This window comes from Astyanax mexicanus, chromosome 8 (genome assembly GCF_023375975.1).
Source record: "Astyanax mexicanus isolate ESR-SI-001 chromosome 8, AstMex3_surface, whole genome shotgun sequence".
Taxonomy (NCBI): Eukaryota; Metazoa; Chordata; class Actinopteri; order Characiformes; family Acestrorhamphidae; genus Astyanax; species Astyanax mexicanus.
Window position 1 is genome coordinate 35008007 of NC_064415.1, and position 72089 is coordinate 35080095.

Consider the following 72089-nt stretch of genomic DNA (forward strand, 5'->3'; position numbering starts at 1 on the left):
CAATACATTAAAGCCTGGGAGACGGGGGCCTTTTAAAGCATGGTCCCAGCACGCTTTACTTCTTCATGGTGACTGCTCAGAATGACCCAAAAACGCCCAAAAACGCAAAACAACAACCCTAAAACATCTATTTCACCACAAACTAACACCACAATACCTTAGAAAAAATCCTTCATACACAATTCCTCAAATATTAATCAAATTTAAAAATTCAACTGCACCCCAATGCATCATGGGAAAGCCTATGTCACAGTGTCACATGACACTGTGTGGGTCAGTGTGTGTTCCTATTTTATATATTAAAAAGTACACAGTAAATACACAGCCAATGCCAAAAAGGAGCTACAATAACTCACTAAAGAGCTCATGACAAACAAGTGATTGAAAGTAGGATGAGTTTGTAAAATAAGTAAACTTTTGAAAAAGAGTTTAAAAAGTGAAAAAAAAAAATAAATAAATAAATAAATTCGACTTATTTCCCTGAAGACCCAGTTTTTCCCATTAGATTTCCCTTGTGTTTTTGATATCACATACTTTAGACAAGTAGCAGTTTCCCAGTGTTTAGTAATGACTACAGAGCCAATACATTAGAGCCTGGGAGACGGGGGCCTTTTAAAGCATGGTCCCAGCACGCTTTACTTCTTCATGGTGACTGCTCAGAATGACCCAAAAACGCCCAAAAACGCAAAACAACAACCCTAAAACATCTATTTCACCACAAACTAACACCACAATACCTTAGAAAAAATCCTTCATACACAATTCCTCAAATATTAATCAAATTTAAAAATTCAACTGCACCCCAATGCATCATGGGAAAGCCTATGTCACAGTGTCACATGACACTGTGTGGGTCAGTGTGTGTTCCTATTTTATATATTAAAAAGTACACAGTAAATACACAGCCAATGCCAAAAAGGAGCTACAATAACTCACTAAAGAGCTCATGACAAACAAGTGATTGAAAGTAGGATGAGTTTGTAAAATAAGTAAACTTTTGTAAAAGAGATTAAAAAGTGAAAAAAAAAATAATAAATAAACAAATAAATTCGACTTATTTCCCTGAAGACCCAGTTTTTCCCATTAGATTTCCCTTGTGTTTTTGATATCACATACTTTAGACAAGTAGCAGTTTCCCAGTGTTTAGTAATGACTACAGAGCCAATACATTAGAGCCTGGGAGACGGGGGCCTTTTAAAGCATGGTCCCAGCACGCTTTACTTCTTCATGGTGACTGCTCAGAATGACCCAAAAACGCCCAAAAACGCAAAACAACAACCCTAAAACATCTATTTCACCACAAACTAACACCACAATACCTTAGAAAAAATCCTTCATACACAATTCCTCAAATATTAATCAAATTTAAAAATTCAACTGCACCCCAATGCATCATGGGAAAGCCTATGTCACAGTGTCACATGACACTGTGTGGGTCAGTGTGTGTTCCTATTTTATATATTAAAAAGTACACAGTAAATACACAGCCAATGCCAAAAAGGAGCTACAATAACTCACTAAAGAGCTCATGACAAACAAGTGATTGAAAGTAGGATGAGTTTGTAAAATAAGTAAACTTTTGAAAAAGAGTTTAAAAAGTGAAAAAAAAAAAATAATAATAAATAAATAAATAAATTCGACTTATTTCCCAGAAGACCCAGTTTTTCCCATTAGATTTCCCTTGTGTTTTTGATATCACATACTTTAAACAAATAGCAGTTTCCCAGTGTTTAGTAATGACTACAGAGCCAATACATTAGAGCCTGGGAGACGGGGGCCTTTTAAAGCATGGTCCCAGCACGCTTTACTTCTTCATGGTGACTGCTCAGAATGACCAAAAAACGCCCAAAAACGCAAAACAACAACCCTAAAACATCTATTTCACCACAAACTAACACCACAATACCTTAGAAAAAATCCTTCATACACAATTCCTCAAATATTAATCAAATTTAAAAATTCAACTGCACCCCAATGCATCATGGGAAAGCCTATGTCACAGTGTCACATGACACTGTGTGTGTCAGTGTGTGTTCCTATTTTATATATTAAAAAGTACACAGTAAATACACAGCCAATGCCAAAAAGGAGCTACAATAACTCACTAAAGAGCTCATGACAAACAAGTGATTGAAAGTAGGATGAGTTTGTAAAATAAGTAAACTTTTGAAAAAGAGTTTAAAAAGTGAAAAAAAAAAAATAAATAAATAAACAAATTCGACTTATTTCCCTGAAGACCCAGTTTTTCCCATTAGATTTCCCTTGTGTTTTTGATATCACATACTTTAGACAAGTAGCAGTTTCCCAGTGTTTAGTAATGACTACAGAGCCAATACATTAGAGCCTGGGAGACGGGGGCCTTTTAAAGCATGGTCCCAGCACGCTTTACTTCTTCATGGTGACTGCTCAGAATGACCCAAAAACGCCCAAAAACGCAAAACAACAACCCTAAAACATCTATTTCACCACAAACTAACACCACAATACCTTAGAAAAAATCCTTCATACACAATTCCTCAAATATTAATCAAATTTAAAAATTCAACTGCACCCCAATGCATCATGGGAAAGCCTATGTCACAGTGTCACATGACACTGTGTGGGTCAGTGTGTGTTCCTATTTTATATATTAAAAAGTACACAGTAAATACACAGCCAATGCCAAAAAGGAGCTACAATAACTCACTAAAGAGCTCATGACAAACAAGTGATTGAAAGTAGGATGATTTTGTAAAATAAGTAAACTTTTGTAAAAGAGATTAAAAAGTGAAAAAAAAAAAATAATAATAAATAAATAAATAAATAAATTCGACTTATTTCCCAGAAGACCCAGTTTTTCCCATTAGATTTCCCTTGTGTTTTTGATATCACATACTTTAGACAAGTAGCAGTTTCCCAGTGTTTAGTAATGACTACAGAGCCAATACATTAGAGCCTGGGAGACGGGGGCCTTTTAAAGCATGGTCCCAGCACGCTTTACTTCTTCATGGTGACTGCTCAGAATGACCCAAAAACGCCCAAAAACGCAAAACAACAACCCTAAAACATCTATTTCACCACAAACTAACACCACAATACCTTAGAAAAAATCCTTCATACACAATTCCTCAAATATTAATCAAATTTAAAAATTCAACTGCACCCCAATGCATCATGGGAAAGCCTATGTCACAGTGTCACATGACACTGTGTGGGTCAGTGTGTGTTCCTATTTTATATATTAAAAAGTACACAGTAAATACACAGCCAATGCCAAAAAGGAGCTACAATAACTCACTAAAGAGCTCATGACAAACAAGTGATTGAAAGTAGGATGATTTTGTAAAATAAGTAAACTTTTGTAAAAGAGATTAAAAAGTGAAAAAAAAAAATAATAATAAATAAATAAATAAATTCGACTTATTTCCCAGAAGACCCAGTTTTTCCCATTAGATTTCCCTTGTGTTTTTGATATCACATACTTTAGACAAATAGCAGTTTCCCAGTGTTTAGTAATGACTACAGAGCCAATACATTAGAGCCTGGGAGACGGGGGCCTTTTAAAGCATGGTCCCAGCACGCTTTACTTCTTCATGGTGACTGCTCAGAATGACCCAAAAACGCCCAAAAACGCAAAACAACAACCCTAAAACATCTATTTCACCACAAACTAACACCACAATACCTTAGAAAAAATCCTTCATACACAATTCCTCAAATATTAATCAAATTTAAAAATTCAACTGCACCCCAATGCATCATGGGAAAGCCTATGTCACAGTGTCACATGACACTGTGTGGGTCAGTGTGTGTTCCTATTTTATATATTAAAAAGTACACAGTAAATACACAGCCAATGCCAAAAAGGAGCTACAATAACTCACTAAAGAGCTCATGACAAACAAGTGATTGAAAGTAGGATGATTTTGTAAAATAAGTAAACTTTTGTAAAAGAGTTTAAAAAGTGAAAAAAAAAAAAAAATAAATAAATAAATTCGACTTATTTCCCTGAAGACCCAGTTTTTCCCATTAGATTTCCCTTGTGTTTTTGATATCACATACTTTAGACAAGTAGCAGTTTCCCAGTGTTTAGTAATGACTACAGAGCCAATACATTAGAGCCTGGGAGACGGGGGCCTTTTAAAGCATGGTCCCAGCACGCTTTACTTCTTCATGGTGACTGCTCAGAATGACCCAAAAACGCCCAAAAACGCAAAACAACAACCCTAAAACATCTATTTCACCACAAACTAACACCACAATACCTTAGAAAAAATCCTTCATACACAATTCCTCAAATATTAATCAAATTTAAAAATTCAACTGCACCCCAATGCATCATGGGAAAGCCTATGTCACAGTGTCACATGACACTGTGTGGGTCAGTGTGTGTTCCTATTTTATATATTAAAAAGTACACAGTAAATACACAGCCAATGCCAAAAAGGAGCTACAATAACTCACTAAAGAGCTCATGACAAACAAGTGATTGAAAGTAGGATGATTTTGTAAAATAAGTAAACTTTTGTAAAAGAGATTAAAAAGTGAAAAAAAAAAATAATAATAAATAAATTCGACTTATTTCCCAGAAGACCCAGTTTTTCCCATTAGATTTCCCTTGTGTTTTTGATATCACATACTTTAGACAAGTAGCAGTTTCCCAGTGTTTAGTAATGACTACAGAGCCAATACATTAGAGCCTGGGAGACGGGGGCCTTTTAAAGCATGGTCCCAGCACGCTTTACTTCTTCATGGTGACTGCTCAGAATGACCCAAAAACGCCCAAAAACGCAAAACAACAACCCTAAAACATCTATTTCACCACAAACTAACACCACAATACCTTAGAAAAAATCCTTCATACACAATTCCTCAAATATTAATCAAATTTAAAAATTCAACTGCACCCCAATGCATCATGGGAAAGCCTATGTCACAGTGTCACATGACACTGTGTGGGTCAGTGTGTGTTCCTATTTTATATATTAAAAAGTACACAGTAAATACACAGCCAATGCCAAAAAGGAGCTACAATAACTCACTAAAGAGCTCATGACAAACAAGTGATTGAAAGTAGGATGATTTTGTAAAATAAGTAAACTTTTGTAAAAGAGATTAAAAAGTGAAAAAAAAAAATAATAATAAATAAATAAATAAATTCGACTTATTTCCCAGAAGACCCAGTTTTTCCCATTAGATTTCCCTTGTGTTTTTGATATCACATACTTTAGACAAATAGCAGTTTCCCAGTGTTTAGTAATGACTACAGAGCCAATACATTAGAGCCTGGGAGACGGGGGCCTTTTAAAGCATGGTCCCAGCACGCTTTACTTCTTCATGGTGACTGCTCAGAATGACCCAAAAACGCCCAAAAACGCAAAACAACAACCCTAAAACATCTATTTCACCACAAACTAACACCACAATACCTTAGAAAAAATCCTTCATACACAATTCCTCAAATATTAATCAAATTTAAAAATTCAACTGCACCCCAATGCATCATGGGAAAGCCTATGTCACAGTGTCACATGACACTGTGTGGGTCAGTGTGTGTTCCTATTTTATATATTAAAAAGTACACAGTAAATACACAGCCAATGCCAAAAAGGAGCTACAATAACTCACTAAAGAGCTCATGACAAACAAGTGATTGAAAGTAGGATGATTTTGTAAAATAAGTAAACTTTTGTAAAAGAGATTAAAAAGTGAAAAAAAAATAATAATAAATAAATAAATAAATTCGACTTATTTCCCTGAAGACCCAGTTTTTCCCATTAGATTTCCCTTGTGTTTTTGATATCACATACTTTAGAGAAGTAGCAGTTTCCCAGTGTTTAGTAATGACTACAGAGCCAATACATTAGAGCCTGGGAGACGGGGGCCTTTTAAAGCATGGTCCCAGCACGCTTTACTTCTTCATGGTGACTGCTCAGAATGACCCAAAAACGCCCAAAAACGCAAAACAACAACCCTAAAACATCTATTTCACCACAAACTAACACCACAATACCTTAGAAAAAATCCTTCATACACAATTCCTCAAATATTAATCAAATTTAAAAATTCAACTGCACCCCAATGCATCATGGGAAAGCCTATGTCACAGTGTCACATGACACTGTGTGGGTCAGTGTGTGTTCCTATTTTATATATTAAAAAGTACACAGTAAATACACAGCCAATGCCAAAAAGGAGCTACAATAACTCACTAAAGAGCTCATGACAAACAAGTGATTGAAAGTAGGATGAGTTTGTAAAATAAGTAAACTTTTGAAAAAGAGTTTAAAAAGTGAAAAAAAAAAAAATAAATAAATAAATAAATTCGACTTATTTCCCTGAAGACCCAGTTTTTCCCATTAGATTTCCCTTGTGTTTTTGATATCACATACTTTAGACAAGTAGCAGTTTCCCAGTGTTTAGTAATGACTACAGAGCCAATACATTAGAGCCTGGGAGACGGGGGCCTTTTAAAGCATGGTCCCAGCACGCTTTACTTCTTCATGGTGACTGCTCAGAATGACCCAAAAACGCCCAAAAACGCAAAACAACAACCCTAAAACATCTATTTCACCACAAACTAACACCACAATACCTTAGAAAAAATCCTTCATACACAATTCCTCAAATATTAATCAAATTTAAAAATTCAACTGCACCCCAATGCATCATGGGAAAGCCTATGTCACAGTGTCACATGACACTGTGTGGGTCAGTGTGTGTTCCTATTTTATATATTAAAAAGTACACAGTAAATACACAGCCAATGCCAAAAAGGAGCTACAATAACTCACTAAAGAGCTCATGACAAACAAGTGATTGAAAGTAGGATGATTTTGTAAAATAAGTAAACTTTTGTAAAAGAGATTAAAAAGTGAAAAAAAAAAAAATAATAAATAAATAAATAAATTCGACTTATTTCCCAGAAGACCCAGTTTTTCCCATTAGATTTCCCTTGTGTTTTTGATATCACATACTTTAGACAAGTAGCAGTTTCCCAGTGTTTAGTAATGACTACAGAGCCAATACATTAGAGCCTGGGAGACGGGGGCCTTTTAAAGCATGGTCCCAGCACGCTTTACTTCTTCATGGTGACTGCTCAGAATGACCCAAAAACGCCCAAAAACGCAAAACAACAACCCTAAAACATCTATTTCACCACAAACTAACACCACAATACCTTAGAAAAAATCCTTCATACACAATTCCTCAAATATTAATCAAATTTAAAAATTCAACTGCACCCCAATGCATCATGGGAAAGCCTATGTCACAGTGTCACATGACACTGTGTGGGTCAGTGTGTGTTCCTATTTTATATATTAAAAAGTACACAGTAAATACACAGCCAATGCCAAAAAGGAGCTACAATAACTCACTAAAGAGCTCATGACAAACAAGTGATTGAAAGTAGGATGATTTTGTAAAATAAGTAAACTTTTGTAAAAGAGATTAAAAAGTGAAAAAAAAATAATAATAAATAAATAAATAAATTCGACTTATTTCCCTGAAGACCCAGTTTTTCCCATTAGATTTCCCTTGTGTTTTTGATATCACATACTTTAGACAAGTAGCAGTTTCCCAGTGTTTAGTAATGACTACAGAGCCAATACATTAGAGCCTGGGAGACGGGGGCCTTTTAAAGCATGGTCCCAGCACGCTTTACTTCTTCATGGTGACTGCTCAGAATGACCCAAAAACGCCCAAAAACGCAAAACAACAACCCTAAAACATCTATTTCACCACAAACTAACACCACAATACCTTAGAAAAAATCCTTCATACACAATTCCTCAAATATTAATCAAATTTAAAAATTCAACTGCACCCCAATGCATCATGGGAAAGCCTATGTCACAGTGTCACATGACACTGTGTGTGTCAGTGTGTGTTCCTATTTTATATATTAAAAAGTACACAGTAAATACACAGCCAATGCCAAAAAGGAGCTACAATAACTCACTAAAGAGCTCATGACAAACAAGTGATTGAAAGTAGGATGAGTTTGTAAAATAAGTAAACTTTTGAAAAAGAGTTTAAAAAGTGAAAAAAAAAAAATAAATGAATAAATAAATTCGACTTATTTCCCTGAAGACCCAGTTTTTCCCATTAGATTTCCCTTGTGTTTTTGATATCACATACTTTAGACAAGTAGCAGTTTCCCAGTGTTTAGTAATGACTACAGAGCCAATACATTAGAGCCTGGGAGACGGGGGCCTTTTAAAGCATGGTCCCAGCACGCTTTACTTCTTCATGGTGACTGCTCAGAATGACCCAAAAACGCCCAAAAACGCAAAACAACAACCCTAAAACATCTATTTCACCACAAACTAACACCACAATACCTTAGAAAAAATCCTTCATACACAATTCCTCAAATATTAATCAAATTTAAAAATTCAACTGCACCCCAATGCATCATGGGAAAGCCTATGTCACAGTGTCACATGACACTGTGTGGGTCAGTGTGTGTTCCTATTTTATATATTAAAAAGTACACAGTAAATACACAGCCAATGCCAAAAAGGAGCTACAATAACTCACTAAAGAGCTCATGACAAACAAGTGATTGAAAGTAGGATGATTTTGTAAAATAAGTAAACTTTTGTAAAAGAGATTAAAAAGTGAAAAAAAAAAAATAATAATAAATAAATAAATAAATAAATTCGACTTATTTCCCAGAAGACCCAGTTTTTCCCATTAGATTTCCCTTGTGTTTTTGATATCACATACTTTAGACAAGTAGCAGTTTCCCAGTGTTTAGTAATGACTACAGAGCCAATACATTAGAGCCTGGGAGACGGGGGCCTTTTAAAGCATGGTCCCAGCACGCTTTACTTCTTCATGGTGACTGCTCAGAATGACCCAAAAACGCCCAAAAACGCAAAACAACAACCCTAAAACATCTATTTCACCACAAACTAACACCACAATACCTTAGAAAAAATCCTTCATACACAATTCCTCAAATATTAATCAAATTTAAAAATTCAACTGCACCCCAATGCATCATGGGAAAGCCTATGTCACAGTGTCACATGACACTGTGTGGGTCAGTGTGTGTTCCTATTTTATATATTAAAAAGTACACAGTAAATACACAGCCAATGCCAAAAAGGAGCTACAATAACTCACTAAAGAGCTCATGACAAACAAGTGATTGAAAGTAGGATGATTTTGTAAAATAAGTAAACTTTTGTAAAAGAGATTAAAAAGTGAAAAAAAAAAAAAATAATAAATAAATAAATAAATTCGACTTATTTCCCAGAAGACCCAGTTTTTCCCATTAGATTTCCCTTGTGTTTTTGATATCACATACTTTAGACAAGTAGCAGTTTCCCAGTGTTTAGTAATGACTACAGAGCCAATACATTAGAGCCTGGGAGACGGGGGCCTTTTAAAGCATGGTCCCAGCACGCTTTACTTCTTCATGGTGACTGCTCAGAATGACCCAAAAACGCCCAAAAACGCAAAACAACAACCCTAAAACATCTATTTCACCACAAACTAACACCACAATACCTTAGAAAAAATCCTTCATACACAATTCCTCAAATATTAATCAAATTTAAAAATTCAACTGCACCCCAATGCATCATGGGAAAGCCTATGTCACAGTGTCACATGACACTGTGTGGGTCAGTGTGTGTTCCTATTTTATATATTAAAAAGTACACAGTAAATACACAGCCAATGCCAAAAAGGAGCTACAATAACTCACTAAAGAGCTCATGACAAACAAGTGATTGAAAGTAGGATGATTTTGTAAAATAAGTAAACTTTTGTAAAAGAGATTAAAAAGTGAAAAAAAAAAAAAATAATAAATAAATAAATAAATTCGACTTATTTCCCAGAAGACCCAGTTTTTCCCATTAGATTTCCCTTGTGTTTTTGATATCACATACTTTAGACAAGTAGCAGTTTCCCAGTGTTTAGTAATGACTACAGAGCCAATACATTAGAGCCTGGGAGACGGGGGCCTTTTAAAGCATGGTCCCAGCACGCTTTACTTCTTCATGGTGACTGCTCAGAATGACCCAAAAACGCCCAAAAACGCAAAACAACAACCCTAAAACATCTATTTCACCACAAACTAACACCACAATACCTTAGAAAAAATCCTTCATACACAATTCCTCAAATATTAATCAAATTTAAAAATTCAACTGCACCCCAATGCATCATGGGAAAGCCTATGTCACAGTGTCACATGACACTGTGTGGGTCAGTGTGTGTTCCTATTTTATATATTAAAAAGTACACAGTAAATACACAGCCAATGCCAAAAAGGAGCTACAATAACTCACTAAAGAGCTCATGACAAACAAGTGATTGAAAGTAGGATGATTTTGTAAAATAAGTAAACTTTTGTAAAAGAGTTTAAAAAGTGAAAAAAAAAAAATAAATAAATAAATAAATTCGACTTATTTCCCTGAAGACCCAGTTTTTCCCATTAGATTTCCCTTGTGTTTTTGATATCACATACTTTAGACAAGTAGCAGTTTCCCAGTGTTTAGTAATGACTACAGAGCCAATACATTAGAGCCTGGGAGACGGGGGCCTTTTAAAGCATGGTCCCAGCACGCTTTACTTCTTCATGGTGACTGCTCAGAATGACCCAAAAACGCCCAAAAACGCAAAACAACAACCCTAAAACATCTATTTCACCACAAACTAACACCACAATACCTTAGAAAAAATCCTTCATACACAATTCCTCAAATATTAATCAAATTTAAAAATTCAACTGCACCCCAATGCATCATGGGAAAGCCTATGTCACAGTGTCACATGACACTGTGTGGGTCAGTGTGTGTTCCTATTTTATATATTAAAAAGTACACAGTAAATACACAGCCAATGCCAAAAAGGAGCTACAATAACTCACTAAAGAGCTCATGACAAACAAGTGATTGAAAGTAGGATGATTTTGTAAAATAAGTAAACTTTTGTAAAAGAGATTAAAAAGTGAAAAAAAAAAATAATAATAAATAAATAAATAAATAAATTCGACTTATTTCCCAGAAGACCCAGTTTTTCCCATTAGATTTCCCTTGTGTTTTTGATATCACATACTTTAGACAAGTAGCAGTTTCCCAGTGTTTAGTAATGACTACAGAGCCAATACATTAGAGCCTGGGAGACGGGGGCCTTTTAAAGCATGGTCCCAGCACGCTTTACTTCTTCATGGTGACTGCTCAGAATGACCCAAAAACGCCCAAAAACGCAAAACAACAACCCTAAAACATCTATTTCACCACAAACTAACACCACAATACCTTAGAAAAAATCCTTCATACACAATTCCTCAAATATTAATCAAATTTAAAAATTCAACTGCACCCCAATGCATCATGGGAAAGCCTATGTCACAGTGTCACATGACACTGTGTGGGTCAGTGTGTGTTCCTATTTTATATATTAAAAAGTACACAGTAAATACACAGCCAATGCCAAAAAGGAGCTACAATAACTCACTAAAGAGCTCATGACAAACAAGTGATTGAAAGTAGGATGATTTTGTAAAATAAGTAAACTTTTGTAAAAGAGATTAAAAAGTGAAAAAAAAAAATAATAATAAATAAATAAATAAATTCGACTTATTTCCCAGAAGACCCAGTTTTTCCCATTAGATTTCCCTTGTGTTTTTGATATCACATACTTTAGACAAATAGCAGTTTCCCAGTGTTTAGTAATGACTACAGAGCCAATACATTAGAGCCTGGGAGACGGGGGCCTTTTAAAGCATGGTCCCAGCACGCTTTACTTCTTCATGGTGACTGCTCAGAATGACCCAAAAACGCCCAAAAACGCAAAACAACAACCCTAAAACATCTATTTCACCACAAACTAACACCACAATACCTTAGAAAAAATCCTTCATACACAATTCCTCAAATATTAATCAAATTTAAAAATTCAACTGCACCCCAATGCATCATGGGAAAGCCTATGTCACAGTGTCACATGACACTGTGTGGGTCAGTGTGTGTTCCTATTTTATATATTAAAAAGTACACAGTAAATACACAGCCAATGCCAAAAAGGAGCTACAATAACTCACTAAAGAGCTCATGACAAACAAGTGATTGAAAGTAGGATGATTTTGTAAAATAAGTAAACTTTTGTAAAAGAGATTAAAAAGTGAAAAAAAAATAATAATAAATAAATAAATAAATTCGACTTATTTCCCTGAAGACCCAGTTTTTCCCATTAGATTTCCCTTGTGTTTTTGATATCACATACTTTAGAGAAGTAGCAGTTTCCCAGTGTTTAGTAATGACTACAGAGCCAATACATTAGAGCCTGGGAGACGGGGGCCTTTTAAAGCATGGTCCCAGCACGCTTTACTTCTTCATGGTGACTGCTCAGAATGACCCAAAAACGCCCAAAAACGCAAAACAACAACCCTAAAACATCTATTTCACCACAAACTAACACCACAATACCTTAGAAAAAATCCTTCATACACAATTCCTCAAATATTAATCAAATTTAAAAATTCAACTGCACCCCAATGCATCATGGGAAAGCCTATGTCACAGTGTCACATGACACTGTGTGGGTCAGTGTGTGTTCCTATTTTATATATTAAAAAGTACACAGTAAATACACAGCCAATGCCAAAAAGGAGCTACAATAACTCACTAAAGAGCTCATGACAAACAAGTGATTGAAAGTAGGATGAGTTTGTAAAATAAGTAAACTTTTGAAAAAGAGTTTAAAAAGTGAAAAAAAAAAAAAATAATAAATAAATAAATTCGACTTATTTCCCTGAAGACCCAGTTTTTCCCATTAGATTTCCCTTGTGTTTTTGATATCACATACTTTAGAGAAGTAGCAGTTTCCCAGTGTTTAGTAATGACTACAGAGCCAATACATTAGAGCCTGGGAGACGGGGGCCTTTTAAAGCATGGTCCCAGCACGCTTTACTTCTTCATGGTGACTGCTCAGAATGACCCAAAAACGCCCAAAAACGCAAAACAACAACCCTAAAACATCTATTTCACCACAAACTAACACCACAATACCTTAGAAAAAATCCTTCATACACAATTCCTCAAATATTAATCAAATTTAAAAATTCAACTGCACCCCAATGCATCATGGGAAAGCCTATGTCACAGTGTCACATGACACTGTGTGGGTCAGTGTGTGTTCCTATTTTATATATTAAAAAGTACACAGTAAATACACAGCCAATGCCAAAAAGGAGCTACAATAACTCACTAAAGAGCTCATGACAAACAAGTGATTGAAAGTAGGATGAGTTTGTAAAATAAGTAAACTTTTGAAAAAGAGTTTAAAAAGTGAAAAAAAAAAAAATAATAAATAAATAAATTCGACTTATTTCCCTGAAGACCCAGTTTTTCCCATTAGATTTCCTTTGTGTTTTTGATATCACATACTTTAGACAAGTAGCAGTTTCCCAGTGTTTAGTAATGACTACAGAGCCAATACATTAGAGCCTGGGAGACGGGGGCCTTTTAAAGCATGGTCCCAGCACGCTTTACTTCTTCATGGTGACTGCTCAGAATGACCCAAAAACGCCCAAAAACGCAAAACAACAACCCTAAAACATCTATTTCACCACAAACTAACACCACAATACCTTAGAAAAAATCCTTCATACACAATTCCTCAAATATTAATCAAATTTAAAAATTCAACTGCACCCCAATGCATCATGGGAAAGCCTATGTCACAGTGTCACATGACACTGTGTGGGTCAGTGTGTGTTCCTATTTTATATATTAAAAAGTACACAGTAAATACACAGCCAATGCCAAAAAGGAGCTACAATAACTCACTAAAGAGCTCATGACAAACAAGTGATTGAAAGTAGGATGATTTTGTAAAATAAGTAAACTTTTGTAAAAGAGATTAAAAAGTGAAAAAAAAATAATAATAAATAAATAAATAAATTCGACTTATTTCCCTGAAGACCCAGTTTTTCCCATTAGATTTCCCTTGTGTTTTTGATATCACATACTTTAGACAAGTAGCAGTTTCCCAGTGTTTAGTAATGACTACAGAGCCAATACATTAGAGCCTGGGAGACGGGGGCCTTTTAAAGCATGGTCCCAGCACGCTTTACTTCTTCATGGTGACTGCTCAGAATGACCCAAAAACGCCCAAAAACGCAAAACAACAACCCTAAAACATCTATTTCACCACAAACTAACACCACAATACCTTAGAAAAAATCCTTCATACACAATTCCTCAAATATTAATCAAATTTAAAAATTCAACTGCACCCCAATGCATCATGGGAAAGCCTATGTCACAGTGTCACATGACACTGTGTGTGTCAGTGTGTGTTCCTATTTTATATATTAAAAAGTACACAGTAAATACACAGCCAATGCCAAAAAGGAGCTACAATAACTCACTAAAGAGCTCATGACAAACAAGTGATTGAAAGTAGGATGAGTTTGTAAAATAAGTAAACTTTTGAAAAAGAGTTTAAAAAGTGAAAAAAAAAAAATAAATAAATAAATAAATTCGACTTATTTCCCTGAAGACCCAGTTTTTCCCATTAGATTTCCCTTGTGTTTTTGATATCACATACTTTAGACAAGTAGCAGTTTCCCAGTGTTTAGTAATGACTACAGAGCCAATACATTAGAGCCTGGGAGACGGGGGCCTTTTAAAGCATGGTCCCAGCACGCTTTACTTCTTCATGGTGACTGCTCAGAATGACCCAAAAACGCCCAAAAACGCAAAACAACAACCCTAAAACATCTATTTCACCACAAACTAACACCACAATACCTTAGAAAAAATCCTTCATACACAATTCCTCAAATATTAATCAAATTTAAAAATTCAACTGCACCCCAATGCATCATGGGAAAGCCTATGTCACAGTGTCACATGACACTGTGTGGGTCAGTGTGTGTTCCTATTTTATATATTAAAAAGTACACAGTAAATACACAGCCAATGCCAAAAAGGAGCTACAATAACTCACTAAAGAGCTCATGACAAACAAGTGATTGAAAGTAGGATGATTTTGTAAAATAAGTAAACTTTTGTAAAAGAGATTAAAAAGTGAAAAAAAAAAAATAATAATAAATAAATAAATAAATAAATTCGACTTATTTCCCAGAAGACCCAGTTTTTCCCATTAGATTTCCCTTGTGTTTTTGATATCACATACTTTAGACAAGTAGCAGTTTCCCAGTGTTTAGTAATGACTACAGAGCCAATACATTAGAGCCTGGGAGACGGGGGCCTTTTAAAGCATGGTCCCAGCACGCTTTACTTCTTCATGGTGACTGCTCAGAATGACCGAAAAACGCCCAAAAACGCAAAACAACAACCCTAAAACATCTATTTCACCACAAACTAACACCACAATACCTTAGAAAAAATCCTTCATACACAATTCCTCAAATATTAATCAAATTTAAAAATTCAACTGCACCCCAATGCATCATGGGAAAGCCTATGTCACAGTGTCACATGACACTGTGTGGGTCAGTGTGTGTTCCTATTTTATATATTAAAAAGTACACAGTAAATACACAGCCAATGCCAAAAAGGAGCTACAATAACTCACTAAAGAGCTCATGACAAACAAGTGATTGAAAGTAGGATGATTTTGTAAAATAAGTAAACTTTTGTAAAAGAGATTAAAAAGTGAAAAAAAAAAAATAATAATAAATAAATAAATAAATAAATAAATTCGACTTATTTCCCAGAAGACCCAGTTTTTCCCATTAGATTTCCCTTGTGTTTTTGATATCACATACTTTAGACAAGTAGCAGTTTCCCAGTGTTTAGTAATGACTACAGAGCCAATACATTAGAGCCTGGGAGACGGGGGCCTTTTAAAGCATGGTCCCAGCACGCTTTACTTCTTCATGGTGACTGCTCAGAATGACCCAAAAACGCCCAAAAACGCAAAACAACAACCCTAAAACATCTATTTCACCACAAACTAACACCACAATACCTTAGAAAAAATCCTTCATACACAATTCCTCAAATATTAATCAAATTTAAAAATTCAACTGCACCCCAATGCATCATGGGAAAGCCTATGTCACAGTGTCACATGACACTGTGTGGGTCAGTGTGTGTTCCTATTTTATATATTAAAAAGTACACAGTAAATACACAGCCAATGCCAAAAATAAGCTACAATAACTCACTAAAGAGCTCATGACAAACAAGTGATTGAAAGTAGGATGATTTTGTAAAATAAGTAAACTTTTGTAAAAGAGATTAAAAAGTGAAAAAAAAAAAAAATAATAAATAAATAAATAAATTCGACTTATTTCCCAGAAGACCCAGTTTTTCCCATTAGATTTCCCTTGTGTTTTTGATATCACATACTTTAGACAAGTAGCAGTTTCCCAGTGTTTAGTAATGACTACAGAGCCAATACATTAGAGCCTGGGAGACGGGGGCCTTTTAAAGCATGGTCCCAGCACGCTTTACTTCTTCATGGTGACTGCTCAGAATGACCGAAAAACGCCCAAAAACGCAAAACAACAACCCTAAAACATCTATTTCACCACAAACTAACACCACAATACCTTAGAAAAAATCCTTCATACACAATTCCTCAAATATTAATCAAATTTAAAAATTCAACTGCACCCCAATGCATCATGGGAAAGCCTATGTCACAGTGTCACATGACACTGTGTGGGTCAGTGTGTGTTCCTATTTTATATATTAAAAAGTACACAGTAAATACACAGCCAATGCCAAAAAGGAGCTACAATAACTCACTAAAGAGCTCATGACAAACAAGTGATTGAAAGTAGGATGATTTTGTAAAATAAGTAAACTTTTGTAAAAGAGATTAAAAAGTGAAAAAAAATAATAATAATAAATAAATTCGACTTATTTCCCAGAAGACCCAGTTTTTCCCATTAGATTTCCCTTGGGTTTTTGATATCACATACTTTAGACAAGTAGCAGTTTCCCAGTGTTTAGTAATGACTACAGAGCCAATACATTAGAGCCTGGGAGACGGGGGCCTTTTAAAGCATGGTCCCAGCACGCTTTACTTCTTCATGGTGACTGCTCAGAATGACCCAAAAACGCCCAAAAACGCAAAACAACAACCCTAAAACATCTATTTCACCACAAACTAACACCACAATACCTTAGAAAAAATCCTTCATACACAATTCCTCAAATATTAATCAAATTTAAAAATTCAACTGCACCCCAATGCATCATGGGAAAGCCTATGTCACAGTGTCACATGACACTGTGTGGGTCAGTGTGTGTTCCTATTTTATATATTAAAAAGTACACAGTAAATACACAGCCAATGCCAAAAAGGAGCTACAATAACTCACTAAAGAGCTCATGACAAACAAGTGATTGAAAGTAGGATGATTTTGTAAAATAAGTAAACTTTTGAAAAAGAGATTAAAAAGTGAAAAAAAAAAAAATAAATAAATAAATAAATTCGACTTATTTCCCTGAAGACCCAGTTTTTCCCATTAGATTTCCCTTGTGTTTTTGATATCACATACTTTAGACAAGTAGCAGTTTCCCAGTGTTTAGTAATGACTACAGAGCCAATACATTAGAGCCTGGGAGACGGGGGCCTTTTAAAGCATGGTCCCAGCACGCTTTACTTCTTCATGGTGACTGCTCAGAATGACCCAAAAACGCCCAAAAACGCAAAACAACAACCCTAAAACATCTATTTCACCACAAACTAACACCACAATACCTTAGAAAAAATCCTTCATACACAATTCCTCAAATATTAATCAAATTTAAAAATTCAACTGCACCCCAATGCATCATGGGAAAGCCTATGTCACAGTGTCACATGACACTGTGTGGGTCAGTGTGTGTTCCTATTTTATATATTAAAAAGTACACAGTAAATACACAGCCAATGCCAAAAAGGAGCTACAATAACTCACTAAAGAGCTCATGACAAACAAGTGATTGAAAGTAGGATGATTTTGTAAAATAAGTAAACTTTTGTAAAAGAGATTAAAAAGTGAAAAAAAAAAAATAATAAATAAATAAATAAATTCGACTTATTTCCCTGAAGACCCAGTTTTTCCCATTAGATTTCCCTTGTGTTTTTGATATCACATACTTTAGACAAGTAGCAGTTTCCCAGTGTTTAGTAATGACTACAGAGCCAATACATTAGAGCCTGGGAGACGGGGGCCTTTTAAAGCATGGTCCCAGCACGCTTTACTTCTTCATGGTGACTGCTCAGAATGACCCAAAAACGCCCAAAAACGCAAAACAACAACCCTAAAACATCTATTTCACCACAAACTAACACCACAATACCTTAGAAAAAATCCTTCATACACAATTCCTCAAATATTAATCAAATTTAAAAATTCAACTGCACCCCAATGCATCATGGGAAAGCCTATGTCACAGTGTCACATGACACTGTGTGGGTCAGTGTGTGTTCCTATTTTATATATTAAAAAGTACACAGTAAATACACAGCCAATGCCAAAAAGGAGCTACAATAACTCACTAAAGAGCTCATGACAAACAAGTGATTGAAAGTAGGATGATTTTGTAAAATAAGTAAACTTTTGTAAAAGAGATTAAAAAGTGAAAAAAAAAATAATAAATAAATAATTAAATTCGACTTATTTCCCTGAAGACCCAGTTTTTCCCATTAGATTTCCCTTGTGTTTTTGATATCACATACTTTAGACAAGTAGCAGTTTCCCAGTGTTTAGTAATGACTACAGAGCCAATACATTAGAGCCTGGGAGACGGGGGCCTTTTAAAGCATGGTCCCAGCACGCTTTACTTCTTCATGGTGACTGCTCAGAATGACCCAAAAACGCCCAAAAACGCAAAACAACAACCCTAAAACATCTATTTCACCACAAACTAACACCACAATACCTTAGAAAAAATCCTTCATACACAATTCCTCAAATATTAATCAAATTTAAAAATTCAACTGCACCCCAATGCATCATGGGAAAGCCTATGTCACAGTGTCACATGACACTGTGTGGGTCAGTGTGTGTTCCTATTTTATATATTAAAAAGTACACAGTAAATACACAGCCAATGCCAAAAAGGAGCTACAATAACTCACTAAAGAGCTCATGACAAACAAGTGATTGAAAGTAGGATGATTTTGTAAAATAAGTAAACTTTTGTAAAAGAGATTAAAAAGTGAAAAAAAAATAATAATAATAAATAAATTCGACTTATTTCCCAGAAGACCCAGTTTTTCCCATTAGATTTCCCTTGTGTTTTTGATATCACATACTTTAGACAAGTAGCAGTTTCCCAGTGTTTAGTAATGACTACAGAGCCAATACATTAGAGCCTGGGAGACGGGGGCCTTTTAAAGCATGGTCCCAGCACGCTTTACTTCTTCATGGTGACTGCTCAGAATGACCAAAAAACGCCCAAAAACGCAAAACAACAACCCTAAAACATCTATTTCACCACAAACTAACACCACAATACCTTAGAAAAAATCCTTCATACACAATTCCTCAAATATTAATCAAATTTAAAAATTCAACTGCACCCCAATGCATCATGGGAAAGCCTATGTCACAGTGTCACATGACACTGTGTGGGTCAGTGTGTGTTCCTATTTTATATATTAAAAAGTACACAGTAAATACACAGCCAATGCCAAAAAGGAGCTACAATAACTCACTAAAGAGCTCATGACAAACAAGTGATTGAAAGTAGGATGAGTTTGTAAAATAAGTAAACTTTTGAAAAAGAGTTTAAAAAGTGAAAAAAATAAATAAATAAATAAATAATTTCGACTTATTTCCCTGAAGACTCAGTTTTTCCCATTAGATTTCCCTTGTGTTTTTGATATCACATACTTTAGACAAGTAGCAGTTTCCCAGTGTTTAGTAATGACTACAGAGCCAATACATTAGAGCCTGGGAGACGGGGGCCTTTTAAAGCATGGTCCCAGCACGCTTTACTTCTTCATGGTGACTGCTCAGAATGACCCAAAAACGCCCAAAAACGCAAAACAACAACCCTAAAACATCTATTTCACCACAAACTAACACCACAATACCTTAGAAAAAATCCTTCATACACAATTCCTCAAATATTAATCAAATTTAAAAATTCAACTGCACCCCAATGCATCATGGGAAAGCCTATGTCACAGTGTCACATGACACTGTGTGGGTCAGTGTGTGTTCCTATTTTATATATTAAAAAGTACACAGTAAATACACAGCCAATGCCAAAAAGGAGCTACAATAACTCACTAAAGAGCTCATGACAAACAAGTGATTGAAAGTAGGATGATTTTGTAAAATAAGTAAACTTTTGTAAAAGAGATTAAAAAGTGAAAAAAAAAAAATAATAATAAATAAATAAATAAATAAATTCGACTTATTTCCCAGAAGACCCAGTTTTTCCCATTAGATTTCCCTTGTGTTTTTGATATCACATACTTTAGACAAGTAGCAGTTTCCCAGTGTTTAGTAATGACTACAGAGCCAATACATTAGAGCCTGGGAGACGGGGGCCTTTTAAAGCATGGTCCCAGCACGCTTTACTTCTTCATGGTGACTGCTCAGAATGACCGAAAAACGCCCAAAAACGCAAAACAACAACCCTAAAACATCTATTTCACCACAAACTAACACCACAATACCTTAGAAAAAATCCTTCATACACAATTCCTCAAATATTAATCAAATTTAAAAATTCAACTGCACCCCAATGCATCATGGGAAAGCCTATGTCACAGTGTCACATGACACTGTGTGGGTCAGTGTGTGTTCCTATTTTATATATTAAAAAGTACACAGTAAATACACAGCCAATGCCAAAAAGGAGCTACAATAACTCACTAAAGAGCTCATGACAAACAAGTGATTGAAAGTAGGATGAGTTTGTAAAATAAGTAAACTTTTGAAAAAGAGTTTAAAAAGTGAAAAAAATAAATAAATAAATAAATAAATTCGACTTATTTCCCTGAAGACTCAGTTTTTCCCATTAGATTTCCCTTGTGTTTTTGATATCACATACTTTAGACAAGTAGCAGTTTCCCAGTGTTTAGTAATGACTACAGAGCCAATACATTAGAGCCTGGGAGACGGGGGCCTTTTAAAGCATGGTCCCAGCACGCTTTACTTCTTCATGGTGACTGCTCAGAATGACCCAAAAACGCCCAAAAACGCAAAACAACAACCCTAAAACATCTATTTCACCACAAACTAACACCACAATACCTTAGAAAAAATCCTTCATACACAATTCCTCAAATATTAATCAAATTTAAAAATTCAACTGCACCCCAATGCATCATGGGAAAGCCTATGTCACAGTGTCACATGACACTGTGTGGGTCAGTGTGTGTTCCTATTTTATATATTAAAAAGTACACAGTAAATACACAGCCAATGCCAAAAAGGAGCTACAATAACTCACTAAAGAGCTCATGACAAACAAGTGATTGAAAGTAGGATGATTTTGTAAAATAAGTAAACTTTTGAAAAAGAGATTAAAAAGTGAAAAAAAAAATAATAAATAAATAAATTCGACTTATTTCCCTGAAGACCCAGTTTTTCCCATTAGATTTCCCTTGTGTTTTTGATATCACATACTTTAGACAAGTAGCAGTTTCCCAGTGTTTAGTAATGACTACAGAGCCAATACATTAGAGCCTGGGAGACGGGGGCCTTTTAAAGCATGGTCCCAGCACGCTTTACTTCTTCATGGTGACTGCTCAGAATGACCAAAAAACGCCCAAAAACGCAAAACAACAACCCTAAAACATCTATTTCACCACAAACTAACACCACAATACCTTAGAAAAAATCCTTCATACACAATTCCTCAAATATTAATCAAATTTAAAAATTCAACTGCACCCCAATGCATCATGGGAAAGCCTATGTCACAGTGTCACATGACACTGTGTGGGTCAGTGTGTGTTCCTATTTTATATATTAAAAAGTACACAGTAAATACACAGCCAATGCCAAAAAGGAGCTACAATAACTCACTAAAGAGCTCATGACAAACAAGTGATTGAAAGTAGGATGATTTTGTAAAATAAGTAAACTTTTGAAAAAGAGATTAAAAAGTGAAAAAAAAAAAAATAAATAAATAAATAAATTCGACTTATTTCCCTGAAGACCCAGTTTTTCCCATTAGATTTCCCTTGTGTTTTTGATATCACATACTTTAGACAAGTAGCAGTTTCCCAGTGTTTAGTAATGACTACAGAGCCAATACATTAGAGCCTGGGAGACGGGGGCCTTTTAAAGCATGGTCCCAGCACGCTTTACTTCTTCATGGTGACTGCTCAGAATGACCCAAAAACGCCCAAAAACGCAAAACAACAACCCTAAAACATCTATTTCACCACAAACTAACACCACAATACCTTAGAAAAAATCCTTCATACACAATTCCTCAAATATTAATCAAATTTAAAAATTCAACTGCACCCCAATGCATCATGGGAAAGCCTATGTCACAGTGTCACATGACACTGTGTGGGTCAGTGTGTGTTCCTATTTTATATATTAAAAAGTACACAGTAAATACACAGCCAATGCCAAAAAGGAGCTACAATAACTCACTAAAGAGCTCATGACAAACAAGTGATTGAAAGTAGGATGATTTTGTAAAATAAGTAAACTTTTGAAAAAGAGATTAAAAAGTGAAAAAAAAAAAAATAAATAAATAAATAAATTCGACTTATTTCCCTGAAGACCCAGTTTTTCCCATTAGATTTCCCTTGTGTTTTTGATATCACATACTTTAGACAAGTAGCAGTTTCCCAGTGTTTAGTAATGACTACAGAGCCAATACATTAGAGCCTGGGAGACGGGGGCCTTTTAAAGCATGGTCCCAGCACGCTTTACTTCTTCATGGTGACTGCTCAGAATGACCAAAAAACGCCCAAAAACGCAAAACAACAACCCTAAAACATCTATTTCACCACAAACTAACACCACAATACCTTAGAAAAAATCCTTCATACACAATTCCTCAAATATTAATCAAATTTAAAAATTCAACTGCACCCCAATGCATCATGGGAAAGCCTATGTCACAGTGTCACATGACACTGTGTGGGTCAGTGTGTGTTCCTATTTTATATATTAAAAAGTACACAGTAAATACACAGCCAATGCCAAAAAGGAGCTACAATAACTCACTAAAGAGCTCATGACAAACAAGTGATTGAAAGTAGGATGAGTTTGTAAAATAAGTAAACTTTTGAAAAAGAGTTTAAAAAGTGAAAAAAATAAATAAATAAATAAATAATTTCGACTTATTTCCCTGAAGACTCAGTTTTTCCCATTAGATTTCCCTTGTGTTTTTGATATCACATACTTTAGACAAGTAGCAGTTTCCCAGTGTTTAGTAATGACTACAGAGCCAATACATTAGAGCCTGGGAGACGGGGGCCTTTTAAAGCATGGTCCCAGCACGCTTTACTTCTTCATGGTGACTGCTCAGAATGACCCAAAAACGCCCAAAAACGCAAAACAACAACCCTAAAACATCTATTTCACCACAAACTAACACCACAATACCTTAGAAAAAATCCTTCATACACAATTCCTCAAATATTAATCAAATTTAAAAATTCAACTGCACCCCAATGCATCATGGGAAAGCCTATGTCACAGTGTCACATGACACTGTGTGGGTCAGTGTGTGTTCCTATTTTATATATTAAAAAGTACACAGTAAATACACAGCCAATGCCAAAAAGGAGCTACAATAACTCACTAAAGAGCTCATGACAAACAAGTGATTGAAAGTAGGATGATTTTGTAAAATAAGTAAACTTTTGTAAAAGAGATTAAAAAGTGAAAAAAAAAAAAATAATAATAAATAAATAAATAAATAAATTCGACTTATTTCCCAGAAGACCCAGTTTTTCCCATTAGATTTCCCTTGTGTTTTTGATATCACATACTTTAGACAAGTAGCAGTTTCCCAGTGTTTAGTAATGACTACAGAGCCAATACATTAGAGCCTGGGAGACGGGGGCCTTTTAAAGCATGGTCCCAGCACGCTTTACTTCTTCATGGTGACTGCTCAGAATGACCGAAAAACGCCCAAAAACGCAAAACAACAACCCTAAAACATCTATTTCACCACAAACTAACACCACAATACCTTAGAAAAAATCCTTCATACACAATTCCTCAAATATTAATCAAATTTAAAAATTCAACTGCACCCCAATGCATCATGGGAAAGCCTATGTCACAGTGTCACATGACACTGTGTGGGTCAGTGTGTGTTCCTATTTTATATATTAAAAAGTACACAGTAAATACACAGCCAATGCCAAAAAGGAGCTACAATAACTCACTAAAGAGCTCATGACAAACAAGTGATTGAAAGTAGGATGAGTTTGTAAAATAAGTAAACTTTTGAAAAAGAGTTTAAAAAGTGAAAAAAATAAATAAATAAATAAATAAATTCGACTTATTTCCCTGAAGACTCAGTTTTTCCCATTAGATTTCCCTTGTGTTTTTGATATCACATACTTTAGACAAGTAGCAGTTTCCCAGTGTTTAGTAATGACTACAGAGCCAATACATTAGAGCCTGGGAGACGGGGGCCTTTTAAAGCATGGTCCCAGCACGCTTTACTTCTTCATGGTGACTGCTCAGAATGACCCAAAAACGCCCAAAAACGCAAAACAACAACCCTAAAACATCTATTTCACCACAAACTAACACCACAATACCTTAGAAAAAATCCTTCATACACAATTCCTCAAATATTAATCAAATTTAAAAATTCAACTGCACCCCAATGCATCATGGGAAAGCCTATGTCACAGTGTCACATGACACTGTGTGGGTCAGTGTGTGTTCCTATTTTATATATTAAAAAGTACACAGTAAATACACAGCCAATGCCAAAAAGGAGCTACAATAACTCACTAAAGAGCTCATGACAAACAAGTGATTGAAAGTAGGATGATTTTGTAAAATAAGTAAACTTTTGAAAAAGAGATTAAAAAGTGAAAAAAAAAATAATAAATAAATAAATTCGACTTATTTCCCTGAAGACCCAGTTTTTCCCATTAGATTTCCCTTGTGTTTTTGATATCACATACTTTAGACAAGTAGCAGTTTCCCAGTGTTTAGTAATGACTACAGAGCCAATACATTAGAGCCTGGGAGACGGGGGCCTTTTAAAGCATGGTCCCAGCACGCTTTACTTCTTCATGGTGACTGCTCAGAATGACCAAAAAACGCCCAAAAACGCAAAACAACAACCCTAAAACATCTATTTCACCACAAACTAACACCACAATACCTTAGAAAAAATCCTTCATACACAATTCCTCAAATATTAATCAAATTTAAAAATTCAACTGCACCCCAATGCATCATGGGAAAGCCTATGTCACAGTGTCACATGACACTGTGTGGGTCAGTGTGTGTTCCTATTTTATATATTAAAAAGTACACAGTAAATACACAGCCAATGCCAAAAAGGAGCTACAATAACTCACTAAAGAGCTCATGACAAACAAGTGATTGAAAGTAGGATGATTTTGTAAAATAAGTAAACTTTTGAAAAAGAGATTAAAAAGTGAAAAAAAAAAAAATAAATAAATAAATAAATTCGACTTATTTCCCTGAAGACCCAGTTTTTCCCATTAGATTTCCCTTGTGTTTTTGATATCACATACTTTAGACAAGTAGCAGTTTCCCAGTGTTTAGTAATGACTACAGAGCCAATACATTAGAGCCTGGGAGACGGGGGCCTTTTAAAGCATGGTCCCAGCACGCTTTACTTCTTCATGGTGACTGCTCAGAATGACCCAAAAACGCCCAAAAACGCAAAACAACAACCCTAAAACATCTATTTCACCACAAACTAACACCACAATACCTTAGAAAAAATCCTTCATACACAATTCCTCAAATATTAATCAAATTTAAAAATTCAACTGCACCCCAATGCATCATGGGAAAGCCTATGTCACAGTGTCACATGACACTGTGTGGGTCAGTGTGTGTTCCTATTTTATATATTAAAAAGTACACAGTAAATACACAGCCAATGCCAAAAAGGAGCTACAATAACTCACTAAAGAGCTCATGACAAACAAGTGATTGAAAGTAGGATGATTTTGTAAAATAAGTAAACTTTTGAAAAAGAGATTAAAAAGTGAAAAAAAAAAAAATAAATAAATAAATAAATTCGACTTATTTCCCTGAAGACCCAGTTTTTCCCATTAGATTTCCCTTGTGTTTTTGATATCACATACTTTAGACAAGTAGCAGTTTCCCAGTGTTTAGTAATGACTACAGAGCCAATACATTAGAGCCTGGGAGACGGGGGCCTTTTAAAGCATGGTCCCAGCACGCTTTACTTCTTCATGGTGACTGCTCAGAATGACCCAAAAACGCCCAAAAACGCAAAACAACAACCCTAAAACATCTATTTCACCACAAACTAACACCACAATACCTTAGAAAAAATCCTTCATACACAATTCCTCAAATATTAATCAAATTTAAAAATTCAACTGCACCCCAATGCATCATGGGAAAGCCTATGTCACAGTGTCACATGACACTGTGTGGGTCAGTGTGTGTTCCTATTTTATATATTAAAAAGTACACAGTAAATACACAGCCAATGCCAAAAAGGAGCTACAATAACTCACTAAAGAGCTCATGACAAACAAGTGATTGAAAGTAGGATGATTTTGTAAAATAAGTAAACTTTTGTAAAAGAGATTAAAAAGTGAAAAAAAAAAAATAATAAATAAATAAATAAATTCGACTTATTTCCCTGAAGACCCAGTTTTTCCCATTAGATTTCCCTTGTGTTTTTGATATCACATACTTTAGACAAGTAGCAGTTTCCCAGTGTTTAGTAATGACTACAGAGCCAATACATTAGAGCCTGGGAGACGGGGGCCTTTTAAAGCATGGTCCCAGCACGCTTTACTTCTTCATGGTGACTGCTCAGAATGACCCAAAAACGCCCAAAAACGCAAAACAACAACCCTAAAACATCTATTTCACCACAAACTAACACCACAATACCTTAGAAAAAATCCTTCATACACAATTCCTCAAATATTAATCAAATTTAAAAATTCAACTGCACCCCAATGCATCATGGGAAAGCCTATGTCACAGTGTCACATGACACTGTGTGGGTCAGTGTGTGTTCCTATTTTATATATTAAAAAGTACACAGTAAATACACAGCCAATGCCAAAAAGGAGCTACAATAACTCACTAAAGAGCTCATGACAAACAAGTGATTGAAAGTAGGATGATTTTGTAAAATAAGTAAACTTTTGTAAAAGAGATTAAAAAGTGAAAAAAAAAAAATAATAATAAATAAATAAATTCGACTTATTTCCCAGAAGACCCAGTTTTTCCCATTAGATTTCCCTTGTGTTTTTGATATCACATACTTTAGACAAGTAGCAGTTTCCCAGTGTTTAGTAATGACTACAGAGCCAATACATTAGAGCCTGGGAGACGGGGGCCTTTTAAAGCATGGTCCCAGCACGCTTTACTTCTTCATGGTGACTGCTCAGAATGACCCAAAAACGCCCAAAAACGCAAAACAACAACCCTAAAACATCTATTTCACCACAAACTAACACCACAATACCTTAGAAAAAATCCTTCATACACAATTCCTCAAATATTAATCAAATTTAAAAATTCAACTGCACCCCAATGCATCATGGGAAAGCCTATGTCACAGTGTCACATGACACTGTGTGGGTCAGTGTGTGTTCCTATTTTATATATTAAAAAGTACACAGTAAATACACAGCCAATGCCAAAAAGGAGCTACAATAACTCACTAAAGAGCTCATGACAAACAAGTGATTGAAAGTAGGATGAGTTTGTAAAATAAGTAAACTTTTGAAAAAGAGTTTAAAAAGTGAAAAAAATAAATAAATAAATAAATAAATTCGACTTATTTCCCTGAAGACTCAGTTTTTCCCATTAGATTTCCCTTGTGTTTTTGATATCACATACTTTAGACAAGTAGCAGTTTCCCAGTGTTTAGTAATGACTACAGAGCCAATACATTAGAGCCTGGGAGACGGGGGCCTTTTAAAGCATGGTCCCAGCACGCTTTACTTCTTCATGGTGACTGCTCAGAATGACCCAAAAACGCCCAAAAACGCAAAACAACAACCCTAAAACATCTATTTCACCACAAACTAACACCACAATACCTTAGAAAAAATCCTTCATACACAATTCCTCAAATATTAATCAAATTTAAAAATTCAACTGCACCCCAATGCATCATGGGAAAGCCTATGTCACAGTGTCACATGACACTGTGTGGGTCAGTGTGTGTTCCTATTTTATATATTAAAAAGTACACAGTAAATACACAGCCAATGCCAAAAAGGAGCTACAATAACTCACTAAAGAGCTCATGACAAACAAGTGATTGAAAGTAGGATGATTTTGTAAAATAAGTAAACTTTTGAAAAAGAGATTAAAAAGTGAAAAAAAAAATAATAAATAAATAAATAAATTCGACTTATTTCCCTGAAGACCCAGTTTTTCCCATTAGATTTCCCTTGTGTTTTTGATATCACATACTTTAGACAAGTAGCAGTTTCCCAGTGTTTAGTAATGACTACAGAGCCAATACATTAGAGCCTGGGAGACGGGGGCCTTTTAAAGCATGGTCCCAGCACGCTTTACTTCTTCATGGTGACTGCTCAGAATGACCAAAAAACGCCCAAAAACGCAAAACAACAACCCTAAAACATCTATTTCACCACAAACTAACACCACAATACCTTAGAAAAAATCCTTCATACACAATTCCTCAAATATTAATCAAATTTAAAAATTCAACTGCACCCCAATGCATCATGGGAAAGCCTATGTCACAGTGTCACATGACACTGTGTGGGTCAGTGTGTGTTCCTATTTTATATATTAAAAAGTACACAGTAAATACACAGCCAATGCCAAAAAGGAGCTACAATAACTCACTAAAGAGCTCATGACAAACAAGTGATTGAAAGTAGGATGATTTTGTAAAATAAGTAAACTTTTGAAAAAGAGATTAAAAAGTGAAAAAAAAATAAATAAATAAATAAATAAATTCGACTTATTTCCCTGAAGACCCAGTTTTTCCCATTAGATTTCCCTTGTGTTTTTGATATCACATACTTTAGACAAGTAGCAGTTTCCCAGTGTTTAGTAATGACTACAGAGCCAATACATTAGAGCCTGGGAGACGGGGGCCTTTTAAAGCATGGTCCCAGCACGCTTTACTTCTTCATGGTGACTGCTCAGAATGACCCAAAAACGCCCAAAAACGCAAAACAACAACCCTAAAACATCTATTTCACCACAAACTAACACCACAATACCTTAGAAAAAATCCTTCATACACAATTCCTCAAATATTAATCAAATTTAAAAATTCAACTGCACCCCAATGCATCATGGGAAAGCCTATGTCACAGTGTCACATGACACTGTGTGGGTCAGTGTGTGTTCCTATTTTATATATTAAAAAGTACACAGTAAATACACAGCCAATGCCAAAAAGGAGCTACAATAACTCACTAAAGAGCTCATGACAAACAAGTGATTGAAAGTAGGATGAGTTTGTAAAATAAGTAAACTTTTGAAAAAGAGTTTAAAAAGTGAAAAAAATAAATAAATAAATAAATAAATTCAACTTATTTCCCTGAAGACTCAGTTTTTCCCATTAGATTTCCCTTGTGTTTTTGATATCACATACTTTAGACAAGTAGCAGTTTCCCAGTGTTTAGTAATGACTACAGAGCCAATACATTAGAGCCTGGGAGACGGGGGCCTTTTAAAGCATGGTCCCAGCACGCTTTACTTCTTCATGGTGACTGCTCAGAATGACCCAAAAACGCCCAAAAACGCAAAACAACAACCCTAAAACATCTATTTCACCACAAACTAACACCACAATACCTTAGAAAAAATCCTTCATACACAATTCCTCAAATATTAATCAAATTTAAAAATTCAACTGCACCCCAATGCATCATGGGAAAGCCTATGTCACAGTGTCACATGACACTGTGTGGGTCAGTGTGTGTTCCTATTTTATATATTAAAAAGTACACAGTAAATACACAGCCAATGCCAAAAAGGAGCTACAATAACTCACTAAAGAGCTCATGACAAACAAGTGATTGAAAGTAGGATGATTTTGTAAAATAAGTAAACTTTTGAAAAAGAGATTAAAAAGTGAAAAAAAAAATAATAAATAAATAAATAAATTCGACTTATTTCCCTGAAGACCCAGTTTTTCCCATTAGATTTCCCTTGTGTTTTTGATATCACATACTTTAGACAAGTAGCAGTTTCCCAGTGTTTAGTAATGACTACAGAGCCAATACATTAGAGCCTGGGAGACGGGGGCCTTTTAAAGCATGGTCCCAGCACGCTTTACTTCTTCATGGTGACTGCTCAGAATGACCAAAAAACGCCCAAAAACGCAAAACAACAACCCTAAAACATCTATTTCACCACAAACTAACACCACAATACCTTAGAAAAAATCCTTCATACACAATTCCTCAAATATTAATCAAATTTAAAAATTCAACTGCACCCCAATGCATCATGGGAAAGCCTATGTCACAGTGTCACATGACACTGTGTGGGTCAGTGTGTGTTCCTATTTTATATATTAAAAAGTACACAGTAAATACACAGCCAATGCCAAAAAGGAGCTACAATAACTCACTAAAGAGCTCATGACAAACAAGTGATTGAAAGTAGGATGATTTTGTAAAATAAGTAAACTTTTGAAAAAGAGATTAAAAAGTGAAAAAAAAAAAAATAAATAAATAAATAAATTCGACTTATTTCCCTGAAGACCCAGTTTTTCCCATTAGATTTCCCTTGTGTTTTTGATATCACATACTTTAGACAAGTAGCAGTTTCCCAGTGTTTAGTAATGACTACAGAGCCAATACATTAGAGCCTGGGAGACGGGGGCCTTTTAAAGCATGGTCCCAGCACGCTTTACTTCTTCATGGTGACTGCTCAGAATGACCCAAAAACGCCCAAAAACGCAAAACAACAACCCTAAAACATCTATTTCACCACAAACTAACACCACAATACCTTAGAAAAAATCCTTCATACACAATTCCTCAAATATTAATCAAATTTAAAAATTCAACTGCACCCCAATGCATCATGGGAAAGCCTATGTCACAGTGTCACATGACACTGTGTGGGTCAGTGTGTGTTCCTATTTTATATATTAAAAAGTACACAGTAAATACACAGCCAATGCCAAAAAGGAGCTACAATAACTCACTAAAGAGCTCATGACAAACAAGTGATTGAAAGTAGGATGATTTTGTAAAATAAGTAAACTTTTGTAAAAGAGATTAAAAAGTGAAAAAAAAAAAATAATAAATAAATAAATAAATTCGACTTATTTCCCTGAAGACCCAGTTTTTCCCATTAGATTTCCCTTGTGTTTTTGATATCACATACTTTAGACAAGTAGCAGTTTCCCAGTGTTTAGTAATGACTACAGAGCCAATACATTAGAGCCTGGGAGACGGGGGCCTTTTAAAGCATGGTCCCAGCACGCTTTACTTCTTCATGGTGACTGCTCAGAATGACCCAAAAACGCCCAAAAACGCAAAACAACAACCCTAAAACATCTATTTCACCACAAACTAACACCACAATACCTTAGAAAAAATCCTTCATACACAATTCCTCAAATATTAATCAAATTTAAAAATTCAACTGCACCCCAATGCATCATGGGAAAGCCTATGTCACAGTGTCACATGACACTGTGTGGGTCAGTGTGTGTTCCTATTTTATATATTAAAAAGTACACAGTAAATACACAGCCAATGCCAAAAAGGAGCTACAATAACTCACTAAAGAGCTCATGACAAACAAGTGATTGAAAGTAGGATGAGTTTGTAAAATAAGTAAACTTTTGAAAAAGAGTTTAAAAAGTGAAAAAAAAAAATAAATAAATAAATAAATTCGACTTATTTCCCTGAAGACCCAGTTTTTCCCATTAGATTTCCCTTGTGTTTTTGATATCACATACTTTAGACAAGTAGCAGTTTCCCAGTGTTTAGTAATGACTACAGAGCCAATACATTAGAGCCTGGGAGACGGGGGCCTTTTAAAGCATGGTCCCAGCACGCTTTACTTCTTCATGGTGACTGCTCAGAATGACCCAAAAACGCCCAAAAACGCAAAACAACAACCCTAAAACATCTATTTCACCACAAACTAACACCACAATACCTTAGAAAAAATCCTTCATACACAATTCCTCAAATATTAATCAAATTTAAAAATTCAACTGCACCCCAATGCATCATGGGAAAGCCTATGTCACAGTGTCACATGACACTGTGTGGGTCAGTGTGTGTTCCTATTTTATATATTAAAAAGTACACAGTAAATACACAGCCAATGCCAAAAAGGAGCTACAATAACTCACTAAAGAGCTCATGACAAACAAGTGATTGAAAGTAGGATGATTTTGTAAAATAAGTAAACTTTTGTAAAAGAGATTAAAAAGTGAAAAAAAAAATAATAAATAAATAAATAAATTCGACTTATTTCCCTGAAGACCCAGTTTTTCCCATTAGATTTCCCTTGTGTTTTTGATATCACATACTTTAGACAAGTAGCAGTTTCCCAGTGTTTAGTAATGACTACAGAGCCAATACATTAGAGCCTGGGAGACGGGGGCCTTTTAAAGCATGGTCCCAGCACGCTTTACTTCTTCATGGTGACTGCTCAGAATGACCCAAAAACGCCCAAAAACGCAAAACAACAACCCTAAAACATCTATTTCACCACAAACTAACACCACAATACCTTAGAAAAAATCCTTCATACACAATTCCTCAAATATTAATCAAATTTAAAAATTCAACTGCACCCCAATGCATCATGGGAAAGCCTATGTCACAGTGTCACATGACACTGTGTGGGTCAGTGTGTGTTCCTATTTTATATATTAAAAAGTACACAGTAAATACACAGCCAATGCCAAAAAGGAGCTACAATAACTCACTAAAGAGCTCATGACAAACAAGTGATTGAAAGTAGGATGATTTTGTAAAATAAGTAAACTTTTGTAAAAGAGATTAAAAAGTGAAAAAAAATAATAATAATAAATAAATTCGACTTATTTCCCAGAAGACCCAGTTTTTCCCATTAGATTTCCCTTGTGTTTTTGATATCACATACTTTAGACAAGTAGCAGTTTCCCAGTGTTTAGTAATGACTACAGAGCCAATACATTAGAGCCTGGGAGACGGGGGCCTTTTAAAGCATGGTCCCAGCACGCTTTACTTCTTCATGGTGACTGCTCAGAATGACCAAAAAACGCCCAAAAACGCAAAACAACAACCCTAAAACATCTATTTCACCACAAACTAACACCACAATACCTTAGAAAAAATCCTTCATACACAATTCCTCAAATATTAATCAAATTTAAAAATTCAACTGCACCCCAATGCATCATGGGAAAGCCTATGTCACAGTGTCACATGACACTGTGTGGGTCAGTGTGTGTTCCTATTTTATATATTAAAAAGTACACAGTAAATACACAGCCAATGCCAAAAAGGAGCTACAATAACTCACTAAAGAGCTCATGACAAACAAGTGATTGAAAGTAGGATGAGTTTGTAAAATAAGTAAACTTTTGAAAAAGAGTTTAAAAAGTGAAAAAAATAAATAAATAAATAAATAAATTCGACTTATTTCCCTGAAGACTCAGTTTTTCCCATTAGATTTCCCTTGTGTTTTTGATATCACATACTTTAGACAAGTAGCAGTTTCCCAGTGTTTAGTAATGACTACAGAGCCAATACATTAGAGCCTGGGAGACGGGGGCCTTTTAAAGCATGGTCCCAGCACGCTTTACTTCTTCATGGTGACTGCTCAGAATGACCCAAAAACGCCCAAAAACGCAAAACAACAACCCTAAAACATCTATTTCACCACAAACTAACACCACAATACCTTAGAAAAAATCCTTCATACACAATTCCTCAAATATTAATCAAATTTAAAAATTCAACTGCACCCCAATGCATCATGGGAAAGCCTATGTCACAGTGTCACATGACACTGTGTGGGTCAGTGTGTGTTCCTATTTTATATATTAAAAAGTACACAGTAAATACACAGCCAATGCCAAAAAGGAGCTACAATAACTCACTAAAGAGCTCATGACAAACAAGTGATTGAAAGTAGGATGATTTTGTAAAATAAGTAAACTTTTGTAAAAGAGATTAAAAAGTGAAAAAAAAAAAATAATAATAAATAAATAAATTCGACTTATTTCCCAGAAGACCCAGTTTTTCCCATTAGATTTCCCTTGTGTTTTTGATATCACATACTTTAGACAAGTAGCAGTTTCCCAGTGTTTAGTAATGACTACAGAGCCAATACATTAGAGCCTGGGAGACGGGGGCCTTTTAAAGCATGGTCCCAGCACGCTTTACTTCTTCATGGTGACTGCTCAGAATGACCCAAAAACGCCCAAAAACGCAAAACAACAACCCTAAAACATCTATTTCACCACAAACTAACACCACAATACCTTAGAAAAAATCCTTCATACACAATTCCTCAAATATTAATCAAATTTAAAAATTCAACTGCACCCCAATGCATCATGGGAAAGCCTATGTCACAGTGTCACATGACACTGTGTGGGTCAGTGTGTGTTCCTATTTTATATATTAAAAAGTACACAGTAAATACACAGCCAATGCCAAAAAGGAGCTACAATAACTCACTAAAGAGCTCATGACAAACAAGTGATTGAAAGTAGGATGATTTTGTAAAATAAGTAAACTTTTGTAAAAGAGATTAAAAAGTGAAAAAAAAAAAAATAATAAATAAATAAATAAATTCGACTTATTTCCCTGAAGACCCAGTTTTTCCCATTAGATTTCCCTTGTGTTTTTGATATCACATACTTTAGACAAGTAGCAGTTTCCCAGTGTTTAGTAATGACTACAGAGCCAATACATTAGAGCCTGGGAGACGGGGGCCTTTTAAAGCATGGTCCCAGCACGCTTTACTTCTTCATGGTGACTGCTCAGAATGACCCAAAAACACCCAAAAACGCAAAACAACAACCCTAAAACATCTATTTCACCACAAACTAACACCACAATACCTTAGAAAAAATCCTTCATACACAATTCCTCAAATATTAATCAAATTTAAAAATTCAACTGCACCCCAATGCATCATGGGAAAGCCTATGTCACAGTGTCACATGACACTGTGTGGGTCAGTGTGTGTTCCTATTTTATATATTAAAAAGTACACAGTAAATACACAGCCAATGCCAAAAAGGAGCTACAATAACTCACTAAAGAGCTCATGACAAACAAGTGATTGAAAGTAGGATGAGTTTGTAAAATAAGTAAACTTTTGAAAAAGAGTTTAAAAAGTGAAAAAAAAAAAAAATAAATAAATAAATTCGACTTATTTCCCTGAAGACCCAGTTTTTCCCATTAGATTTCCCTTGTGTTTTTGATATCACATACTTTAGACAAGTAGCAGTTTCCCAGTGTTTAGTAATGACTACAGAGCCAATACATTAGAGCCTGGGAGACGGGGGCCTTTTAAAGCATGGTCCCAGCACGCTTTACTTCTTCATGGTGACTGCTCAGAATGACCCAAAAACGCCCAAAAACGCAAAACAACAACCCTAAAACATCTATTTCACCACAAACTAACACCACAATACCTTAGAAAAAATCCTTCATACACAATTCCTCAAATATTAATCAAATTTAAAAATTCAACTGCACCCCAATGCATCATGGGAAAGCCTATGTCACAGTGTCACATGACACTGTGTGGGTCAGTGTGTGTTCCTATTTTATATATTAAAAAGTACACAGTAAATACACAGCCAATGCCAAAAAGGAGCTACAATAACTCACTAAAGAGCTCATGACAAACAAGTGATTGAAAGTAGGATGAGTTTGTAAAATAAGTAAACTTTTGTAAAAGAGATTAAAAAGTGAAAAAAAATAAATAAATAAATAAATAAATTCGACTTATTTCCCTGAAGACCCAGTTTTTCCCATTAGATTTCCCTTGTGTTTTTGATATCACATACTTTAGACAAGTAGCAGTTTCCCAGTGTTTAGTAATGACTACAGAGCCAATACATTAGAGCCTGGGAGACGGGGGCCTTTTAAAGCATGGTCCCAGCACGCTTTACTTCTTCATGGTGACTGCTCAGAATGACCCAAAAACGCCCAAAAACGCAAAACAACAACCCTAAAACATCTATTTCACCACAACCTAACACCACAATACCTTAGAAAAAATCCTTCATACACAATTCCTCAAATATTAATCAAATTTAAAAATTCAACTGCACCCCAATGCATCATGGGAAAGCCTATGTCACAGTGTCACATGACACTGTGTGGGTCAGTGTGTGTTCCTATTTTATATATTAAAAAGTACACAGTAAATACACAGCCAATGCCAAAAAGGAGCTACAATAACTCACTAAAGAGCTCATGACAAACAAGTGATTGAAAGTAGGATGATTTTGTAAAATAAGTAAACTTTTGAAAAAGAGTTTAAAAAGTGAAAAAAATAAATAAATAAATAAATAAATTCGACTTATTTCCCTGAAGACCCAGTTTTTCCCATTAGATTTCCCTTGTGTTTTTGATATCACATACTTTAGACAAGTAGCAGTTTCCCAGTGTTTAGTAATGACTACAGAGCCAATACATTAGAGCCTGGGAGACGGGGGCCTTTTAAAGCATGGTCCCAGCACGCTTTACTTCTTCATGGTGACTGCTCAGAATGACCCAAAAACGCCCAAAAACGCAAAACAACAACCCTAAAACATCTATTTCACCACAAACTAACACCACAATACCTTAGAAAAAATCCTTCATACACAATTCCTCAAATATTAATCAAATTTAAAAATTCAACTGCACCCCAATGCATCATGGGAAAGCCTATGTCACAGTGTCACATGACACTGTGTGGGTCAGTGTGTGTTCCTATTTTATATATTAAAAAGTACACAGTAAATACACAGCCAATGCCAAAAAGGAGCTACAATAACTCACTAAAGAGCTCATGACAAACAAGTGATTGAAAGTAGGATGAGTTTGTAAAATAAGTAAACTTTTGAAAAAGAGTTTAAAAAGTGAAAAAAAAAAAAAAATAAATAAATAAATTCGACTTATTTCCCTGAAGACCCAGTTTTTCCCATTAGATTTCCCTTGTGTTTTTGATATCACATACTTTAGACAAGTAGCAGTTTCCCAGTGTTTAGTAATGACTACAGAGCCAATACATTAGAGCCTGGGAGACGGGGGCCTTTTAAAGCATGGTCCCAGCACGCTTTACTTCTTCATGGTGACTGCTCAGAATGACCCAAAAACGCAAAACAACAACCCTAAAACATCTATTTCACCACAAACTAACACCACAATACCTTAGAAAAAATCCTTCATACACAATTCCTCAAATATTAATCAAATTTAAAAATTCAACTGCACCCCAATGCATCATGGGAAAGCCTATGTCACAGTGTCACATGACACTGTGTGGGTCAGTGTGTGTTCCTATTTTATATATTAAAAAGTACACAGTAAATACACAGCCAATGCCAAAAAGGAGCTACAATAACTCACTAAAGAGCTCATGACAAACAAGTGATTGAAAGTAGGATGATTTTGTAAAATAAGTAAACTTTTGAAAAAGAGATTAAAAAGTGAAAAAAAAAAAATAAATAAATAAATAAATTCGACTTATTTCCCTGAAGACCCAGTTTTTCCCATTAGATTTCCCTTGTGTTTTTGATATCACATACTTTAGACAAGTAGCAGTTTCCCAGTGTTTAGTAATGACTACAGAGCCAATACATTAGAGCCTGGGAGACGGGGGCCTTTTAAAGCATGGTCCCAGCACGCTTTACTTCTTCATGGTGACTGCTCAGAATGACCCAAAAACGCCCAAAAACGCAAAACAACAACCCTAAAACATCTATTTCACCACAAACTAACACCACAATACCTTAGAAAAAATCCTTCATACACAATTCCTCAAATATTAATCAAATTTAAAAATTCAACTGCACCCCAATGCATCATGGGAAAGCCTATGTCACAGTGTCACATGACACTGTGTGGGTCAGTGTGTGTTCCTATTTTATATATTAAAAAGTACACAGTAAATACACAGCCAATGCCAAAAAGGAGCTACAATAACTCACTAAAGAGCTCATGACAAACAAGTGATTGAAAGTAGGATGATTTTGTAAAATAAGTAAACTTTTGTAAAAGAGATTAAAAAGTGAAAAAAAAAAATAATAAATAAATAAATAAATTCGACTTATTTCCCTGAAGACCCAGTTTTTCCCATTAGATTTCCCTTGTGTTTTTGATATCACATACTTTAGACAAGTAGCAGTTTCCCAGTGTTTAGTAATGACTACAGAGCCAATACATTAGAGCCTGGGAGACGGGGGCCTTTTAAAGCATGGTCCCAGCACGCTTTACTTCTTCATGGTGACTGCTCAGAATGACCGAAAAACGCCCAAAAACGCAAAACAACAACCCTAAAACATCTATTTCACCACAAACTAACACCACAATACCTTAGAAAAAATCCTTCATACACAATTCCTCAAATATTAATCAAATTTAAAAATTCAACTGCACCCCAATGCATCATGGGAAAGCCTATGTCACAGTGTCACATGACACTGTGTGGGTCAGTGTGTGTTCCTATTTTATATATTAAAAAGTACACAGTAAATACACAGCCAATGCCAAAAAGGAGCTACAATAACTCACTAAAGAGCTCATGACAAACAAGTGATTGAAAGTAGGATGAGTTTGTAAAATAAGTAAACTTTTGAAAAAGAGTTTAAAAAGTGAAAAAAAAAAAAAATAAATAAATAAATTCGACTTATTTCCCTGAAGACCCAGTTTTTCCCATTAGATTTCCCTTGTGTTTTTGATATCACATACTTTAGACAAGTAGCAGTTTCCCAGTGTTTAGTAATGACTACAGAGCCAATACATTAGAGCCTGGGAGACGGGGGCCTTTTAAAGCATGGTCCCAGCACGCTTTACTTCTTCATGGTGACTGCTCAGAATGACCAAAAAACGCCCAAAAACGCAAAACAACAACCCTAAAACATCTATTTCACCACAAACTAACACCACAATACCTTAGAAAAAATCCTTCATACACAATTCCTCAAATATTAATCAAATTTAAAAATTCAACTGCACCCCAATGCATCATGGGAAAGCCTATGTCACAGTGTCACATGACACTGTGTGGGTCAGTGTGTGTTCCTATTTTATATATTAAAAAGTACACAGTAAATACACAGCCAATGCCAAAAAGGAGCTACAATAACTCACTAAAGAGCTCATGACAAACAAGTGATTGAAAGTAGGATGAGTTTGTAAAATAAGTAAACTTTTGTAAAAGAGATTAAAAAGTGAAAAAAAAAAAAATAAATAAATAAATAAATTCGACTTATTTCCCTGAAGACCCAGTTTTTCCCATTAGATTTCCCTTGTGTTTTTGATATCACATACTTTAGACAAGTAGCAGTTTCCCAGTGTTTAGTAATGACTACAGAGCCAATACATTAGAGCCTGGGAGACGGGGGCCTTTTAAAGCATGGTCCCAGCACGCTTTACTTCTTCATGGTGACTGCTCAGAATGACCCAAAAACGCCCAAAAACGCAAAACAACAACCCTAAAACATCTATTTCACCACAAACTAACACCACAATACCTTAGAAAAAATCCTTCATACACAATTCCTCAAATATTAATCAAATTTAAAAATTCAACTGCACCCCAATGCATCATGGGAAAGCCTATGTCACAGTGTCACATGACACTGTGTGGGTCTTCTTCTTCTTCTTCTGTGGTAGTTTTATGGCAGCTTGCAATCTAAGTGCATTACCGCCATCTACTGGACTGAGGTGTGATCACATTGGGATATATATAAAAAAAAAAAAAAAAAAAAAAAAAAAAAAAATACACAAATAAATTTAAAGTCTTCTTGAAAGTTGTGTTTCTTTTAAAAAGTCTATGACAGCTTTAACTGTAGCGTCTGTACCACCCAAACTCAATAAGTTTTTCAAAGTAACTGAGTTCTCCGTGACCCTATTAAAACGTTCTCTCTCTTTAGAGTAACGCCTGCAAGTAAGGAGTATATGATTGACGGTTTCTAATTCATTACAATATGTACATAGTCCAGTCTCATGTTTTCCTATAATGTGAAGTCCACTATTCAGTCCTGTATGCCCTAACCTAAGCCTGGTGAACCAGGTATCCTCCTGTCTTGATAGTGACCTGTTTTTCCTGACTGTTACCTCTTTTTGTATGCTATATAAATGCCTGCCTTTCTCCTCCTTATCCCATTTGTCCTGCCAGATTTTATTAACCCCGTCTGTAATGATTGCTTTAAACTCTGATTTGCTCAGGGGAACCTGTATCTCCACTCTCTCTGCTTTCAGAGCTTCTTTTGCTAACTCATCTGCCTTCTCATTTCCCTCTATACCTGTGTGCGCAGGAACCCAGATGAACTGCAATATTATTCTCTGTTGACTTATTTGATAAATCATCTGGTGCACTTCATCTAACAGATCCTGTCTGCATGTAGATTTTCCGGTCTGTATGCTTGTTAGAGAGGACATAGAGTCTGAACAGATTACTATATTACGTGGCTTTACTTCTTCTACCCACTCTAGCGCTAGTATGATGGCCATCATCTCTGCAGAAAAGATAGAGAGGTGGTCTGAGGTCCTTTTTTGTATCATTACATTATTTTTGGGAATGTATACAGCTACCCCTGTTTTACCTGCTGACTCTTTGGATGCATCTGTGTATATTTGTATTGCTGCATCATACATAAAGTCTAGATATTGTTGAACATTTTGATAACTTCTTGTCTTGATTACATTTTTAACCTCTAAATTGACAACAGGAGAGCAGAAAAGCCAAGGTGGAATTGTGCTAAAATTAACGGACTTGTTGCAAGGAATAACACTAATTCCCATGTCATCTGCCGCTTTATTGCTAATCCATCCAAAACTTCCACTCATAATACTCCCGTACTCCCACTGTGTGGGTCAGTGTGTGTTCCTATTTTATATATTAAAAAGTACACAGTAAATACACAGCCAATGCCAAAAAGGAGCTACAATAACTCACTAAAGAGCTCATGACAAACAAGTGATTGAAAGTAGGATGAGTTTGTAAAATAAGTAAACTTTTGAAAAAGAGTTTAAAAAGTGAAAAAAAAAAAAAAAATAAATAAATAAATTCGACTTATTTCCCTGAAGACCCAGTTTTTCCCATTAGATTTCCCTTGTGTTTTTGATATCACATACTTTAGACAAGTAGCAGTTTCCCAGTGTTTAGTAATGACTACAGAGCCAATACATTAGAGCCTGGGAGACGGGGGCCTTTTAAAGCATGGTCCCAGCACGCTTTACTTCTTCATGGTGACTGCTCAGAATGACCCAAAAACGCCCAAAAACGCAAAACAACAACCCTAAAACATCTATTTCACCACAAACTAACACCACAATACCTTAGAAAAAATCCTTCATACACAATTCCTCAAATATTAATCAAATTTAAAAATTCAACTGCACCCCAATGCATCATGGGAAAGCCTATGTCACAGTGTCACATGACACTGTGTGGGTCAGTGTGTGTTCCTATTTTATATATTAAAAAGTACACAGTAAATACACAGCCAATGCCAAAAAGGAGCTACAATAACTCACTAAAGAGCTCATGACAAACAAGTGATTGAAAGTAGGATGAGTTTGTAAAATAAGTAAACTTTTGAAAAAGAGTTTAAAAAGTGAAAAAAAAAAAATAAATAAATAAATAAATTCGACTTATTTCCCTAAAGACCCAGTTTTTCCCATTAGATTTCCCTTGTGTTTTTGATATCACATACTTTAGACAAGTAGCAGTTTCCCAGTGTTTACTAATGACTACAGAGCCAATACATTAGAGCCTGGGAGACGGGGGCCTTTTAAAGCATGGTCCCAGCACGCTTTACTTCTTCATGGTGACTGCTCAGAATGACCCAAAAACGCCCAAAAACGCAAAACAACAACCCTAAAACATCTATTTCACCACAAACTAACACCACAATACCTTAGAAAAAATCCTTCATACACAATTCCTCAAATATTAATCAAATTTAAAAATTCAACTGCACCCCAATGCATCATGGGAAAGCCTATGTCACAGTGTCACATGACACTGTGTGGGTCAGTGTGTGTTCCTATTTTATATATTAAAAAGTACACAGTAAATACACAGCCAATGCCAAAAAGGAGCTACAATAACTCACTAAAGAGCTCATGACAAACAAGTGATTGAAAGTAGGATGATTTTGTAAAATAAGTAAACTTTTGTAAAAGAGATTAAAAAGTGAAAAAAAAATAATAATAAATAAATAAATAAATTCAACTTATTTCCCAGAAGACCCAGTTTTTCCCATTAGATTTCCCTTGTGTTTTTGATATCACATACTTTAGACAAGTAGCAGTTTCCCAGTGTTTAGTAATGACTACAGAGCCAATACATTAGAGCCTGGGAGACGGGGGCCTTTTAAAGCATGGTCCCAGCACGCTTTACTTCTTCATGGTGACTGCTCAGAATGACCCAAAAACGCCCAAAAACGCAAAACAACAACCCTAAAACATCTATTTCACCACAAACTAACACCACAATACCTTAGAAAAAATCCTTCATACACAATTCCTCAAATATTAATCAAATTTAAAAATTCAACTGCACCCCAATGCATCATGGGAAAGCCTATGTCACAGTGTCACATGACACTGTGTGGGTCAGTGTGTGTTCCTATTTTATATATTAAAAAGTACACAGTAAATACACAGCCAATGCCAAAAAGGAGCTACAATAACTCACTAAAGAGCTCATGACAAACAAGTGATTGAAAGTAGGATGATTTTGTAAAATAAGTAAACTTTTGTAAAAGAGATTAAAAAGTGAAAAAAAAATAATAATAAATAAATAAATAAATTCGACTTATTTCCCTGAAGACCCAGTTTTTCCCATTAGATTTCCCTTGTGTTTTTGATATCACATACTTTAGACAAGTAGCAGTTTCCCAGTGTTTAGTAATGACTACAGAGCCAATACATTAGAGCCTGGGAGACGGGGGCCTTTTAAAGCATGGTCCCAGCACGCTTTACTTCTTCATGGTGACTGCTCAGAATGACCAAAAAACGCCCAAAAACGCAAAACAACAACCCTAAAACATCTATTTCACCACAAACTAACACCACAATACCTTAGAAAAAATCCTTCATACACAATTCCTCAAATATTAATCAAATTTAAAAATTCAACTGCACCCCAATGCATCATGGGAAAGCCTATGTCACAGTGTCACATGACACTGTGTGGGTCAGTGTGTGTTCCTATTTTATATATTAAAAAGTACACAGTAAATACACAGCCAATGCCAAAAAGGAGCTACAATAACTCACTAAAGAGCTCATGACAAACAAGTGATTGAAAGTAGGATGATTTTGTAAAATAAGTAAACTTTTGAAAAAGAGATTAAAAAGTGAAAAAAAAAATAATAAATAAATAAATAAATTCGACTTATTTCCCTGAAGACCCAGTTTTTCCCATTAGATTTCCCTTGTGTTTTTGATATCACATACTTTAGACAAGTAGCAGTTTCCCAGTGTTTAGTAATGACTACAGAGCCAATACATTAGAGCCTGGGAGACGGGGGCCTTTTAAAGCATGGTCCCAGCACGCTTTACTTCTTCATGGTGACTGCTCAGAATGACCCAAAAACGCCCAAAAACGCAAAACAACAACCCTAAAACATCTATTTCACCACAAACTAACACCACAATACCTTAGAAAAAATCCTTCATACACAATTCCTCAAATATTAATCAAATTTAAAAATTCAACTGCACCCCAATGCATCATGGGAAAGCCTATGTCACAGTGTCACATGACACTGTGTGGGTCAGTGTGTGTTCCTATTTTATATATTAAAAAGTACACAGTAAATACACAGCCAATGCCAAAAAGGAGCTACAATAACTCACTAAAGAGCTCATGACAAACAAGTGATTGAAAGTAGGATGATTTTGTAAAATAAGTAAACTTTTGTAAAAGAGATTAAAAAGTGAAAAAAAAAAAATAATAATAAATAAATAAATAAATTCGACTTATTTCCGAGAAGACCCAGTTTTTCCCATTAGATTTCCCTTGTGTTTTTGATATCACATACTTTAGACAAGTAGCAGTTTCCCAGTGTTTAGTAATGACTACAGAGCCAATACATTAGAGCCTGGGAGACGGGGGCCTTTTAAAGCATGGTCCCAGCACGCTTTACTTCTTCATGGTGACTGCTCAGAATGACCCAAAAACGCCCAAAAACGCAAAACAACAACCCTAAAACATCTATTTCACCACAAACTAACACCACAATACCTTAGAAAAAATCCTTCATACACAATTCCTCAAATATTAATCAAATTTAAAAATTCAACTGCACCCCAATGCATCATGGGAAAGCCTATGTCACAGTGTCACATGACACTGTGTGGGTCAGTGTGTGTTCCTATTTTATATATTAAAAAGTACACAGTAAATACACAGCCAATGCCAAAAAGGAGCTACAATAACTCACTAAAGAGCTCATGACAAACAAGTGATTGAAAGTAGGATGATTTTGTAAAATAAGTAAACTTTTGAAAAAGAGATTAAAAAGTGAAAAAAAAAATAATAAATAAATAAATAAATTCGACTTATTTCCCTGAAGACCCAGTTTTTCCCATTAGATTTCCCTTGTGTTTTTGATATCACATACTTTAGACAAGTAGCAGTTTCCCAGTGTTTAGTAATGACTACAGAGCCAATACATTAGAGCCTGGGAGACGGGGGCCTTTTAAAGCATGGTCCCAGCACGCTTTACTTCTTCATGGTGACTGCTCAGAATGACCCAAAAACGCCCAAAAACGCAAAACAACAACCCTAAAACATCTATTTCACCACAAACTAACACCACAATACCTTAGAAAAAATCCTTCATACACAATTCCTCAAATATTAATCAAATTTAAAAATTCAACTGCACCCCAATGCATCATGGGAAAGCCTATGTCACAGTGTCACATGACACTGTGTGGGTCAGTGTGTGTTCCTATTTTATATATTAAAAAGTACACAGTAAATACACAGCCAATGCCAAAAAGGAGCTACAATAACTCACTAAAGAGCTCATGACAAACAAGTGATTGAAAGTAGGATGATTTTGTAAAATAAGTAAACTTTTGTAAAAGAGATTAAAAAGTGAAAAAAAAAATAATAATAAATAAATAAATAAATTCGACTTATTTCCCAGAAGACCCAGTTTTTCCCATTAGATTTCCCTTGTGTTTTTGATATCACATACTTTAGACAAGTAGCAGTTTCCCAGTGTTTAGTAATGACTACAGAGCCAATACATTAGAGCCTGGGAGACGGGGGCCTTTTAAAGCATGGTCCCAGCACGCTTTACTTCTTCATGGTGACTGCTCAGAATGACCCAAAAACGCCCAAAAACGCAAAACAACAACCCTAAAACATCTATTTCACCACAAACTAACACCACAATACCTTAGAAAAAATCCTTCATACACAATTCCTCAAATATTAATCAAATTTAAAAATTCAACTGCACCCCAATGCATCATGGGAAAGCCTATGTCACAGTGTCACATGACACTGTGTGGGTCAGTGTGTGTTCCTATTTTATATATTAAAAAGTACACAGTAAATACACAGCCAATGCCAAAAAGGAGCTACAATAACTCACTAAAGAGCTCATGACAAACAAGTGATTGAAAGTAGGATGATTTTGTAAAATAAGTAAACTTTTGAAAAAGAGATTAAAAAGTGAAAAAAAAAATAATAAATAAATAAATAAATTCGACTTATTTCCCTGAAGACCCAGTTTTTCCCATTAGATTTCCCTTGTGTTTTTGATATCACATACTTTAGACAAGTAGCAGTTTCCCAGTGTTTAGTAATGACTACAGAGCCAATACATTAGAGCCTGGGAGACGGGGGCCTTTTAAAGCATGGTCCCAGCACGCTTTACTTCTTCATGGTGACTGCTCAGAATGACCCAAAAACGCCCAAAAACGCAAAACAACAACCCTAAAACATCTATTTCACCACAAACTAACACCACAATACCTTAGAAAAAATCCTTCATACACAATTCCTCAAATATTAATCAAATTTAAAAATTCAACTGCACCCCAATGCATCATGGGAAAGCCTATGTCACAGTGTCACATGACACTGTGTGGGTCAGTGTGTGTTCCTATTTTATATATTAAAAAGTACACAGTAAATACACAGCCAATGCCAAAAAGGAGCTACAATAACTCACTAAAGAGCTCATGACAAACAAGTGATTGAAAGTAGGATGAGTTTGTAAAATAAGTAAACTTTTGAAAAAGAGTTTAAAAAGTGAAAAAAAAAAAATAAATAAATAAATAAATTCGACTTATTTCCCTGAAGACCCAGTTTTTCCCATTAGATTTCCCTTGTGTTTTTGATATCACATACTTTAGACAAGTAGCAGTTTCCCAGTGTTTAGTAATGACTACAGAGCCAATACATTAGAGCCTGGGAGACGGGGGCCTTTTAAAGCATGGTCCCAGCACGCTTTACTTCTTCATGGTGACTGCTCAGAATGACCCAAAAACGCCCAAAAACGCAAAACAACAACCCTAAAACATCTATTTCACCACAAACTAACACCACAATACCTTAGAAAAAATCCTTCATACACAATTCCTCAAATATTAATCAAATTTAAAAATTCAACTGCACCCCAATGCATCATGGGAAAGCCTATGTCACAGTGTCACATGACACTGTGTGGGTCAGTGTGTGTTCCTATTTTATATATTAAAAAGTACACAGTAAATACACAGCCAATGCCAAAAAGGAGCTACAATAACTCACTAAAGAGCTCATGACAAACAAGTGATTGAAAGTAGGATGATTTTGTAAAATAAGTAAACTTTTGTAAAAGAGATTAAAAAGTGAAAAAAAAAAAATAATAATAAATAAATAAATAAATTCGACTTATTTCCCAGAAGACCCAGTTTTTCCCATTAGATTTCCCTTGTGTTTTTGATATCACATACTTTAGACAAGTAGCAGTTTCCCAGTGTTTAGTAATGACTACAGAGCCAATACATTAGAGTCTGGGAGACGGGGGCCTTTTAAAGCATGGTCCCAGCACGCTTTACTTCTTCATGGTGACTGCTCAGAATGACCCAAAAACGCCCAAAAACGCAAAACAACAACCCTAAAACATCTATTTCACCACAAACTAACACCACAATACCTTAGAAAAAATCCTTCATACACAATTCCTCAAATATTAATCAAATTTAAAAATTCAACTGCACCCCAATGCATCATGGGAAAGCCTATGTCACAGTGTCACATGACACTGTGTGGGTCAGTGTGTGTTCCTATTTTATATATTAAAAAGTACACAGTAAATACACAGCCAATGCCAAAAAGGAGCTACAATAACTCACTAAAGAGCTCATGACAAACAAGTGATTGAAAGTAGGATGATTTTGTAAAATAAGTAAACTTTTGAAAAAGAGATTAAAAAGTGAAAAAAAAAATAATAAATAAATAAATAAATTCGACTTATTTCCCTGAAGACCCAGTTTTTCCCATTAGATTTCCCTTGTGTTTTTGATATCACATACTTTAGACAAGTAGCAGTTTCCCAGTGTTTACTAATGACTACAGAGCCAATACATTAGAGCCTGGGAGACGGGGGCCTTTTAAAGCATGGTCCCAGCACGCTTTACTTCTTCATGGTGACTGCTCAGAATGACCCAAAAACGCCCAAAAACGCAAAACAACAACCCTAAAACATCTATTTCACCACAAACTAACACCACAATACCTTAGAAAAAATCCTTCATACACAATTCCTCAAATATTAATCAAATTTAAAAATTCAACTGCACCCCAATGCATCATGGGAAAGCCTATGTCACAGTGTCACATGACACTGTGTGTGTCAGTGTGTGTTCCTATTTTATATATTAAAAAGTACACAGTAAATACACAGCCAATGCCAAAAAGGAGCTACAATAACTCACTAAAGAGCTCATGACAAACAAGTGATTGAAAGTAGGATGAGTTTGTAAAATAAGTAAACTTTTGAAAAAGAGTTTAAAAAGTGAAAAAAAAAAAATAAATAAATAAATAAATTCGACTTATTTCCCTGAAGACCCAGTTTTTCCCATTAGATTTCCCTTGTGTTTTTGATATCACATACTTTAGACAAGTAGCAGTTTCCCAGTGTTTAGTAATGACTACAGAGCCAATACATTAGAGCCTGGGAGACGGGGGCCTTTTAAAGCATGGTCCCAGCACGCTTTACTTCTTCATGGTGACTGCTCAGAATGACCCAAAAAACGCCCAAAAACGCAAAACAACAACCCTAAAACATCTATTTCACCACAAACTAACACCACAATACCTTAGAAAAAATCCTTCATACACAATTCCTCAAATATTAATCAAATTTAAAAATTCAACTGCACCCCAATGCATCATGGGAAAGCCTATGTCACAGTGTCACATGACACTGTGTGGGTCAGTGTGTGTTCCTATTTTATATATTAAAAAGTACACAGTAAATACACAGCCAATGCCAAAAAGGAGCTACAATAACTCACTAAAGAGCTCATGACAAACAAGTGATTGAAAGTAGGATGATTTTGTAAAATAAGTAAACTTTTGAAAAAGAGATTAAAAAGTGAAAAAAAAAATAATAAATAAATAAATAAATTCGACTTATTTCCCTGAAGACCCAGTTTTTCCCATTAGATTTCCCTTGTGTTTTTGATATCACATACTTTAGACAAGTAGCAGTTTCCCAGTGTTTAGTAATGACTACAGAGCCAATACATTAGAGCCTGGGAGACGGGGGCCTTTTAAAGCATGGTCCCAGCACACTTTACTTCTTCATGGTGACTGCTCAGAATGACCCAAAAACGCCCAAAAACGCAAAACAACAACCCTAAAACATCTATTTCACCACAAACTAACACCACAATACCTTAGAAAAAATCCTTCATACACAATTCCTCAAATATTAATCAAATTTAAAAATTCAACTGCACCCCAATGCATCATGGGAAAGCCTATGTCACAGTGTCACATGACACTGTGTGGGTCAGTGTGTGTTCCTATTTTATATATTAAAAAGTACACAGTAAATACACAGCCAATGCCAAAAAGGAGCTACAATAACTCACTAAAGAGCTCATGACAAACAAGTGATTGAAAGTAGGATGATTTTGTAAAATAAGTAAACTTTTGTAAAAGAGATTAAAAAGTGAAAAAAAAAAAATAATAATAAATAAATAAATAAATTCGACTTATTTCCCAGAAGACCCAGTTTTTCCCATTAGATTTCCCTTGTGTTTTTGATATCACATACTTTAGACAAGTAGCAGTTTCCCAGTGTTTAGTAATGACTACAGAGCCAATACATTAGAGCCTGGGAGACGGGGGCCTTTTAAAGCATGGTCCCAGCACGCTTTACTTCTTCATGGTGACTGCTCATAATGACCCAAAAACGCCCAAAAACGCAAAACAACAACCCTAAAACATCTATTTCACCACAAACTAACACCACAATACCTTAGAAAAAATCCTTCATACACAATTCCTCAAATATTAATCAAATTTAAAAATTCAACTGCACCCCAATGCATCATGGGAAAGCCTATGTCACAGTGTCACATGACACTGTGTGGGTCAGTGTGTGTTCCTATTTTATATATTAAAAAGTACACAGTAAATACACAGCCAATGCCAAAAAGGAGCTACAATAACTCACTAAAGAGCTCATGACAAACAAGTGATTGAAAGTAGGATGATTTTGTAAAATAAGTAAACTTTTGAAAAAGAGATTAAAAAGTGAAAAAAAAAATAATAAATAAATAAATAAATTCGACTTATTTCCCTGAAGACCCAGTTTTTCCCATTAGATTTCCCTTGTGTTTTTGATATCACATACTTTAGACAAGTAGCAGTTTCCCAGTGTTTACTAATGACTACAGAGCCAATACATTAGAGCCTGGGAGACGGGGGCCTTTTAAAGCATGGTCCCAGCACGCTTTACTTCTTCATGGTGACTGCTCAGAATGACCCAAAAACGCCCAAAAACGCAAAACAACAACCCTAAAACATCTATTTCACCACAAACTAACACCACAATACCTTAGAAAAAATCCTTCATACACAATTCCTCAAATATTAATCAAATTTAAAAATTCAACTGCACCCCAATGCATCATGGGAAAGCCTATGTCACAGTGTCACATGACACTGTGTGGGTCAGTGTGTGTTCCTATTTTATATATTAAAAAGTACACAGTAAATACACAGCCAATGCCAAAAAGGAGCTACAATAACTCACTAAAGAGCTCATGACAAACAAGTGATTGAAAGTAGGATGATTTTGTAAAATAAGTAAACTTTTGTAAAAGAGATTAAAAAGTGAAAAAAAAAAAAAAATAATAAATAAATAAATAAATTCGACTTATTTCCCAGAAGACCCAGTTTTTCCCATTAGATTTCCCTTGTGTTTTTGATATCACATACTTTAGACAAGTAGCAGTTTCCCAGTGTTTAGTAATGACTACAGAGCCAATACATTAGAGCCTGGGAGACGGGGGCCTTTTAAAGCATGGTCCCAGCACGCTTTACTTCTTCATGGTGACTGCTCATAATGACCCAAAAACGCCCAAAAACGCAAAACAACAACCCTAAAACATCTATTTCACCACAAACTAACACCACAATACCTTAGAAAAAATCCTTCATACACAATTCCTCAAATATTAATCAAATTTAAAAATTCAACTGCACCCCAATGCATCATGGGAAAGCCTATGTCACAGTGTCACATGACACTGTGTGGGTCAGTGTGTGTTCCTATTTTATATATTAAAAAGTACACAGTAAATACACAGCCAATGCCAAAAAGGAGCTACAATAACTCACTAAAGAGCTCATGACAAACAAGTGATTGAAAGTAGGATGATTTTGTAAAATAAGTAAACTTTTGAAAAAGAGATTAAAAAGTGAAAAAAAAAATAATAAATAAATAAATAAATAAATTCGACTTATTTCCCTGAAGACCCAGTTTTTCCCATTAGATTTCCCTTGTGTTTTTGATATCACATACTTTAGACAAGTAGCAGTTTCCCAGTGTTTACTAATGACTACAGAGCCAATACATTAGAGCCTGGGAGACGGGGGCCTTTTAAAGCATGGTCCCAGCACGCTTTACTTCTTCATGGTGACTGCTCAGAATGACCCAAAAAACGCCCAAAAACGCAAAACAACAACCCTAAAACATCTATTTCACCACAAACTAACACCACAATACCTTAGAAAAAATCCTTCATACACAATTCCTCAAATATTAATCAAATTTAAAAATTCAACTGCACCCCAATGCATCATGGGAAAGCCTATGTCACAGTGTCACATGACACTGTGTGGGTCAGTGTGTGTTCCTATTTTATATATTAAAAAGTACACAGTAAATACACAGCCAATGCCAAAAAGGAGCTACAATAACTCACTAAAGAGCTCATGACAAACAAGTGATTGAAAGTAGGATGATTTTGTAAAATAAGTAAACTTTTGTAAAAGAGATTAAAAAGTGAAAAAAAAATAATAATAAATAAATAAATAAATTCGACTTATTTCCCTGAAGACCCAGTTTTTCCCATTAGATTTCCCTTGTGTTTTTGATATCACATACTTTAGACAAGTAGCAGTTTCCCAGTGTTTAGTAATGACTACAGAGCCAATACATTAGAGCCTGGGAGACGGGGGCCTTTTAAAGCATGGTCCCAGCACGCTTTACTTCTTCATGGTGACTGCTCAGAATGACCCAAAAACGCCCAAAAACGCAAAACAACAACCCTAAAACATCTATTTCACCACAAACTAACACCACAATACCTTAGAAAAAATCCTTCATACACAATTCCTCAAATATTAATCAAATTTAAAAATTCAACTGCACCCCAATGCATCATGGGAAAGCCTATGTCACAGTGTCACATGACACTGTGTGTGTCAGTGTGTGTTCCTATTTTATATATTAAAAAGTACACAGTAAATACACAGCCAATGCCAAAAAGGAGCTACAATAACTCACTAAAGAGCTCATGACAAACAAGTGATTGAAAGTAGGATGAGTTTGTAAAATAAGTAAACTTTTGAAAAAGAGTTTAAAAAGTGAAAAAAAAAAAATAAATAAATAAATAAATTCGACTTATTTCCCTGAAGACCCAGTTTTTCCCATTAGATTTCCCTTGTGTTTTTGATATCACATACTTTAGACAAGTAGCAGTTTCCCAGTGTTTAGTAATGACTACAGAGCCAATACATTAGAGCCTGGGAGACGGGGGCCTTTTAAAGCATGGTCCCAGCACGCTTTACTTCTTCATGGTGACTGCTCAGAATGACCCAAAAACGCCCAAAAACGCAAAACAACAACCCTAAAACATCTATTTCACCACAAACTAACACCACAATACCTTAGAAAAAATCCTTCATACACAATTCCTCAAATATTAATCAAATTTAAAAATTCAACTGCACCCCAATGCATCATGGGAAAGCCTATGTCACAGTGTCACATGACACTGTGTGGGTCAGTGTGTGTTCCTATTTTATATATTAAAAAGTACACAGTAAATACACAGCCAATGCCAAAAAGGAGCTACAATAACTCACGAAAGAGCTCATGACAAACAAGTGATTGAAAGTAGGATGATTTTGTAAAATAAGTAAACTTTTGTAAAAGAGATTAAAAAGTGAAAAAAAAAAAATAATAATAAATAAATAAATAAATAAATTCGACTTATTTCCCAGAAGACCCAGTTTTTCCCATTAGATTTCCCTTGTGTTTTTGATATCACATACTTTAGACAAGTAGCAGTTTCCCAGTGTTTAGTAATGACTACAGAGCCAATACATTAGAGCCTGGGAGACGGGGGCCTTTTAAAGCATGGTCCCAGCACGCTTTACTTCTTCATGGTGACTGCTCAGAATGACCCAAAAACGCCCAAAAACGCAAAACAACAACCCTAAAACATCTATTTCACCACAAACTAACACCACAATACCTTAGAAAAAATCCTTCATACACAATTCCTCAAATATTAATCAAATTTAAAAATTCAACTGCACCCCAATGCATCATGGGAAAGCCTATGTCACAGTGTCACATGACACTGTGTGGGTCAGTGTGTGTTCCTATTTTATATATTAAAAAGTACACAGTAAATACACAGCCAATGCCAAAAAGGAGCTACAATAACTCACTAAAGAGCTCATGACAAACAAGTGATTGAAAGTAGGATGATTTTGTAAAATAAGTAAACTTTTGTAAAAGAGATTAAAAAGTGAAAAAAAAAAAATAATAAATAAATAAATAAATTCGACTTATTTCCCAGAAGACCCAGTTTTTCCCATTAGATTTCCCTTGTGTTTTTGATATCACATACTTTAGACAAGTAGCAGTTTCCCAGTGTTTAGTAATGACTACAGAGCCAATACATTAGAGCCTGGGAGACGGGGGCCTTTTAAAGCATGGTCCCAGCACGCTTTACTTCTTCATGGTGACTGCTCAGAATGACCCAAAAACGCCCAAAAACGCAAAACAACAACCCTAAAACATCTATTTCACCACAAACTAACACCACAATACCTTAGAAAAAATCCTTCATACACAATTCCTCAAATATTAATCAAATTTAAAAATTCAACTGCACCCCAATGCATCATGGGAAAGCCTATGTCACAGTGTCACATGACACTGTGTGGGTCAGTGTGTGTTCCTATTTTATATATTAAAAAGTACACAGTAAATACACAGCCAATGCCAAAAAGGAGCTACAATAACTCACTAAAGAGCTCATGACAAACAAGTGATTGAAAGTAGGATGAGTTTGTAAAATAAGTAAACTTTTGAAAAAGAGTTTAAAAAGTGAAAAAAATAAATAAATAAATAAATAAATTCGACTTATTTCCCTGAAGACTCAGTTTTTCCCATTAGATTTCCCTTGTGTTTTTGATATCACATACTTTAGACAAGTAGCAGTTTCCCAGTGTTTAGTAATGACTACAGAGCCAATACATTAGAGCCTGGGAGACGGGGGCCTTTTAAAGCATGGTCCCAGCACGCTTTACTTCTTCATGGTGACTGCTCAGAATGACCCAAAAAACGCCCAAAAACGCAAAACAACAACCCTAAAACATCTATTTCACCACAAACTAACACCACAATACCTTAGAAAAAATCCTTCATACACAATTCCTCAAATATTAATCAAATTTAAAAATTCAACTGCACCCCAATGCATCATGGGAAAGCCTATGTCACAGTGTCACATGACACTGTGTGGGTCAGTGTGTGTTCCTATTTTATATATTAAAAAGTACACAGTAAATACACAGCCAATGCCAAAAAGGAGCTACAATAACTCACTAAAGAGCTCATGACAAACAAGTGATTGAAAGTAGGATGATTTTGTAAAATAAGTAAACTTTTGAAAAAGAGATTAAAAAGTGAAAAAAAAATAAATAAATAAATAAATAAATTCGACTTATTTCCCTGAAGACCCAGTTTTTCCCATTAGATTTCCCTTGTGTTTTTGATATCACATACTTTAGACAAGTAGCAGTTTCCCAGTGTTTAGTAATGACTACAGAGCCAATACTTTAGAGCCTGGGAGACGGGGGCCTTTTAAAGCATGGTCCCAGCACGCTTTACTTCTTCATGGTGACTGCTCAGAATGACCCAAAAACGCCCAAAAACGCAAAACAACAACCCTAAAACATCTATTTCACCACAAACTAACACCACAATACCTTAGAAAAAATCCTTCATACACAATTCCTCAAATATTAATCAAATTTAAAAATTCAACTGCACCCCAATGCATCATGGGAAAGCCTATGTCACAGTGTCACATGACACTGTGTGGGTCAGTGTGTGTTCCTATTTTATATATTAAAAAGTACACAGTAAATACACAGCCAATGCCAAAAAGGAGCTACAATAACTCACTAAAGAGCTCATGACAAACAAGTGATTGAAAGTAGGATGATTTTGTAAAATAAGTAAACTTTTGTAAAAGAGATTAAAAAGTGAAAAAAAAAATAATAAATAAATAAATAAATTCGACTTATTTCCCTGAAGACCCAGTTTTTCCCATTAGATTTCCCTTGTGTTTTTGATATCACATACTTTAGACAAGTAGCAGTTTCCCAGTGTTTAGTAATGACTACAGAGCCAATACATTAGAGCCTGGGAGACGGGGGCCTTTTAAAGCATGGTCCCAGCACGCTTTACTTCTTCATGGTGACTGCTCAGAATGACCCAAAAACGCCCAAAAACGCAAAACAACAACCCTAAAACATCTATTTCACCACAAACTAACACCACAATACCTTAGAAAAAATCCTTCATACACAATTCCTCAAATATTAATCAAATTTAAAAATTCAACTGCACCCCAATGCATCATGGGAAAGCCTATGTCACAGTGTCACATGACACTGTGTGGGTCAGTGTGTGTTCCTATTTTATATATTAAAAAGTACACAGTAAATACACAGCCAATGCCAAAAAGGAGCTACAATAACTCACGAAAGAGCTCATGACAAACAAGTGATTGAAAGTAGGATGATTTTGTAAAATAAGTAAACTTTTGTAAAAGAGATTAAAAAGTGAAAAAAAAAAAATAATAATAAATAAATAAATAAATAAATTCGACTTATTTCCCAGAAGACCCAGTTTTTCCCATTAGATTTCCCTTGTGTTTTTGATATCACATACTTTAGACAAGTAGCAGTTTCCCAGTGTTTAGTAATGACTACAGAGCCAATACATTAGAGCCTGGGAGACGGGGGCCTTTTAAAGCATGGTCCCAGCACGCTTTACTTCTTCATGGTGACTGCTCAGAATGACCCAAAAACGCCCAAAAACGCAAAACAACAACCCTAAAACATCTATTTCACCACAAACTAACACCACAATACCTTAGAAAAAATCCTTCATACACAATTCCTCAAATATTAATCAAATTTAAAAATTCAACTGCACCCCAATGCATCATGGGAAAGCCTATGTCACAGTGTCACATGACACTGTGTGGGTCAGTGTGTGTTCCTATTTTATATATTAAAAAGTACACAGTAAATACACAGCCAATGCCAAAAAGGAGCTACAATAACTCACTAAAGAGCTCATGACAAACAAGTGATTGAAAGTAGGATGATTTTGTAAAATAAGTAAACTTTTGTAAAAGAGATTAAAAAGTGAAAAAAAAAAAAATAATAAATAAATAAATAAATTCGACTTATTTCCCAGAAGACCAAGTTTTTCCCATTAGATTTCCCTTGTGTTTTTGATATCACATACTTTAGACAAGTAGCAGTTTCCCAGTGTTTAGTAATGACTACAGAGCCAATACATTAGAGCCTGGGAGACGGGGGCCTTTTAAAGCATGGTCCCAGCACGCTTTACTTCTTCATGGTGACTGCTCAGAATGACCCAAAAACGCCCAAAAACGCAAAACAACAACCCTAAAACATCTATTTCACCACAAACTAACACCACAATACCTTAGAAAAAATCCTTCATACACAATTCCTCAAATATTAATCAAATTTAAAAATTCAACTGCACCCCAATGCATCATGGGAAAGCCTATGTCACAGTGTCACATGACACTGTGTGGGTCAGTGTGTGTTCCTATTTTATATATTAAAAAGTACACAGTAAATACACAGCCAATGCCAAAAAGGAGCTACAATAACTCACTAAAGAGCTCATGACAAACAAGTGATTGAAAGTAGGATGAGTTTGTAAAATAAGTAAACTTTTGAAAAAGAGTTTAAAAAGTGAAAAAAAAAAATAAATAAATAAATAAATTCGACTTATTTCCCTGAAGACTCAGTTTTTCCCATTAGATTTCCCTTGTGTTTTTGATATCACATACTTTAGACAAGTAGCAGTTTCCCAGTGTTTAGTAATGACTACAGAGCCAATACATTAGAGCCTGGGAGACGGGGGCCTTTTAAAGCATGGTCCCAGCACGCTTTACTTCTTCATGGTGACTGCTCAGAATGACCCAAAAAACGCCCAAAAACGCAAAACAACAACCCTAAAACATCTATTTCACCACAAACTAACACCACAATACCTTAGAAAAAATCCTTCATACACAATTCCTCAAATATTAATCAAATTTAAAAATTCAACTGCACCCCAATGCATCATGGGAAAGCCTATGTCACAGTGTCACATGACACTGTGTGGGTCAGTGTGTGTTCCTATTTTATATATTAAAAAGTACACAGTAAATACACAGCCAATGCCAAAAAGGAGCTACAATAACTCACTAAAGAGCTCATGACAAACAAGTGATTGAAAGTAGGATGAGTTTGTAAAATAAGTAAACTTTTGAAAAAGAGTTTAAAAAGTGAAAAAAATAAATAAATAAATAAATAAATTCGACTTATTTCCCTGAAGACTCAGTTTTTCCCATTAGATTTCCCTTGTGTTTTTGATATCACATACTTTAGACAAGTAGCAGTTTCCCAGTGTTTAGTAATGACTACAGAGCCAATACATTAGAGCCTGGGAGACGGGGGCCTTTTAAAGCATGGTCCCAGCACGCTTTACTTCTTCATGGTGACTGCTCAGAATGACCCAAAAACGCCCAAAAACGCAAAACAACAACCCTAAAACATCTATTTCACCACAAACTAACACCACAATACCTTAGAAAAAATCCTTCATACACAATTCCTCAAATATTAATCAAATTTAAAAATTCAACTGCACCCCAATGCATCATGGGAAAGCCTATGTCACAGTGTCACATGACACTGTGTGGGTCAGTGTGTGTTCCTATTTTATATATTAAAAAGTACACAGTAAATACACAGCCAATGCCAAAAAGGAGCTACAATAACTCACTAAAGAGCTCATGACAAACAAGTGATTGAAAGTAGGATGATTTTGTAAAATAAGTAAACTTTTGAAAAAGAGATTAAAAAGTGAAAAAAAAAAAAATAAATAAATAAATAAATTCGACTTATTTCCCTGAAGACCCAGTTTTTCCCATTAGATTTCCCTTGTGTTTTTGATATCACATACTTTAGACAAGTAGCAGTTTCCCAGTGTTTAGTAATGACTACAGAGCCAATACTTTAGAGCCTGGGAGACGGGGGCCTTTTAAAGCATGGTCCCAGCACGCTTTACTTCTTCATGGTGACTGCTCAGAATGACCCAAAAACGCCCAAAAACGCAAAACAACAACCCTAAAACATCTATTTCACCACAAACTAACACCACAATACCTTAGAAAAAATCCTTCATACACAATTCCTCAAATATTAATCAAATTTAAAAATTCAACTGCACCCCAATGCATCATGGGAAAGCCTATGTCACAGTGTCACATGACACTGTGTGGGTCAGTGTGTGTTCCTATTTTATATATTAAAAAGTACACAGTAAATACACAGCCAATGCCAAAAAGGAGCTACAATAACTCACTAAAGAGCTCATGACAAACAAGTGATTGAAAGTAGGATGATTTTGTAAAATAAGTAAACTTTTGTAAAAGAGATTAAAAAGTGAAAAAAAAAATAATAAATAAATAAATAAATTCGACTTATTTCCCTGAAGACCCAGTTTTTCCCATTAGATTTCCCTTGTGTTTTTGATATCACATACTTTAGACAAGTAGCAGTTTCCCAGTGTTTAGTAATGACTACAGAGCCAATACATTAGAGCCTGGGAGACGGGGGCCTTTTAAAGCATGGTCCCAGCACGCTTTACTTCTTCATGGTGACTGCTCAGAATGACCCAAAAACGCCCAAAAACGCAAAACAACAACCCTAAAACATCTATTTCACCACAAACTAACACCACAATACCTTAGAAAAAATCCTTCATACACAATTCCTCAAATATTAATCAAATTTAAAAATTCAACTGCACCCCAATGCATCATGGGAAAGCCTATGTCACAGTGTCACATGACACTGTGTGGGTCAGTGTGTGTTCCTATTTTATATATTAAAAAGTACACAGTAAATACACAGCCAATGCCAAAAAGGAGCTACAATAACTCACTAAAGAGCTCATGACAAACAAGTGATTGAAAGTAGGATGATTTTGTAAAATAAGTAAACTTTTGAAAAAGAGATTAAAAAGTGAAAAAAAAAAAAATAAATAAATAAATAAATTCGACTTATTTCCCTGAAGACCCAGTTTTTCCCATTAGATTTCCCTTGTGTTTTTGATATCACATACTTTAGACAAGTAGCAGTTTCCCAGTGTTTAGTAATGACTACAGAGCCAATACATTAGAGCCTGGGAGACGGGGGCCTTTTAAAGCATGGTCCCAGCACGCTTTACTTCTTCATGGTGACTGCTCAGAATGACCCAAAAACGCCCAAAAACGCAAAACAACAACCCTAAAACATCTATTTCACCACAAACTAACACCACAATACCTTAGAAAAAATCCTTCATACACAATTCCTCAAATATTAATCAAATTTAAAAATTCAACTGCACCCCAATGCATCATGGGAAAGCCTATGTCACAGTGTCACATGACACTGTGTGGGTCAGTGTGTGTTCCTATTTTATATATTAAAAAGTACACAGTAAATACACAGCCAATGCCAAAAAGGAGCTACAATAACTCACTAAAGAGCTCATGACAAACAAGTGATTGAAAGTAGGATGATTTTGTAAAATAAGTAAACTTTTGTAAAAGAGATTAAAAAGTGAAAAAAAAAATAATAAATAAATAAATAAATTCGACTTATTTCCCTGAAGACCCAGTTTTTCCCATTAGATTTCCCTTGTGTTTTTGATATCACATACTTTAGACAAGTAGCAGTTTCCCAGTGTTTAGTAATGACTACAGAGCCAATACATTAGAGCCTGGGAGACGGGGGCCTTTTAAAGCATGGTCCCAGCACGCTTTACTTCTTCATGGTGACTGCTCAGAATGACCCAAAAACGCCCAAAAACGCAAAACAACAACCCTAAAACATCTATTTCACCACAAACTAACACCACAATACCTTAGAAAAAATCCTTCATACACAATTCCTCAAATATTAATCAAATTTAAAAATTCAACTGCACCCCAATGCATCATGGGAAAGCCTATGTCACAGTGTCACATGACACTGTGTGGGTCAGTGTGTGTTCCTATTTTATATATTAAAAAGTACACAGTAAATACACAGCCAATGCCAAAAAGGAGCTACAATAACTCACTAAAGAGCTCATGACAAACAAGTGATTGAAAGTAGGATGATTTTGTAAAATAAGTAAACTTTTGAAAAAGAGATTAAAAAGTGAAAAAAAAATAAATAAATAAATAAATAAATTCGACTTATTTCCCTGAAGACCCAGTTTTTCCCATTAGATTTCCCTTGTGTTTTTGATATCACATACTTTAGACAAGTAGCAGTTTCCCAGTGTTTAGTAATGACTACAGAGCCAATACATTAGAGCCTGGGAGACGGGGGCCTTTTAAAGCATGGTCCCAGCACGCTTTACTTCTTCATGGTGACTGCTCAGAATGACCCAAAAACGCCCAAAAACGCAAAACAACAACCCTAAAACATCTATTTCACCACAAACTAACACCACAATACCTTAGAAAAAATCCTTCATACACAATTCCTCAAATATTAATCAAATTTAAAAATTCAACTGCACCCCAATGCATCATGGGAAAGCCTATGTCACAGTGTCACATGACACTGTGTGGGTCAGTGTGTGTTCCTATTTTATATATTAAAAAGTACACAGTAAATACACAGCCAATGCCAAAAAGGAGCTACAATAACTCACTAAAGAGCTCATGACAAACAAGTGATTGAAAGTAGGATGATTTTGTAAAATAAGTAAACTTTTGTAAAAGAGATTAAAAAGTGAAAAAAAAAAAATAATAATAAATAAATAAATAAATTCGACTTATTTCCCTGAAGACCCAGTTTTTCCCATTAGATTTCCCTTGTGTTTTTGATATCACATACTTTAGACAAGTAGCAGTTTCCCAGTGTTTAGTAATGACTACAGAGCCAATACATTAGAGCCTGGGAGACGGGGGCCTTTTAAAGCATGGTCCCAGCACGCTTTACTTCTTCATGGTGACTACTCAGAATGACCCAAAAACGCCCAAAAACGCAAAACAACAACCCTAAAACATCTATTTCACCACAAACTAACACCACAATACCTTAGAAAAAATCCTTCATACACAATTCCTCAAATATTAATCAAATTTAAAAATTCAACTGCACCCCAATGCATCATGGGAAAGCCTATGTCACAGTGTCACATGACACTGTGTGGGTCAGTGTGTGTTCCTATTTTATATATTAAAAAGTACACAGTAAATACACAGCCAATGCCAAAAAGGAGCTACAATAACTCACTAAAGAGCTCATGACAAACAAGTGATTGAAAGTAGGATGATTTTGTAAAATAAGTAAACTTTTGAAAAAGAGATTAAAAAGTGAAAAAAAAAAAAATAATAAATAAATAAATAAATTCGACTTATTTCCCAGAAGACCCAGTTTTTCCCATTAGATTTCCCTTGTGTTTTTGATATCACATACTTTAGACAAGTAGCAGTTTCCCAGTGTTTAGTAATGACTACAGAGCCAATACATTAGAGCCTGGGAGACGGGGGCCTTTTAAAGCATGGTCCCAGCACGCTTTACTTCTTCATGGTGACTGCTCAGAATGACCAAAAAACGCAAAACAACAACCCTAAAACATCTATTTCACCACAAACTAACACCACAATACCTTAGAAAAAATCCTTCATACACAATTCCTCAAATATTAATCAAATTTAAAAATTCAACTGCACCCCAATGCATCATGGGAAAGCCTATGTCACAGTGTCACATGACACTGTGTGGGTCAGTGTGTGTTCCTATTTTATATATTAAAAAGTACACAGTAAATACACAGCCAATGCCAAAAAGGAGCTACAATAACTCACTAAAGAGCTCATGACAAACAAGTGATTGAAAGTAGGATGATTTTGTAAAATAAGTAAACTTTTGAAAAAGAGATTAAAAAGTGAAAAAAAAAAAAAAAAATAAATAAATAAATTCGACTTATTTCCCTGAGGACCCAGTTTTTCCCATTAGATTTCCCTTGTGTTTTTGATATCACATACTTTAGACAAGTAGCAGTTTCCCAGTGTTTAGTAATGACTACAGAGCCAATACATTAGAGCCTGGGAGACGGGGGCCTTTTAAAGCATGGTCCCAGCACGCTTTACTTCTTCATGGTGACTGCTCAGAATGACCCAAAAACGCCCAAAAACGCAAAACAACAACCCTAAAACATCTATTTCACCACAAACTAACACCACAATACCTTAGAAAAAATCCTTCATACACAATTCCTCAAATATTAATCAAATTTAAAAATTCAACTGCACCCCAATGCATCATGGGAAAGCCTATGTCACAGTGTCACATGACACTGTGTGGGTCAGTGTGTGTTCCTATTTTATATATTAAAAAGTACACAGTAAATACACAGCCAATGCCAAAAAGGAGCTACAATAACTCACTAAAGAGCTCATGACAAACAAGTGATTGAAAGTAGGATGATTTTGTAAAATAAGTAAACTTTTGAAAAAGAGATTAAAAAGTGAAAAAAAAAAAAAATAAATAAATAAATAAATTCGACTTATTTCCCTGAAGACCCAGTTTTTCCCATTAGATTTCCCTTGTGTTTTTGATATCACATACTTTAGACAAGTAGCAGTTTCCCAGTGTTTAGTAATGACTACAGAGCCAATACATTAGAGCCTGGGAGACGGGGGCCTTTTAAAGCATGGTCCCAGCACGCTTTACTTCTTCATGGTGACTGCTCAGAATGACCCAAAAACGCCCAAAAACGCAAAACAACAACCCTAAAACATCTATTTCACCACAAACTAACACCACAATACCTTAGAAAAAATCCTTCATACACAATTCCTCAAATATTAATCAAATTTAAAAATTCAACTGCACCCCAATGCATCATGGGAAAGCCTATGTCACAGTGTCACATGACACTGTGTGGGTCAGTGTGTGTTCCTATTTTATATATTAAAAAGTACACAGTAAATACACAGCCAATGCCAAAAAGGAGCTACAATAACTCACTAAAGAGCTCATGACAAACAAGTGATTGAAAGTAGGATGATTTTGTAAAATAAGTAAACTTTTGTAAAAGAGATTAAAAAGTGAAAAAAAAAAAAATAATAAATAAATAAATAAATTCGACTTATTTCCCAGAAGACCCAGTTTTTCCCATAAGATTTCCCTTGTGTTTTTGATATCACATACTTTAGACAAGTAGCAGTTTCCCAGTGTTTAGTAATGACTACAGAGCCAATACATTAGAGCCTGGGAGACGGGGGCCTTTTAAAGCATGGTCCCAGCACGCTTTACTTCTTCATGGTGACTGCTCATAATGACCCAAAAACGCAAAACAACAACCCTAAAACATCTATTTCACCACAAACTAACACCACAATACCTTAGAAAAAATCCTTCATACACAATTCCTCAAATATTAATCAAATTTAAAAATTCAACTGCACCCCAATGCATCATGGGAAAGCCTATGTCACAGTGTCACATGACACTGTGTGGGTCAGTGTGTGTTCCTATTTTATATATTAAAAAGTACACAGTAAATACACAGCCAATGCCAAAAAGGAGCTACAATAACTCACTAAAGAGCTCATGACAAACAAGTGATTGAAAGTAGGATGATTTTGTAAAATAAGTAAACTTTTGAAAAAGAGATTAAAAAGTGAAAAAAAAATAAATAAATAAATAAATAAATTCGACTTATTTCCCTGAAGACCCAGTTTTTCCCATTAGATTTCCCTTGTGTTTTTGATATCACATACTTTAGACAAGTAGCAGTTTCCCAGTGTTTAGTAATGACTACAGAGCCAATACATTAGAGCCTGGGAGACGGGGGCCTTTTAAAGCATGGTCCCAGCACGCTTTACTTCTTCATGGTGACTGCTCAGAATGACCCAAAAACGCCCAAAAACGCAAAACAACAACCCTAAAACATCTATTTCACCACAAACTAACACCACAATACCTTAGAAAAAATCCTTCATACACAATTCCTCAAATATTAATCAAATTTAAAAATTCAACTGCACCCCAATGCATCATGGGAAAGCCTATGTCACAGTGTCACATGACACTGTGTGGGTCAGTGTGTGTTCCTATTTTATATATTAAAAAGTACACAGTAAATACACAGCCAATGCCAAAAAGGAGCTACAATAACTCACGAAAGAGCTCATGACAAACAAGTGATTGAAAGTAGGATGATTTTGTAAAATAAGTAAACTTTTGTAAAAGAGATTAAAAAGTGAAAAAAAAAAAATAATAATAAATAAATAAATAAATAAATTCGACTTATTTCCCAGAAGACCCAGTTTTTCCCATTAGATTTCCCTTGTGTTTTTGATATCACATACTTTAGACAAGTAGCAGTTTCCCAGTGTTTAGTAATGACTACAGAGCCAATACATTAGAGCCTGGGAGACGGGGGCCTTTTAAAGCATGGTCCCAGCACGCTTTACTTCTTCATGGTGACTGCTCAGAATGACCCAAAAACGCCCAAAAACGCAAAACAACAACCCTAAAACATCTATTTCACCACAAACTAACACCACAATACCTTAGAAAAAATCCTTCATACACAATTCCTCAAATATTAATCAAATTTAAAAATTCAACTGCACCCCAATGCATCATGGGAAAGCCTATGTCACAGTGTCACATGACACTGTGTGGGTCAGTGTGTGTTCCTATTTTATATATTAAAAAGTACACAGTAAATACACAGCCAATGCCAAAAAGGAGCTACAATAACTCACTAAAGAGCTCATGACAAACAAGTGATTGAAAGTAGGATGATTTTGTAAAATAAGTAAACTTTTGTAAAAGAGATTAAAAAGTGAAAAAAAAAAAAATAATAAATAAATAAATAAATTCGACTTATTTCCCAGAAGACCAAGTTTTTCCCATTAGATTTCCCTTGTGTTTTTGATATCACATACTTTAGACAAGTAGCAGTTTCCCAGTGTTTAGTAATGACTACAGAGCCAATACATTAGAGCCTGGGAGACGGGGGCCTTTTAAAGCATGGTCCCAGCACGCTTTACTTCTTCATGGTGACTGCTCAGAATGACCGAAAAACGCCCAAAAACGCAAAACAACAACCCTAAAACATCTATTTCACCACAAACTAACACCACAATACCTTAGAAAAAATCCTTCATACACAATTCCTCAAATATTAATCAAATTTAAAAATTCAACTGCACCCCAATGCATCATGGGAAAGCCTATGTCACAGTGTCACATGACACTGTGTGGGTCAGTGTGTGTTCCTATTTTATATATTAAAAAGTACACAGTAAATACACAGCCAATGCCAAAAAGGAGCTACAATAACTCACTAAAGAGCTCATGACAAACAAGTGATTGAAAGTAGGATGAGTTTGTAAAATAAGTAAACTTTTGAAAAAGAGTTTAAAAAGTGAAAAAAATAAATAAATAAATAAATAAATTCGACTTATTTCCCTGAAGACTCAGTTTTTCCCATTAGATTTCCCTTGTGTTTTTGATATCACATACTTTAGACAAGTAGCAGTTTCCCAGTGTTTAGTAATGACTACAGAGCCAATACATTAGAGCCTGGGAGACGGGGGCCTTTTAAAGCATGGTCCCAGCACGCTTTACTTCTTCATGGTGACTGCTCAGAATGACCCAAAAACGCCCAAAAACGCAAAACAACAACCCTAAAACATCTATTTCACCACAAACTAACACCACAATACCTTAGAAAAAATCCTTCATACACAATTCCTCAAATATTAATCAAATTTAAAAATTCAACTGCACCCCAATGCATCATGGGAAAGCCTATGTCACAGTGTCACATGACACTGTGTGGGTCAGTGTGTGTTCCTATTTTATATATTAAAAAGTACACAGTAAATACACAGCCAATGCCAAAAAGGAGCTACAATAACTCACTAAAGAGCTCATGACAAACAAGTGATTGAAAGTAGGATGATTTTGTAAAATAAGTAAACTTTTGAAAAAGAGATTAAAAAGTGAAAAAAAAAAAAATAAATAAATAAATAAATTCGACTTATTTCCCTGAAGACCCAGTTTTTCCCATTAGATTTCCCTTGTGTTTTTGATATCACATACTTTAGACAAGTAGCAGTTTCCCAGTGTTTAGTAATGACTACAGAGCCAATACTTTAGAGCCTGGGAGACGGGGGCCTTTTAAAGCATGGTCCCAGCACGCTTTACTTCTTCATGGTGACTGCTCAGAATGACCCAAAAACGCCCAAAAACGCAAAACAACAACCCTAAAACATCTATTTCACCACAAACTAACACCACAATACCTTAGAAAAAATCCTTCATACACAATTCCTCAAATATTAATCAAATTTAAAAATTCAACTGCACCCCAATGCATCATGGGAAAGCCTATGTCACAGTGTCACATGACACTGTGTGGGTCAGTGTGTGTTCCTATTTTATATATTAAAAAGTACACAGTAAATACACAGCCAATGCCAAAAAGGAGCTACAATAACTCACTAAAGAGCTCATGACAAACAAGTGATTGAAAGTAGGATGATTTTGTAAAATAAGTAAACTTTTGTAAAAGAGATTAAAAAGTGAAAAAAAAAATAATAAATAAATAAATAAATTCGACTTATTTCCCTGAAGACCCAGTTTTTCCCATTAGATTTCCCTTGTGTTTTTGATATCACATACTTTAGACAAGTAGCAGTTTCCCAGTGTTTAGTAATGACTACAGAGCCAATACATTAGAGCCTGGGAGACGGGGGCCTTTTAAAGCATGGTCCCAGCACGCTTTACTTCTTCATGGTGACTGCTCAGAATGACCCAAAAACGCCCAAAAACGCAAAACAACAACCCTAAAACATCTATTTCACCACAAACTAACACCACAATACCTTAGAAAAAATCCTTCATACACAATTCCTCAAATATTAATCAAATTTAAAAATTCAACTGCACCCCAATGCATCATGGGAAAGCCTATGTCACAGTGTCACATGACACTGTGTGGGTCAGTGTGTGTTCCTATTTTATATATTAAAAAGTACACAGTAAATACACAGCCAATGCCAAAAAGGAGCTACAATAACTCACTAAAGAGCTCATGACAAACAAGTGATTGAAAGTAGGATGAGTTTGTAAAATAAGTAAACTTTTGAAAAAGAGTTTAAAAAGTGAAAAAAATAAATAAATAAATAAATAAATTCGACTTATTTCCCTGAAGACTCAGTTTTTCCCATTAGATTTCCCTTGTGTTTTTGATATCACATACTTTAGACAAGTAGCAGTTTCCCAGTGTTTAGTAATGACTACAGAGCCAATACATTAGAGCCTGGGAGACGGGGGCCTTTTAAAGCATGGTCCCAGCACGCTTTACTTCTTCATGGTGACTGCTCAGAATGACCCAAAAACGCCCAAAAACGCAAAACAACAACCCTAAAACATCTATTTCACCACAAACTAACACCACAATACCTTAGAAAAAATCCTTCATACACAATTCCTCAAATATTAATCAAATTTAAAAATTCAACTGCACCCCAATGCATCATGGGAAAGCCTATGTCACAGTGTCACATGACACTGTGTGGGTCAGTGTGTGTTCCTATTTTATATATTAAAAAGTACACAGTAAATACACAGCCAATGCCAAAAAGGAGCTACAATAACTCACTAAAGAGCTCATGACAAACAAGTGATTGAAAGTAGGATGATTTTGTAAAATAAGTAAACTTTTGAAAAAGAGATTAAAAAGTGAAAAAAAAAAAAATAAATAAATAAATAAATTCGACTTATTTCCCTGAAGACCCAGTTTTTCCCATTAGATTTCCCTTGTGTTTTTGATATCACATACTTTAGACAAGTAGCAGTTTCCCAGTGTTTAGTAATGACTACAGAGCCAATACTTTAGAGCCTGGGAGACGGGGGCCTTTTAAAGCATGGTCCCAGCACGCTTTACTTCTTCATGGTGACTGCTCAGAATGACCCAAAAACGCCCAAAAACGCAAAACAACAACCCTAAAACATCTATTTCACCACAAACTAACACCACAATACCTTAGAAAAAATCCTTCATACACAATTCCTCAAATATTAATCAAATTTAAAAATTCAACTGCACCCCAATGCATCATGGGAAAGCCTATGTCACAGTGTCACATGACACTGTGTGGGTCAGTGTGTGTTCCTATTTTATATATTAAAAAGTACACAGTAAATACACAGCCAATGCCAAAAAGGAGCTACAATAACTCACTAAAGAGCTCATGACAAACAAGTGATTGAAAGTAGGATGATTTTGTAAAATAAGTAAACTTTTGTAAAAGAGATTAAAAAGTGAAAAAAAAAATAATAAATAAATAAATAAATTCGACTTATTTCCCTGAAGACCCAGTTTTTCCCATTAGATTTCCCTTGTGTTTTTGATATCACATACTTTAGACAAGTAGCAGTTTCCCAGTGTTTAGTAATGACTACAGAGCCAATACATTAGAGCCTGGGAGACGGGGGCCTTTTAAAGCATGGTCCCAGCACGCTTTACTTCTTCATGGTGACTGCTCATAATGACCCAAAAACGCCCAAAAACGCAAAACAACAACCCTAAAACATCTATTTCACCACAAACTAACACCACAATACCTTAGAAAAAATCCTTCATACACAATTCCTCAAATATTAATCAAATTTAAAAATTCAACTGCACCCCAATGCATCATGGGAAAGCCTATGTCACAGTGTCACATGACACTGTGTGGGTCAGTGTGTGTTCCTATTTTATATATTAAAAAGTACACAGTAAATACACAGCCAATGCCAAAAAGGAGCTACAATAACTCACTAAAGAGCTCATGACAAACAAGTGATTGAAAGTAGGATGATTTTGTAAAATAAGTAAACTTTTGAAAAAGAGATTAAAAAGTGAAAAAAAAATAAATAAATAAATAAATAAATTCGACTTATTTCCCTGAAGACCCAGTTTTTCCCATTAGATTTCCCTTGTGTTTTTGATATCACATACTTTAGACAAGTAGCAGTTTCCCAGTGTTTAGTAATGACTACAGAGCCAATACATTAGAGCCTGGGAGACGGGGGCCTTTTAAAGCATGGTCCCAGCACGCTTTACTTCTTCATGGTGACTGCTCAGAATGACCCAAAAACGCCCAAAAACGCAAAACAACAACCCTAAAACATCTATTTCACCACAAACTAACACCACAATACCTTAGAAAAAATCCTTCATACACAATTCCTCAAATATTAATCAAATTTAAAAATTCAACTGCACCCCAATGCATCATGGGAAAGCCTATGTCACAGTGTCACATGACACTGTGTGGGTCAGTGTGTGTTCCTATTTTATATATTAAAAAGTACACAGTAAATACACAGCCAATGCCAAAAAGGAGCTACAATAACTCACTAAAGAGCTCATGACAAACAAGTGATTGAAAGTAGGATGATTTTGTAAAATAAGTAAACTTTTGTAAAAGAGATTAAAAAGTGAAAAAAAAAATAATAAATAAATAAATAAATTCGACTTATTTCCCTGAAGACCCAGTTTTTCCCATTAGATTTCCCTTGTGTTTTTGATATCACATACTTTAGACAAGTAGCAGTTTCCCAGTGTTTAGTAATGACTACAGAGCCAATACATAAGAGCCTGGGAGACGGGGGCCTTTTAAAGCATGGTCCCAGCACGCTTTACTTCTTCATGGTGACTGCTCAGAATGACCCAAAAACGCCCAAAAACGCAAAACAACAACCCTAAAACATCTATTTCACCACAAACTAACACCACAATACCTTAGAAAAAATCCTTCATACACAATTCCTCAAATATTAATCAAATTTAAAAATTCAACTGCACCCCAATGCATCATGGGAAAGCCTATGTCACAGTGTCACATGACACTGTGTGGGTCAGTGTGTGTTCCTATTTTATATATTAAAAAGTACACAGTAAATACACAGCCAATGCCAAAAAGGAGCTACAATAACTCACTAAAGAGCTCATGACAAACAAGTGATTGAAAGTAGGATGATTTTGTAAAATAAGTAAACTTTTGAAAAAGAGATTAAAAAGTGAAAAAAAAATAAATAAATAAATAAATAAATTCGACTTATTTCCCTGAAGACCCAGTTTTTCCCATTAGATTTCCCTTGTGTTTTTGATATCACATACTTTAGACAAGTAGCAGTTTCCCAGTGTTTAGTAATGACTACAGAGCCAATACATTAGAGCCTGGGAGACGGGGGCCTTTTAAAGCATGGTCCCAGCACGCTTTACTTCTTCATGGTGACTGCTCAGAATGACCCAAAAACGCCCAAAAACGCAAAACAACAACCCTAAAACATCTATTTCACCACAAACTAACACCACAATACCTTAGAAAAAATCCTTCATACACAATTCCTCAAATATTAATCAAATTTAAAAATTCAACTGCACCCCAATGCATCATGGGAAAGCCTATGTCACAGTGTCACATGACACTGTGTGGGTCAGTGTGTGTTCCTATTTTATATATTAAAAAGTACACAGTAAATACACAGCCAATGCCAAAAAGGAGCTACAATAACTCACTAAAGAGCTCATGACAAACAAGTGATTGAAAGTAGGATGATTTTGTAAAATAAGTAAACTTTTGTAAAAGAGATTAAAAAGTGAAAAAAAAAAAATAATAATAAATAAATAAATAAATTCGACTTATTTCCCTGAAGACCCAGTTTTTCCCATTAGATTTCCCTTGTGTTTTTGATATCACATACTTTAGACAAGTAGCAGTTTCCCAGTGTTTAGTAATGACTACAGAGCCAATACATTAGAGCCTGGGAGACGGGGGCCTTTTAAAGCATGGTCCCAGCACGCTTTACTTCTTCATGGTGACTACTCAGAATGACCCAAAAACGCCCAAAAACGCAAAACAACAACCCTAAAACATCTATTTCACCACAAACTAACACCACAATACCTTAGAAAAAATCCTTCATACACAATTCCTCAAATATTAATCAAATTTAAAAATTCAACTGCACCCCAATGCATCATGGGAAAGCCTATGTCACAGTGTCACATGACACTGTGTGGGTCAGTGTGTGTTCCTATTTTATATATTAAAAAGTACACAGTAAATACACAGCCAATGCCAAAAAGGAGCTACAATAACTCACTAAAGAGCTCATGACAAACAAGTGATTGAAAGTAGGATGATTTTGTAAAATAAGTAAACTTTTGAAAAAGAGATTAAAAAGTGAAAAAAAAAAAAATAATAAATAAATAAATAAATTCGACTTATTTCCCAGAAGACCCAGTTTTTCCCATTAGATTTCCCTTGTGTTTTTGATATCACATACTTTAGACAAGTAGCAGTTTCCCAGTGTTTAGTAATGACTACAGAGCCAATACATTAGAGCCTGGGAGACGGGGGCCTTTTAAAGCATGGTCCCAGCACGCTTTACTTCTTCATGGTGACTGCTCAGAATGACCAAAAAACGCAAAACAACAACCCTAAAACATCTATTTCACCACAAACTAACACCACAATACCTTAGAAAAAATCCTTCATACACAATTCCTCAAATATTAATCAAATTTAAAAATTCAACTGCACCCCAATGCATCATGGGAAAGCCTATGTCACAGTGTCACATGACACTGTGTGGGTCAGTGTGTGTTCCTATTTTATATATTAAAAAGTACACAGTAAATACACAGCCAATGCCAAAAAGGAGC